This window comes from Poeciliopsis prolifica, unplaced genomic scaffold (assembly GCF_027474105.1).
Source record: "Poeciliopsis prolifica strain line A6 unplaced genomic scaffold, Auburn_PproV2 SCAFFOLD034, whole genome shotgun sequence".
Lineage (NCBI taxonomy): Eukaryota > Metazoa > Chordata > Actinopteri > Cyprinodontiformes > Poeciliidae > Poeciliopsis > Poeciliopsis prolifica.
The window spans coordinates 5451069-5523157 of NW_026562409.1; the positions used below are offsets into that span (position 1 = coordinate 5451069).

At 38.9% G+C, this 72089-nt stretch overlaps 2 protein-coding genes across 2 annotated transcripts in view; one reads left to right on the plus strand and one right to left on the minus strand.

Annotated features, from left to right (window-relative positions):
* The window catches only part of vat1 (vesicle amine transport 1), a 36700-nt gene extending 33057 nt beyond the window's left edge, over window positions 1–3643 (minus strand). The window contains exon 1 of the mRNA XM_055051931.1: window positions 2932–3643. Coding sequence (XP_054907906.1) covers window positions 2932–3342 — 411 coding nt within the window. The 5' untranslated portion in view covers window positions 3343–3643. The remainder of the gene's footprint in view (window positions 1–2931) is intronic.
* Window positions 3644–9253: 5610 nt separating this feature from the next.
* Window positions 9254–45435, plus strand: rnd2 (Rho family GTPase 2). The gene is made up of 5 exons (XM_055052098.1): window positions 9254–9758; window positions 10180–10267; window positions 38720–38829; window positions 42173–42307; window positions 44363–45435. The coding sequence occupies exons 1-5, from the start codon at window positions 9654–9656 to the stop codon at window positions 44630–44632; spliced, it is 708 nt and encodes a 235-aa protein (XP_054908073.1). The 5' UTR covers window positions 9254–9653; the 3' UTR covers window positions 44633–45435.
* The last annotated feature ends 26654 nt before the right edge of the window (window positions 45436–72089 follow it).

The following is a 72089-nucleotide window of genomic DNA, read 5'->3' on the forward strand; positions in this document are numbered from 1 at the left end:
ACAAGATTAAATTGAACCACACTGAGTTATTATTTTACAAGTTGATCTATCAATGACTACATCAAAACAGAGAGGGAACATGTTAGTGTTAGCTTAGCATTTCAGTAACGTGTGCCTCAAGAAAACACAATTGAAGTTTACTGAGGACCGAAGCCATATGTGAGGTGGTAACTTTGACGTTTCTCTTTTGCTCTTCAAATGACTGTATCACCTCATCTCATTTTGCAACTGGACAAACAAAGTAAAAGTCTTCACCTTAGAAAATCAATTACATTTTACTGTTTGCCTTGTATTGTCCTTTAAACGTGAGCAACAAGTTATCTTGCTTATCAGTAGAGGTATTCAGATGTGACCAGAGGGTAAAGGGGGTTTCTCAAGATGACTTGAGACCAGATAGATAGCGAAGGGGGGGATGAAGTGGGACGATGGAGGAAATACCAGACTGACAATGTGGACCGGAGGGAGGTAATTGAGAACATATGGATCAGATCCCTCCAAAACTCACCAGTGGAGAGAGTCTCCATGTTTTTCAAACAAGCCTGGAGGAAGAGGGGGAAAAAAGTGCTCCTATTTGGCATCAGGGGAGCTTTGGTGTGATTTGTGATGTTTCCTCTCTCTCTCCTCGCTTACTCTCCATTACTCTCCCAACAATCCCTCTTAGGTCATGTCGGGTGAGCTCACTGCACGCTCACTCAACATTACCGAGCATCTGAACGAGTGCTTATTTTGTAAACGTTATAGAGTTACAGCAAAATATGAAATCCGCAAGACAAAAGAAGTGGAATCAATCATCAAACGAATAAGTGAGCCAGGATAAAGTCTTCCAGGACACATCTAAGCCATCCAACAAAAATTACATTTTATACAAAAGTTTATTTTCAATAAAAAAATCTAAATGCTTGCAATATTAATATCATAAATTCATATTAAAACGTATTTTATGGTTATGAGAGGCAGACAAATCAGAGAGTGAGATAAACAGCAATAAAGATTAAAGAAAATCGCATTTGATTTGCTGCATATGTTACTTAATCTGTTTAAAAAGTATCATGTTTGGAGCTTTCTTAGAAGGAAACTCAGACACACCCATTATGTGTCTTTGCCTGTGTGTGTGTGTGTGGTGTGTGTGTGTGTGTGTGTGTGTGTGTGTGTGTGTGTGTGTGTGTGTGATGGATAGAGTAGCAGAGAATAAACCTCCCTAAATAAAAGCTGCAACATCGTGGTCAGCAAATTCCCTCTGAGTTAGAAGTAAAAAAAACCAAACAAAACACGGATCTCAGAGATCTCCAGTCATTAGAGGGATTGGCTCTTAATTCAATTAGCTAAAAAAAGAAAAAGAAAAAAGCTGCCAGTGGATGTGGGAGTGTGATGACAAGCTGCATATGTGTGCGCGAGTGTGTCGCTTGTGACCTTTAAATCCAATCAACATCACTGACAATGAGGAAAACAGCAATAAATTCATCTGGGCTGAACTTTCACCGCGCACCGCTGATTCCGCGTGCATCCTGCGCTCAGACGCACGCGCCACGCCCAGCCAGGTGAAGTCGGCCTGCTCGCGCTTGCGTCACACACGCGCTAATCAGAGTGTTATCCGGAATATGATGCTCAAACAATGTGAATCATCACGCTGTGTGTTAGGTCAAATTGCCCTTCGGAGACGTTGCCGTGGTGATGCCATGCAGCCAGGAAAGAGCCACGAGCGACCACTGGCCTGTGACTCATCACGAACTGCAAAAGACACTGAACCGTTTTATTACTTTTCTTATAGTAAGATATGAAATTTAATTGTAATATGAATGTTGTTGCACATATATTCGAGCCTGCAGGCTTGCAGCTGTGAGGACAAAGACGGCCCCACTGCTCGCACCTGACGGTGTCTGTTCCTGCCGCGCCTCGCCCTTTTCCACTTGTGCGCCACCGTCGCTCCCGGTAACAAAAGGCGTCGCTGACTCCGATCTCCTCCACCGGTGTCCAACCGCATCAACCACTGCGAGCTCCTTCCGATTTCTCTCCAAAATAAATTGCTGTCTCCGCCTAATTCAACGTCTTTGAATTCACAGTTGTCCCTTACGCAGATTCTTGCGCTTTACAGCGTTTTACTCTCCCCGACGTTTATGATTTTTTCTTTATTTTATTACGTTGCGCTGTTCATTCTAAGTATATGTGAGCAAAAAGCAGATCTGATTCGCAACGGAGAGAGGAGAGCTTTAACTTTGAAAGCAAGAAACTCCAATTTCCTGTACCGCCGCTTGCCAGCTTAATGCGGCGCTCCGCACCGTGGCGCACATCAAAGCGCACAGCAGCGTGGGTGCAGCGAGGATCGAAGGCATCTCGTGGATTTAAATGGTCTTATTTAGCTTTACGCTTACAACACACGCAGCGTGGACAGACAGAAACAACAAATTGCATCTTTGCATCTTATTTGCAGCTTATAATGGAAGTTGGCTTAAGTTGCAGTTTAACAAAATGGTGAGACAGAAGGGGCGACGCCTGCTTCTGGCGGCGTTACAACTTGTGTCATCAAAAGACTTTTTAACAGACATTCAATGACTCCAGATTCGACAAATGAACCAATAAACTCAACTTTGATGCTCCTCAATTATTCAAACATAAGAACTAACTGAATAAGTTGCATATTGTGAGCCAATATAGCGCAATCAAAATGCACAAACTGATTGTAATGATTGTTACATTTAAAAAAAAAAAAATAGATTTGAGCCTTGAAGCTTGAAGTTCATTACATTGTGCCACTGACACAATGAGGCTGCGCCGCCGTCTCCGAGCAGCGAGTGAAGCCTGACACGCCCATATATCCACAAAGCACCCCAAACCGAGCTGATATCAAGCAATATTCATCACTTTCATACTAAAATAAAAGCAGAAACAAATATTCATCTGAATGCAAAGAATGCTACAGGGATGTGCGCTTACTTTTCTGTCAGTCACTTCTTCCCCCACAGCCTCCACCACCCCGGAGCACTCCATTCCCGGGGTGACCGGCGGGGACGGCAGCCGGTCGTAGAGACCCTGTCTGGCCATCAGGTCGGCGAAGTTGAGCCCGCAGACCTTGACCCGGACCAGCACCTCGCCGGCTTTGAGCGCCGGCTTTCCCTTCTTCACCTGCAGCTTGACTTTGTCATAGCCTCCGAAGCCGGTGAGCACCAGAGCGCGGTAGGTGAACGTCTCCTCCTCGGGGGCCTTCTCGGTGGTCGCCGCCGGGGTGGCCGCTGCCTCCGCGGACTCCGTCTTGGGCGGCTCGGCTTTGGGCTCCTCGGCGGGCTTGGTCTCCTGCTTCTGGTCCACGGCGTTTTGCTGCTGAGCAGGTGCGTCCTCTCCAGACATTGTTGTGCAGAGACGGTGGGGGGTATTCTAGAAAAAAAATACTTTAAAAGGTTTTCTTTTGTTTGCTTGTTTTTACTTTTCTTTTTCTTTTCTTTTCTTCTTTTTTTTTTGTGAATTCTGCAGCCGTGGACGGTTTCTCCGGGCGGGCAGTGCACGATTTGCTTTGCAAGAATAAAAAGTCAGAGTTTCTCTTTTCAGCAGTCTTGCATGGAGACGCAAACCCCGACAAAGTGGGTTGATCAGTGGCTGTCAACGCCGCGCTCTGACTGAGAGTGTGAGTGGGGCGAGAAGGAGGCAGACTGGAAAACACGGAAAAATTCAGGGATTGGCTCATGTGGCTGTCTGGGTTTGGCTGTTCGGATGGAGCAATAAATTAAGTCCATATAGCACTAAGCAGAGAGATCAGCTGGAGAAATAGTCTTAAGGAAGCAAAGCCAAGCTTAATAAAACCTTTAAACTGCTGGCCAGACTATTCTATGAAAACTGCTCAACTGTAGATTACAAATGCTTCTATTTATTTGGCTGCTTTCTTATGATAAGGCTCATCCACCCTCCTAAAACTGAGTCTCATATCTACATACATTGCCTTGAAAATTAATCCTTGAACAATTTCATAGTTCTTCCCATTACAACAACAAACATTTAGTGTCAGAGTGAACTGGATAAAAAAAATTTTATCTTTAAATGTTTTCACAAATGCTAATCTGTGAAGGCATTTCTAACAGTTTTCCCCCCCCATAGTGCCCCTGATCCTGCTGAAGACACAAATTCCCACAGTATGATGCTGCCACTACCATGCTATGGGCAGTATTGGTTTTCCACTACACTCTCTGACCAGAGCATCTTCTCCCGCTTTTAATGGGAATCCTCATGACTTTCTTCCTGCCAATAGTTGCTATGCTACATTTTTCAGATTTTAATTGGTAAAATATTTTTAAACCTATTTATCATGTTCCTTTCACTTCAGTTGTGCACTACTTTTTGTTAGTCTCTCATAACATTGAAATAAAATACACTGAAGTCTGTGACTATAATGTGATAAAACATGGATTCAAGAGATTAAGAATTAGAGTTCTGCATTCCTGGTGATATTTTTTGAGACCATCTATTTGAGATTTTCCTTGCTTTCTCTTACATTTTTTTTAAGTAGAAAAAGCAAGTTTTTAAGTATTTCTTCAAAGCTCTTCACTTTTATTCTGCATTGATTCAGCAAAATGTTTGAGCCACACTTGAGATTTCAAGACAGTTTGGAAGCAATAAAATGTATGAAAGCATTGTGGTTACCAATGCCAGCTAATCAGCTTGATTCTTATACTTCCTGTTCATTTATTTATTTATTTTAAATCTTGCAGTCTGGCTACTCAGCTTTGGTTTCTATCAGTGCATATTTGTTAGTGTTAGAGTTTTTTTTTCTTTTCAGTAATAAAGATAGAAAAGACAAAATTCATTTCTTTTTCATCTATTGCTGACATTTTTTTCCCTTTTGGTCCGATTGCCAGATAAATCATGAGCAGAACTGACACAGTTAAGGGATTTTAATTTATTGACACTTGCATCTGCATTGTGTTTACTGTGGCGTGTTTGGCAGAGAGGTTTTTGAAACACCAGGAATGGGAGGAAACGTCTGTTTATGCTGCCTTTTCTACAGTAGGACTTGCAGGAACTTTGGCCCTGCGTATGGCTCATTGTTGCTACTTCCCTGCACAGGCAGCTCAGAAAAAAATATGAGTTGGTGTTGAGGTCAGGCCAGTTTCTTGGTAAAATAATATTATCTGCTCTATATTGCTTGGCCAGGAGTGAGGGGGAATCCAGAGCTGGCAGGTGGGATGACCAATGAGCGATCACAAGGGACATTCACTGAATCAAATTGAGTACATTTGGGTTTTCCTGCAGGTTTTGCAGTTAGAAAGAAGCATGTCTTTGACGAAACTAATTATTGCTGCAATTCATAATCGCCCCAAAAATAAAATAGAGTAGATTTCAATGAACCGCATAAAAGTCTGGCCCAGTGTCCATCAGGGAGACTGACCACAGGAGGAGTGCAGAGACACCTTGTGGCTCTAAAGTGCCACTCAGCACTAAGTCAGCAGTGTCCCAATCAATATGCCACAGGGGCTTAATGATGTATAATGCAGGCAATATAGATCTGCTGCTTTGACACAGGCAAAATGTTACAAGCCAAAATGTTTTCTCTGTCTAACTGCTCAGTAAATACTGTGCAAGACTTGAGTGAAGCCTTTTTTTAATCTTCCTATTTTTCTGCCAAGGAGCCAGAGTCTAATCTTTCAAGTTTTTCCTTGCCATTTTGCAAAGCATGTTCCAGCATATGATGAGGGAACAGAGATGTGCACACCTGATGTCATCTGGAAGCTTCTTGTTGAAGTCGGCTGCAGAAAGCGTGATGCTTCTCAGCAGGATAATCAGCCTGGATAAACTTCTGTGTTTTGTTCCAGGTAAATAGACAGAGTCTGCAGGGAGTCTGTGAGGATGTGCTGTTTGAACTGTAAACACACCCACATTGCAGTTCCATTATGTTGAGCAAACACAGAGATTTAAAAGAGATTTAAGTAGATAAATAAATAAGATTTAAATCCCCTACATGGCTGCCTGCATGACTTATTGCTACATATTTAAAGTCAATACCTTTGTGTGACTTAAGACACTTATCTGCTCATCAGTCAACTCATCATCATGTTTCAATGACAAGTTAAACCTATTCACCTTCGTTTACCATAAAACTGTAAAGCAAAACATGAATACACAGATTTAATTGTATATGTATATAAAAAAACAAGATAAAAGCCTTAAAGCCTCAATCAGTCCAATCCAGTAACTCCATTTCACATAGTACAATAAATGACAGCACTTTTTATTTTGCAATATTTATTTCATTTTTTAAAAATAAAATATTGTGTTATTTTTGTTCTACCATTTTATTTTATTATTATTATTTTTATGACCCTGTTTCTACTCCAAAAGTCAAAAGTAGACTTCCCTTTAACTTAATAATTTTTAGTTTGAAAGATAGAAAAAAATAATTTTCTTTTTTTTCTTCCACATTTGTAAAAATACACACATACAGAAACACTGATTTCCTTAAAATCAAGGCCTAAAGCTAAGAGTTACTTTTGATTCAGGACTGGAAAATTGATTACTATATTTGACGGATTTTTGATGATTATTGTTACTTTTGATGGGATTTGACAAAATGTTGGTTTGTTGTTAGTTTTATAATTGATTGCTGCATTATGTTTTATCACATAAAGCACTTTGATATCCTTGTTGCTGAAATGTTCTGTACAAATAAACTTAACTTCATTTTACTTAATCCTTTAACAGTAACTTTATCAATAACTAAATCAATAAAACAATGACTTCATTAGAAGAAGGTTAAAGTTTTTATACCGGTGGCCAGAGCCCAATCCAAAGAGGGTTCTACATCAAAATCTGACTTGGTTTGAGATTTTTTTTCACAGAAGAGGAGGTAAATATTCCCACGTCAAGATGTGTCATGTTGATATATTGTTATCCAAATAGATTGAGAACTGTGATAAAATCAAAAGGTGTTTCAACAGATTATAAATCATGGTGTAGTTGTGCAACCACCTGATTTATTAATTTTTTTTCACCATAAAAATTACAGCTTGTTTTTCAACTTTCTCTCATTGGTCAGAAAGTGGAGGTATTACTGTCTTTTTTCTTTTCCTTTTTATACTTCCCACACCTTGATTTTTGCAGCATGTGCACAATGCAACAGCATGGTGGGATTGTATTTATTTATCAAAGCTTGTGACTGTTCTATGATGACCTTTGACTCCAGCACTTAAGCACATTTTAACTGAAAGAAGATCCTATGCTGCCAAGTCAAGCTTTTACATCTTCATAGCTCAGCACCAGTCTGTGCTGTAATGAATAAATACTGCCACCTTCTGTTTTATTGCTGCCGACATTCAAGACAATTAAGGTAAAGTGTTTTTACTACCAATTACCAAAAACGTTTTATAAAGGCAGCAGACATTCACAGCCCTTATGGTTGGATAAGCGAAAAGCTGCTCCAGTAGGATTAAACATAGAATATCCAAGATATGAATTCTGTCATATAATTAAAGAAAAATTATGATATTGGAAGTTATGTTTTGCCTGGAGCAGTTTTACCAGATTCAAAGTGATACAACTATTTCTTTATTTATTTTTAGCGCTTCATTTCATCATTACATGTCAGTAATTAAACTCTATATCATTTTTCTCTTGTAGAGGAATGAGAGGAACAAAGAGATTATTCCTCTACAAGCTTTTCTGTCATTTGTAATGGTGGTACTTTTACACTTTTATTGTTTTCAAGCATGACAAATTTAGGTTGTCTCTCATTTCGTTTTGTTCCCAATCACTCTTCACCTTTCTAAGAATTAGGGCAGAGGTTAAGGAAATGGCTTTTGAAGTCCTGGAAAGGGGAAAGTTTCAAAGCTGCTCTTGCAAATTTCATGAACTCATTTAATAAAGTGGGATATTATTGATAAGACAGTTATAATGTTTTTCCACAAACTAAAAAAATATGATCACTATTCAATTTTTTCTAATTTTCAGCTTTCATTTGCTGTGTTTTTATTTTATAGTGATTTCTTTACATCACATGTTTTGCTGTGTATTTCCCTCCTTTTGAGATCAACTTGCATAAAATATGTTTTTATTCACCATGGATTGTTTTTTTTCTATTCTTAATTTTTTAAAATTTAATTTTGGTTATGTTTTTTGATAATATGATTTTATTATTAACTGTTTTAGGACGTGACATGCCTTGTTTAGGATGCTTTCGTTGGTTTTGTATTGGTCATTCTCTATACTTGGTGGCACTTCAGTGCCTCCTACTGGTCATTTTGAAGATATGGTCGTGAATCATGCTCAGGTTGTTTCGTCATCGACCTGATTACACCAACTTATTCTAGTCCTTCTTTCAGTAGTTGAGTTTTGGTTAAATGCGACATTAGTAAACACATTTTTGAAATGATTAATGAGATTGGTTATTCACTGTTAAGTCCTAATTGTGAGCTTTTAGTAGTGAATTCTACATGTGTAATTGTATCACATAGCTATATTTTTTCAGAAGATGAACAACCTGATTAAGGGTTAAACGTAATTTTATTTTTGTTTCTGGGTCTCCCCCCCGCACTCTCTTTTTTGCACTGCAAAACAGTTTTAACTTTTCAGGCTTTAAGTCACCGTGTAATTCAACAAAAGATTCAGATAATTTTCATAAATAAAACTCAAGGTTATTAGAAACCTATATGTTACTCACTAGTGAAACAGTTTCCTTTAACTTGCAGGAGAAAGATGACCAAAATTAATTTCATACTACAGATTTTGAAATTAATGATTCGTTTCAAACAGACTCCACAAGGGAGCGCTGTCGGTCTGTAGTGCAGAAAGAATGACTGAGCATCGGCGAAGAGGTGCTTCGTCATTCATTCAGAAAACGTATCAAGGGTTTCTTTTGAGTAGCCATTAACTTTAACTACCAATATCAAATTTTGTTTTGCTACAATAATATTGCAATTTAAATGTCGTGCTGCCTGTAAATGAATTGACTTTAAAAAATTTTCAAAACAGTTTTAGAGCGACCTAAAAACTGTTTATTTTCTTGCATAAAAGTCATTTATCAGTTTGGTTTTGATCTCAGCTGAAAAAGTAAAAATAGTTGTGGGAGATGATGATAATAATAATAATAATAATAATAATAATAATAATAATAATAATAATAATAATAATAATAATAATAATAATGGCACTCAGCCGCAAAAATATCCCTCGGGTTACGTGAATTCTTCTATTTCAAGTATATTTCATGGCCACAAAAGTAAAAAACTCTTATTTTTTAAATACGGAGAGAGATTTTAGCGCACATCACCAGAGGGGAGCAAACAGTGTAATTTTTTGCAACTCTATCAAAGATATTTTTAATAACCCAGATAATAAAAAAAAAGTCGAAGAATTTATCCTTCGACCCCAAAATGCAACCTCATGTGTGTCAGACGCCAATATAGGGAAGGCGTGGTCAGTCATTAAGTACCAGAGTTTCCAGTGGAGGCTGTGCGCGTCTTGTTCCCGGTTTCGGCACCGACCGGCTCAGACAGAGTCCGTCAGTGAAAACCAAAGGGCTGCGCGCAGAACACCACAGACTCTGGATTAAAAGGCTCACCGGTCCTGCGCATGAATTTGCTCATTTTTATTCTCGCTGTGCGACTCCTGTGCGCGTTTTATCGGAGGCTGGATGCAGGCGCTCGCAGTGTCAAGAATCCAGCTCTGACGGACTAACCATGGACAGCATAGGCAGCAGCCGTTGCAAGATCGTGGTGGTCGGGGATACCCAGTGCGGGAAAACGGCGCTCCTGCACGTCTTTGCCAAGGACTGCTACCCAGAGGTGGGTTTAGAGAAAACTCTCAACTTTAACTTTAGAATTTTTTTCTGCACTAATTGACATGGGGATGTAGAAAAAAGCAGAGAGAAACATCAGGTCTGATTTAGCAGGTCACATCCACCTGCCCAGCAGAGAGAGACAAAGAAGTGCAGATACATTGAGGAAGGGTTGTTAGAAAATCACAGAGCAAACTGCCTGTATCCTTACATAGGGCATCTGTGTTTTATCCTTAAAATAATCTATTCATGGAGAACTTTTCACCTGTTCTAGTGTTGGACTGAATTTGAATCTTGAATTATAAAAGCTGAATGGAATCTGTGATTGGATTGTATCTGTATGAATTGGGAAGTTGTGAAAAGTGTCAAAACATTTTAAAAGAGGCTTGTCATGCTCTCCATCACTGAAAGAGCTCTTCTGTTTTCAGAACTATGTGCCAACCGTGTTTGAAAACTACACCGCCAGTTTTGAGATCGACAAGCACCGGATTGAGCTGAATATGTGGGACACATCAGGTAAGACAGCTTCATATCTCTGTGTGCGCCTGCTGCTGATATCAAACCTTGCCATGCTGCCTGTCTGTCCCAGGCTAACATCGTGAGAGGTCTGCCTCCATCTCCCCCTCTCCAACTTTCACCCCCATCATCTCTCTGACTAATTGCTTTGACCTGCCAACTTTACGTTTCTCTTTTTTTTTTCCCTTCTCGTCTCTGCTTGGAGGCATTTGGTTTTTATGATTGTTTTCTTTTCGAGGAGACTCCAGTGCCAGCCGTGCTTCTGTGCGCCTTGTGTTTGCATTCCTTTCTGGGCAGGCCGCTGTCTGTGGCTGATTCTTCCCATGCTCCGGTTGAGGGTCAGGCGACTCTGGGGGAGGAGACAAGAAAAGAGGGTGAAGGCATGGATAATTCAGACAGGATGAGCCTGAAGGGACCAGTAATTGCTCTAACTGTTTAAATGTTTTCATCTGATTTGGATGAATGCAGTTTTGCCAGACGGTCGGGTCAACTATGTGGTTTGTCATCTGCAGTTTCACTGTGTCCTGCAAAAGTATCCATCCATACCCTTTGAGCCTCTGGGAAGAAAATCACACTTTGATTTCTATTTTTTCACAAATGAAAGTCAGAAAAGTGTAATGCAATGTATATTTACCTTTCAGGGTGTTTTCACTTCTGATAGTTTGGTAGACTTGGTTCAGTTGAGGACAAAAATCACATTTGTTACATTTTCAGCTGGTGTGGTGAACCAAACAAACTGAACCCTTTGAGCAGCCCGTTCACCTCCTTGCCTGTGGTGGCGCTGCACCAAGAACAGAGAGAAGGAAGGAAATGACACAAAAATATCTGAACAAGACTCTGAGTGCAACTTCCTTCTTCACAAAATGCTAACAAAAAATGGTGTGGCGTCAGATTTTAGCGTAGCATTTTCAAGTTTATTTGCGTCGCACATTTCAGTATCGAAGAGCTTTATATAAAAAAAACATCATACAGTCGCCAATTTTGAAAACAAACCATAAAAAGTACGGTGGTTCTACTCTGAATACAGATGCAGTTCAATGTTAAGATTCATCCGTAACAGTTTCAGCTGATGGTTTTAGTCACCTGATCTCGTTTTAAACCAGATGAGTCATTATAAAAATAACAACTTCCGGTGACATCAATGGGAAAGTACAGTGGAAACCCTTATCAGCTGAATAGTTAAGGTTGAATTAACCGGTTCTTGCTGAGGAAGTAGATTTCTCTGTCATGCAGCCCAGCAAGATGCACTGGTGAGACTCTATTTTGCTCTTGTCAGTGTGGATGGATTTACTGCTCTGAGCTACCCAGAGACTTTGCATGTCAAAGCAGTCTCAGGCCAAATCAGCTCCTGTCAACCAGGCTGGTGACATGGGTGAGCACTTCTATTGGATCCTCCCACGGGGAGTCCTTTTTTTTTTGTTCTTTTAACATAAACACTCCCAAACCTGAACTGAAACCATATTCAGGGGAAAAATGATGGGAGTATTTTTATGTCACATGATGAGTCATGAAGGAATGTTGTTTTTTCTTGAACCGAGCCTCGACCCAGAGAGTAAATCAGCTTGAGCTTGTCACTCAGGGGGTTGAAGTCCTCTGGGACCCGGGGGCCACAGTTTAGAGTTGCTTATCTCTCAGCTGTAAGAAGTTAATGATGCAGTGGGAATATTGTGTTTCTGTCCATCCTTGAAATCCCTGCAAACCACCTCTGGTGATTTCAGGCCTTAATCTTCAGTCAGGAGATGCTTAATTGACTACAAACATGACGTCACCAAGCCCACAGGGCAAATATGTGTGTGTGTTTGCCTTTGTGCTTCTGTGTGTGTGTGTGTGTCCTCAGAGGTCCTCGCGTTGTGCGGGATTATTCACTGATTCATGGCAAACACAGATGTTCATATTTTCTCTCAGGGAGAAGGAATAATTGGCTCACACTTAGATGAAAAAAGCTTTCAAGTAGAAAGTGGTCCATCTTCTATCATTCCCCATTTACACACCAATTAATTTTTTTTGATCAGTTCTAACCCTTATTACCTTTCACCTCCTTGTTGTGTGGCTCATTTTCTTCTCTTAAGACACAATCACCACCAGTTCACTTTCGGGTTAATTACAGCAACATTTAGACAAAAACATGTTTTATTTTTGTTGTTGATCAGTTGTAAAATACAGGACTCACCTGGAAAACAGGTAAACGTTGCAGTTAAATCTCATGGTCTTCTTTTTTGTATAAAACTTGACTATAGAGTTGGACCTCAAAAATACACTATTAGATTATGTTAACACTCTTCAGTGTGAAAATTACAACGCTTATCACGAGCTGCTATCTGAGGGGTTTAAATACAAAGTTAGAGGAAGAAAATACTCTGGTAAAAATGTCCTGAAATGGACAAAAGTGGGTGATGTACTGTAAACTACAACATTTTCAGGTCTCATTTAAAGAAGCCACACTTCAGGTTTTCAGGGGGTTTGTTGAGAAGCATCAAACCAAAACGCTGCTTCCTCTTGTTTAGTCTGTTCCTGGGAGTCAGATGACCTGAGAGGTCCATTATATCCATCATGGTTCTGTCATTGAGCAAGTCCAGTGATTTAAGGACTGTTGAGAGATGCTTCGTTTTCATGGTGTTAGACTAAACATTGCTGGGATTTCAGAAAAGCAACTTTCTGTTAATTTGTTTTTGAGACACCATTGAAATAATCTAACTTTTTTAAAAATAAAATGATCCATCATTTTGGGGTTTTAATAGAAAAATCTTCAATGTGGCAAACCTTTGATAGATTGTAGTGATGTGGTGAAAGAGATAAACAGCTGTGTATAGGCTGCAGGTGTCAAACTCGAGGTGTGGGGGCCAAAACTGACCCGCTGTAGCTTTTTATGTGGCCCTCTCGACTCAAAATTACATCAATAAGTCCCCCCAGTTTTTCAACAAATTAGCAAAACTCACTCAAAGTTCACACAAAATCTACATGTTTACTCACTTTTTTTTTCTGATTTTTAACAAATTTGTCTGCAATTTGTGTTAACGAGAACCTTTTACCACAAACAAGCTGTGGATTTAAGACAGCAAGTGGGAAAAAAGTTGAAGTTTTTTTCAGGTCTCATTTAAAGAGACCTGGGTCATATCAAAAATCAGATTTTTGATATGGCCCAAAATGAAGATGAGTTTGACTCTCCTGATCTAGGTGGTGGATAGAGAATGTAAAAACTGAATAAAAGTGTCCCATGATGTGGCCCACTTCTGATCTTTATTTGTGCAGATTGATATTCAGCAAATAACATTAATTCCTCCTCTGCCAGGAAGCTCTCGCAAATTCCTAGAAAACTCCACTCGCCTCTGCACTCTGTCAATTAGTAAGTCATCATTCAAACACTGGCATCCAGTGAAACCAGCACAGAAGTTACAAGTGCTTTGCTGCTTGACTACAGTCATTTATCAATGCATTTACCAATTCACTTCTGTGGAGGGATCAAAACCATGATCAGTAGCATTAAGAAGAGCTAAATAGCATTTCTTCACCGTTTTGCAATTTTGGGTGCTTCTTACCTCCGTATTACACATTGTCAAGTCTGTCTGTCTTTGAACATGTTGAATAAGAGCTTTTCAGAAATTTCTTAGTTCTTATAGAAGCTACTCTCTCTTGGAAAAATGGAGACTAGGACTAACCATTTCAAACTGTGCTAACTGGCACCATAAGATGCTATACACAGTTTAAAAGACTGTTTTAAATTAGTAAAACTGTGTTTTACAGTGACTGCTGTCTGAAACATGGTGAGAAGTTGCCTGTGCTGCTAGCATAAATAATTAATGAGTGCTTGTAAGAGGATGGTTAGAAAGCAATATTTTGGATGCTGTCAATTATAGAGAGATTGTAAATGGCTACAATTAATTTAGGGAGGTCAAAGCTTTACGAAAGCTTGAACTCTTCAATGATTTTCTGTCTCGGGCTGCAGTGACAGTCCACTTTGCATTTTTATGTTAACGAGTTTGCTTCAATTTTCCACCTGCTGCATCAAATCCACATTTAGATCTGATTTCTTATCTTCAGCCCTCATATGAAGAATTGTCTCCTCTTTAATTGCCTCCAAAGTAAGGCTTCTGCATTCTGGCTTTGTCCACAAAACATTATTGATCACTGCTTGAGGCCAGACTATTGCTCTGCACCCGGCTCACATTTCTCTGGTCTGGTTATGTAGTATTACCGGTATTCATTGCTCTTGCATGGAAGTTAGTCATTGATTAGTTTGATTTCATTAAATCCAACACTTCCTCGAGGTCAGAGCAGGAATGGTGAGCTTTGCTTTGGAGTGAGGTTAATGTTTCTGCATGTCAACGGTTTTTGGAAGAACTTAAAGTTTTTAAGGTACTTTTTTTTTTTGTCTGTCTTGCAGTTTTTGACCATCTGGAGAGTTAAAGAGATGAAGTCGGTATTACAGACTCATGCTGCAGAACATTGCTGAGCTGTCACATAGAGACGAACTGGAAAGTCTGTTTCACAAAGCACTTATCTTTGTGTTTTTGATTAACTCTTTAAGTAACTCAAGCTGTCAACCTGTCAAAATGTCAATGCAGCTTGTTGATAACCTGTCTGAGACCCATTAGTGTTTTCTGTCAAACGCTCCGGGGCCCCACCGGTAGCCAGCATGTCTGGGGTTTTACTGTGCCTGAGGTATTATTGCACTTATTTTGTTCCCAATATGCTAAGAGAGCCTGGGAAACGGTCTCTGTAGTCCTGTTGTGGGTTTGAAACCCCTCAAAGAGGTTGGCGTGTTGCTCTACAGCCTTGGCAGGCCAGGCTCTGCTTATGTTTCTACTCTATGCATTGTAACTTGTCCATCTTTCTGTTTCACTTCCAGCTGCCTCATTTATGCCTAACATGATTCTCACTTGAAACTCTTGCGCTCTGTTTAGTCATGCGGGGCTGTACTCTGAAGAAGCAATCCGCAAGAATCTTGCTTCTCTTTCTTCTTTTGAAAGCATCTTTAGTGCTACTTCTCATATTAAACTTTAAAGACACGACTTTTCATCCAGACTGCATGCCCATCACACTTTTCTTGTTGGTTTCTGTCCTCACAAAGTGCAAAATTACCCTAAATTTTCAGCCATGTACTTCTTGGAGTATAACATACCCACTGTTTTAATTTGCGATATTTCTATTAATACCGTAGTATTTCTGTATGAATTCTATGCAATGGATCCTCTGCGTTTGAAGTAGTTTTTAATTTTCCAATTCCGAAATTTCCTTGCAATTACATTTGACTTATGAGGCAATAACAAGATAGTTACAACGTGCTATGCCATCCCCAGTGCCCACACTCTCTTAAAATCAGCCTGGTCTGAAAGCATCTTCTTCGTCTCGTGTCCGACTTTCCAACATTCCTGGTGACTTTATGCTCCTAAAGCTCCACATTCTCAGTGCAGTGGACCATCAGTGCATCCAGCGGCCTATAAAAACACGCTGAGGTCAGTGGGCTTTGCGATCCTCAACACTTTCCACTTGATTAATCTTTAATGGACAATGAGTGAACTAAACCCACAGTGCAGAAATAAAATCAACACAGTCTCCTCTCCCCTCAAGCATGCGGCTCGCTGGAGCAGTGGGATGCTTGGGAAGTGCTCCAAGATCCGATATGATCCAAGTAACCACAATACTGAACACTGTACCCTACATTATCTTTCCTTAGTTTGTACAACCGCTCAAGCTGGCCTCTTTGAATCACTACTGTCATGATGGATTTGTGGTTGATGAGCAAGGACCAATATTTTCATGTTTTCTTCTCAAAACCAGCTTGGTTAGGGTGTTTTAACCAGCAAAATATAAACAGACAATAAACACACCTGTAGTTTTCTTTCTTCAGCATCCTGGAGGGATGGATGGTGAAACCCTTTCAACTCTGGTTCAAAAGCCCAAACATAAGCACCAAGCGTTGGCCTTAAAAGTTGTTGCTACTCTTTGCTGAACCTGCCTGGGGCAACAGCTGCCTAAACAAAACCTGTTTTGATGATGCATGCAAGGAAGAAAAGACAGCCACTCCCGTCTACTGAAGAAAAGTGTCTGCGAGACACATTCATCAGTAAAACTAAAGCACAAGATTGAGGAGAAACTAACGTCACCATGCTTTTTTTCTCCATTAACTTACAAATTTTATGACTTTGTAGGTTTTGCTACACAGGTGATTGGCTTTAAAACACTGCAAAAACATAATATCTACTGCAAATACGTTAGTACACTTGAAATAAGGCAAAACTAAATGAGAAGCAACTTTTTCAGCTTGTTTTAAGCCAATAATTACTTAATATTGATTTTAAAAAAACAGTGCTAGTTGCAATGACATTTAGAACAAGACATTTTCACATGTTTTTGGAAGTAAAACTAAAAACAAGCTCTTGTGGCTTGTTAAAAAGTACTTAGAATAAGCTAGATATTAGCAATGAGATATACAAAGCTTATAAAAAATTAATATTTCCCTTCATCCAAGGACCTTTGGCTGATATGACCTGCTGTAGTAATAATTTCTTTTCTCTAGCCCAGACAGAGCATTTGGTCTCAAGAAGCCTGAGGAAATGGGTGAATTATCTAAGGGCATGCTTTTTTTTTCCTTTTTTCTTTTTCTATCTTTTTTTTCAACCATACTGGTGTAGATTTTATAAATCTCAGAAGAGGAAGGATCTGTCCTTCTTTTTTTCTATTTAAAAACTGACACAAAAAAATTGTGAGCACTTGAAGTATCAGCACATTAGGGTTGACATTGAAGACTGAGCTTGGCAGCACAAAGGCTCCTTCACTGAGACACAAATATGGCTGCAGATTTTATAAATAATGAAAATGCACAGTGGGGGAAGAAACAGCTCTACAAATTAGATAAATGTTTCTGTTCCCATCAGAAATGTTAACATAAGAGCAGCTGGAGCCAGTTTAGAAAAACGTTGCTGGATTTGTATGTGCTCTGTTGGATGCTTACAAATGAATAAAATTTATTACATTTTGTAGCCACTTTTAAAGCTACATATTTGAAATCTTGCAAAGTTTTTTTTTTGACGGAGGGACTACTGTTCCATCCTCTTAAACTGTATAAGCTCAAAAATAAAATGATTTTTATAAAATATATTGTTTATTTTACTGGCCACTTTATTATCTATACCTGTCTAACTGTGAGCACAATTGAAATTCAGTCAATCATTTTGTTGCTGCGCAGATATTTGGTGATGATTTGTGGGAGTTTAAACTGAGCCCAAGAATTTGGTTGGTGCCAGATGGGTCGGTTTGGGGCTTTTATGTTTACAGAAGATGGAAATTATCCAGCTATGTCTTATTTCTGTCAGAGGAAAATGTGGAGACTGGTTTCAGATGATAAAAAGGCAATGCTGCAAATGTCTCTATGGTTAAAGCTACAGGTCGAAGCTTTCTTCCACCGCATCAGAACATCCAGATACAGTCGTCCTCATTGCTTAGCACCAGGCAAAAGTGTATAATCTGCTTAAAAAGCACAGCTGAAAAGCACTGCACATAGCTGATAGGCTGCTTTCAGCTTTGACTTAGTTAATGTTCCTTTATAGAAATCAGAGCGATAAGTGGGTCGGGAGTGAACAGTGATTGGACAGAATTAAAAGGAACTCTTTTGGTACATTGTAAAAGAAAAGGAACACTTCAAGTTCTGATGGCTCGCTGCTCTATCTTAAATTACGAGCACTTTCTTAAGCCTCATCATGGAGTGCTATTACCACAGAGCAGCTTTGGCTGGAACAAAGACTTACAAAGCGTAGAAGGACAAAATCAAGACTTTTAAAAATTTTATAGACAAAGGGAAACAAAAGTGCATAGTGGGAAATATGAGAATGAAACAAAAGTAGACTCATTTGTCCTTTTGCAGCAGTTCAGATCATCTACTGCACTAGCTTTAACAAAACATGTTCATATTAATTATTGATTGTTGGAAATGGCGTGGTTGCTATGTTTTACTGAAATGATTACATGCAAGCAATAACAGGGTGAGGAGTGAATATGCAGAACATTTAAGCTATTCTATAATTTTAATGGTTAAGAAACATTTTATTTTGTATTTTTGATACATTGGTTAGATTTAAAATACTCTGATGTGAAAGGAGATATTGTGGAAATTGATAGATTTTTTTGATTGATTGTTCTGTTTGTCACGTATTGCTTTTTTAGACCTAATCTTATATATTTCAAAAGCTGTTGTGCTGACTCAACTGTCATGAAATGACACTGCAGTGAAAACTAAAGTAAGGCAGTCTTTTCTATCAACTGTTTCTGGTGAAGCTGACTGGTCACAAAGATTTTCCTGAGATTGATGTGACTCCATTTTCATTTTCAGCTGATCCCTGTAGCATATTTGAAAAGACAATCTAAATTGTTATTCAATATAAATGGCTTTTAACCAAGATAATAGGCCAGTTTCCTTTCAGAAGAATAGGTACGACTCACGAAAGAGCAGTTAGGCTAGAGTTTTGCAGCTGCGAGTGTTTTGTATTTGCAATGTGAATATCATATATACATATTTACAACCACAACATTGGGATATGCAAATGGCCATCAAGGGAAAAAAACAAAACAATGAAATAAAAAGGAAAACAGAGGAGAAAAGAAGAAACACAACAAAGGGGAAAAAAACAAATTAATCAATCGTTCCCAAAGTTCATTTTACAACCCCTTAGTCCATCCACCCCGAATGGGGATTAATCAGGCTTGCAAACAAGGGGAGTATCCAGGGCGTGGTTCACATCCTGGGTAATTGAAAGTCCAATCAAAGAAGGAACAGAGTTCTCCGTAGGATTCTCCTACCAGCTGGGTAGGAGAAGCAAGCAGTCCTCTGTCACCAACAGGTGAAATCTTTCTTTGGCTCTAGGCCTGGTCTCATAGCTCACCATCCACCTGGCCAGTTCCGCAGTTTTGCGTCATACTACCGGATCTTTTTCATCTCACTTTCCGGCTCACAATAATGGGATCCTGCCAGCTCTGCTCCTTCCAACGCGTTCTACCCTTCACGCCCTTTCGCTTGAGCTAATATACCTAGCCGGTAAACTGGAAAGGTACATGTGACCCCAGTACTCAACCGCGATTGGCTAAACGATAATCTCGCGAGAATCAATCATAATACTATTAAAACATCGCGAGATTTGAGGCTAAAAGGCAAAAGAGTAGAAAATCAGAGGAATTGAAGGTTTAAAATTACACTCGGGTTACATCCTCCCCCCTTAATTCCATGCAACCCCGGTGCATGCTAAATTATCTGAACACTATGACGCACAGGAGCATCTGAAACAGGTTCAGCAACCATTTCACCATAAGCAGTAGCTAGACTGTGTAAAAGATTTTGCACTACAGAAATTAAAGGATTTCCTAAAGCAGCATACTGAAAGCGCTTAATTGGTTTTGGCTCTCGACTAGACCGACGAATTGACTGTTCAGCTTTTAAACCATCACTAGCCTGATGAACATCTTTTGGTGATTCTGTGGAATGTGATGCTGGCATAGTCGAATTTGGTAATGTCTCTACTGGGCCATGGCTCTCCAAATCTTCAGATGGGCTTAGCTCAGGAACATGTTCAAGTTCAGGTGAATTTCCTGGGTCCATCTGATCTTGTGAAGGAACTTTTTCCAGGGCTGGAAGTGGATCCATAGCATCAAGCAGTAGAGACGACTTATCCTCATCAGATGAAGGATTCTCTTTTTCCATCTCAGGAACTGAGACTCTATTTATGGGCTGGGTAGGGCATGTCCCCTCAACACTGACCTTCACAGTTGGTAAAACTGAAAATCGAGATGCCCTCCAGTCCTCATCCTCCTCATCTGGGCTTTCCTCCAATTCTTCCACTGGTTCTTGTAGACTGCGGGTCTGCGGCCTATGAGCCGGTGTGGAAACTGGTGGGTCAACTTCAGTCTGAGGAAGAAATCCACAAGGGAGAAGAAGGTCGCGGTGCAGAGTCCGGGTCCCTCCAGAGGGATCTGCTTCTGGTCTTACAATATACACAGGAAGCTCACCCACACGACCAATCACCACATAGATGTTTGTCTCCCACTTATCCTCCAGTTTATGCTTGCCTCTGAACCTCACATTTCGGACTAATACTCTATCACCTTCTTCAAGACTTGCTGATTTTACTCTCTGATCAAAACGAATCTTGTTTCTTCTTGCCATCTTTTCTGCATTTTTAGAAGCTAGCTGAAAACTTTCCTTCAGCCGAGAACGCAGGTTCTGCACATATTGAGAATGTGATTGAGATGATAACTCTTTGACAGGCAAGTTGAAAGCCATGTCAACAGGAAGTCTTGGACAGCGACCAAACATCAACTCATATGGAGTAAAACCTGTAACCTCATTTCGGGTGCAATTATAAGCATGAACAAGTGGCTTGACATACTCTTTCCATCTAGTTTTCTGCTCTGGCTCCAAAGTACCCAACATACTGAGCAAAGTTCTATTGAACCTTTCAACAGGATTTCCACGGGGATGGTATGGCGTGGTGTGTGACTTTTTAATGCCAGCAATGTTGCAGAGCTCTTTAATGAGGTGAGACTCGAAATCAGGCCCTTGATCCGTGTGCAGGCGTTCAGGAAACCCATAATGCACAACAAAATTCTCCCACAGACATTTTGCAACGGTCTTCGCTTTTTGATTGGCTGTTGGAAAAGCCATAGCATACTTAGTAAAATGATCTGTGAGGACAAGAATGTTTTTAGTGTTGCTTTTATCAGGTTCAATTGATAGATAATCCATGCACAGGAGCTCAAGTGGCCGGCTTGTCTGGATATTCACCAATGGCGCAGCTCGTTCTGGCAAAGCTTTCCGACGAATGCAGCGATTGCAAGTTTTAATCTTGTTTTCTACATCTACAGACATGCGTGGCCAGAAAAACCTAGCTCTTACAAGGTCAAGTGTTCTTTCAATGCCCATGTGCCCCATATCATCATGAAGGCTTGAAAGAACAACAGAACGGCATTCCTCTGGCAACACAAGCTGAAATGATAGGACTTCACCATCCTGCCTCCTCCTATATAAAATGTCATCTTTTAGTTCAAGACGTTTCCATTCTCTCATCACTAGAGGAAGGTCAGGAAGCTCAGCCCTGACAGTTGGAGGGATTTTCTCTCCTGTTTCAAGCTGATGAATAACTTCTTTCAAAACAGGATCAGCTCTCTGTTTCTCCCTGATGTCATGAAGGGACAGTGATGGAAGCACTGGCAATCCTTGGGTCTCATCCATGTATAAGTCAGGGAGAACTGTAGGGGTCATACTCACAGTTTCCACTAGAGTAATGTTTCTCTCCAAAGGACCATCTGGACTTTGGCCTCTCAGTAGACAGCTGTGACAAATGGCTCTGATCACATCTGAGGTGAGTTCTGTAGCATCCTCCATTTCATTCATATGGGTTGTGATGAATTGCTGCACCATGGCCCATTCTCTTTGTGGGTCAGGTGTTTGGGGATGTGGTCTCCTGGAGAGGGCATCAGCATCTCTGTTTTGGCTGCCAGCACGGTACTGCAATTTAAAATCATATGTAGACAGTGCAGCAAGCCATCGATGACTAGCAGCATCAAGTTTAGCAGAGGTCAAGACATATGTTAATGGATTGTTATCAGTAACAACAGTGAAACTGGAGCCATAAAGATAATCATGGAATTTTTCAGTTACACTCCATTTTAAAGCTAAAAATTCCAATTTATGGGCTGGATATCTAGCTTCACTGGCAGACAACCCTCGGCTAGCATATGCTATAACTCGTAGCTTTCCCTCTTGTTCTTGATAAAGAGCAGCCCCCAACCCAGTGGTGCTGGCGTCTGTATGCAGAATGTAAGGATGGCTTGGGTTAGCAAAACCAAGTACTGGAGCTGTAGTCAGTTTGTCAATCAATGTTTCAAAAGCAGATTGACACTGTGCAGTCCACCTTTCATTAAAAGGTTGTTTTGCATCATGGTTTTTCATTGTGATGGTTGTTTTACTGACACATTTGCGAGCAGGAGAATACCCCCTTGTCAAGTCATTTAGAGGCTTAGCAATAGCAGCGTAGCCATTTATGAACCTGCGGTAATACCCCGCAAATCCGAGAAATGATCGCAGTTCTTTTAAAGTTTGAGGAACTGGCCAGGATTTTAAAGCACTTATCTTTTCTGGATCCGTTTCAACCCCATGCTCAGAAACTACATGGCCTAAATAACGCACAGAAGTTTGGAAAAACTTACATTTTTGTGGTGATAATTTAAGGCCATAATCTCTAAGTCGATGCAGCACTCTTATCAACCTACTCTCATGCTCTTCTAGAGTGTCAGAGAATATAATCAAATCATCCAAGAAGACTAAAACTTCTTTTAAATGCAAATCCCCCATGCACTTCTCCATAAGACGCTGAAAAGTGCTTGGTGCATTAGTCACACCTTGGGGCATTCTATTAAATTCCCAAAACCCAAGTGGGGTCACAAATGCAGTTTTAGGCTTATCACCTTCCTCCATTTCAATCTGATAATAGCCTGACTTCAGATCAAGAACACTGAACCAGCGTGAACCAGTGAGAGCCGAAAATGACTCTTCCAAATTTGGCAATGCATAGGCATCCTTCACTGTTTGTAGATTCAACTTTCTATAATCTATACAAAGCCGAACATCTCCACTCTTCTTCCGAACGACTACTATCGGTGAAGAGAATGGTGACTCTGATTCTCTTATTACCCCCGTCTCCAAAAGATCTCGCAAATGATTGCGAACAGCTTCAATGTCATTTGGATGTATAGGGCGAGCACGATGTTTAAATGGGGTCTCATCATGAAGATGAATGTGATGCTTCACCCGATCAGTACATCCAAAGTCAAGATCATGATGAGAAAACACTTCTGGTATTTCTTTGAGTTTAGCAATAATGTGTTCTTTCCCATCAGGAGAAACCGGAGAATCTCCAAATTCAAACTGGAGATCAACTTTGTCAGTGTTCCTGAGCTGCACATTACAACAGGAAACCTCAGAAAGAAGCTGAGGTGACACTGTAATTTCTGCAATAATAGCAGACGGTGACAATGTTATGCTCTGTTTTGACTCATTTGTGATAACCACTGGGATCTTATGAGGTGTATGCTTGGGCAATGACACCAGACAACTTTTCACACACAATCCTCCAAAGGAGTAGATGGCTGCTCAACTAATGCCCAACTGCTAATCGGCAGCAAGCTGGTATGGGCATTCCCTTCTAGAACTCTGGTATGGCCTGCTGAAATAACTACAGGCGACTCACTATCTAATGCTACGTCACATACACTGGGTTCTTGGGTCTGCTGATGACGCAACTGAAGCAGCTTGAGAACAGCTTTATAGCAATACTTTGATGGGCTAAAGCTAACACGTTCATCTTTCAGATGTTTGTCATACAATGAATCAAGAGTGTTCATTCCTATCAGAACATGGGACTGAGTTCCACTTTTAACATCTGGAACCACAAGTGCCAGAGTACAAACATCCAGATCAGTGCCAATAAACTCTTTGGGAAAAATGACCGTCATTTCTATATACCCTAAGTATGGGACAGCTTGGCCTGCAGCTCCCTCTACTTGTAATAGCTCACTTAATGGTTTCACAGGTTGATGAGAAAAATACTGATTGTAAAATGAAACTGGTCTTGTAGTAACTTGGGATCCTGTATCTAACAGGCATTGAACTTGCTCCCCAGCTATTATTACTTGACCAGTACATTTTGAGCCAATCAACCCTTGTGGCAATTCTGCAGCCTCAGGAGTTACATGATACAAATTAGTGCATCTTATAGGTGTCTGCTTGGTGGGACTTTGCTGGTCCTCTGCAGTTCCCGTTCGCCCCTCAACGAGAACCTGATTCAGTTTAACGACAGGGCACTATGCGGGTTCATTTTCTGCCACTTCTTCTGCTTTTCCATTAACTGTTTCTTTTTGGCAGCAACCAGTAAAGGATCAGGAGGGTTGTCACACTTAGGTTTTATATGTCCATCTTCCCCACAGTTGTAGCAGTAACCTGGCTTGGGTGATGAAGATGCTTTTTTGAGAGAGGGTTGAGACACACTTTTACTAGTTTGTGGAGACTGACTGAACTTGGCAACATGCATAGATTTTGGCAAAATGGGCGGGTTCTGACCAGACTGAACACTTGTAAGAGCAGCCAATTGTTTTTGTATATCAGCCAACTGCTTGGCAAGTTGCTTGGTGATAACAGTCAAATTATCATAAGCACTTTGTTCTTCAACTGGTGCACAAGCATGATGTAAATGTACACTAGCCCTGGGTTTACTGGAACCAAGATGCTGTTTCATACGCTGAGCTTTGGCAGCTTCTCTGTCTTCTTCTGTTCTTAGCAACAACAACAATTCTGCAAAAGACGGTTTTTGACTTGCGCTGTTTAAGTTGGAGCTCAGAAATTAAGGTGTTATCCCAACATCCACGACAGAATTGATTCAGCAGATGCTTTTCAAAATCAGCAGCCAATACTCCACCCCTCCGTAAGGCATGGTTTAGAGTCACTTGCAAGCGTTGTAAATAAACGGATGGCTTTTCACCTGCGTCCTGAAACTGCTCCATGAATTTTGCATACAGTTCATCGCCATCTTGGACCGTTCCATAGGCAGAATCCAAGATTCTGAGGTAAATTAAAGGAGGAGCATCCGGTTGAAGATGTTTAACCATGTCTGCAGCTGGTGGTAACAAACTGTCAAATATCCTTCTAGAACGCTGTAGTTCTGATACAACAGGGTCTTTTAACAGTAGGTCAACACTGGATCGCCAAGTTTCATAGTCTGTTTCATGTTGTGGTCTTGGAGTTCGACCAGAAAATGATCTAAGCTTCAATGAGGACATGTGTATTGCATTGTCATCACTTTTCATGATATGCTCAACCACATACCTCTGGACTCCAGGTGGGTTGATATCTGACAAAGACATGGCTGGCAAAGGTCCAGAAGGACGTGACGTATAATGTGCGGTAGGATCAGGTTGAACATGTGGCGACTCCCCATCCTCTGCAGCGACATCTTCTGGCTTAAGATGAAAACCACCCTTGGTTGCCATCTTTGATGTAAGGGAAGCAGCCATGGCCAAATCCTCTTCTTCTGGGGAAGTCTTCAAAGAAGATGGGACTGGACAAAGTTCAGTGATGGATTGGCCCAGTAGAGACATTACACGCCTGAAGACATCTGTGTAATCCTGACCTGTAAGCTTAGCCACATTTTTCATTTCACTCAGGTATGTTTCAGTTATTATTTTAGTTTCTAACTCGGAGCAAACTACTGACAGCTCTTCAATTTCATAAGTAATTTTTTTAGTTTGGCAAACATACGTGTAAGGCAAGATTTTACGCAGCCTCTCCAACGCACTCCCTGATGAAAACTCAAAAATTATGCAGTTATAGAAATCTGAGTCAGAATCAGTTATAAATTCAAACTTTTCCATTGACCCGTATCCAGTCAGAAAATCAGCCACTTCATTATCAGTCTCTGAGTTCGTTGCATGTCTAATCAACACTGCGTTAGGTATTTTAACACCACATTTCACCAAAACATCCATATTAGCAACAACTAGCAACTGCAACACTCCAGCTTCTATACAACTGTTCCTGGCTAGCTCACCACTAATGTATGTAGCATATTTGAAAAGACAATCTAAATTGTTATTCAATATAAATGGCTTTTAACCAAGATAATAGGCCAGTTTCCTTTCAGAAGAATAGGTACGACTCACGAAAGAGCAGTTAGGCTAGAGTTTTGCAGCTGCGAGTGTTTTGTATTTGCAATGTGAATATCATATATACATATTTACAACCACAACATTGGGATATGCAAATGGCCATCAAGGGAAAAAAACAAAACAATGAAATAAAAAGGAAAACAGAGGAGAAAAGAAGAAACACAACAAAGGGGAAAAAAACAAATTAATCAATCGTTCCCAAAGTTCATTTTACAACCCCTTAGTCCATCCACCCCGAATGGGGATTAATCAGGCTTGCAAACAAGGGGAGTATCCAGGGCGTGGTTCACATCCTGGGTAATTGAAAGTCCAATCAAAGAAGGAACAGAGTTCTCCGTAGGATTCTCCTACCAGCTGGGTAGGAGAAGCAAGCAGTCCTCTGTCACCAACAGGTGAAATCTTTCTTTGGCTCTAGGCCTGGTCTCATAGCTCACCATCCACCTGGCCAGTTCCGCAGTTTTGTGTCATACTACCGGATCTTTTTCATCTCACTTTCCGGCTCACAATAATGGGATCCTGCCAGCTCTGCTGCTTCCAACGCGTTCTACCCTTCACGCCCTTTCGCTTGAGCTAATATACCTAGCCGGTAAACTGGAAAGGTACATGTGACCCCAGTACTCAACCGCGATTGGCTAAACGATAATCTCGCGAGAATCAATCATAATACTATTAAAACATCGCGAGATTTGAGGCTAAAAGGCAAAAGAGTAGAAAATCAGAGGAATTGAAGGTTTAAAATTACACTCGGGTTACATCCCTCTTACATCAAAGTCATGTACTGGAATACAGAATTAATTATTAACTAATGACATCCCTCCATTATAGCTTTTAAGAGATAAGCGCTTGTTTTTTTTAGACATATTGATGCTTTCAGTGTTTGTTTTCAGGGTGTAATTCAGTTCTACAATCAAGAAATTGATCAGAACTAATGTAGTTTTGACTTAAGATTTTTTTAAATTTTATGTATTTAAGTAGAAACTGTTTGAATGATGATAAATGTGATTCTAAATTTTATTGGATTTCAAATTTAGCAAGATTTTACATTTTAATTGCCATGGAAAATCAACTTATTTTGAAAGAAACAGTGAATACTGGGAAATGTATGAGAGATAAAGTACACACTCCACAGTTTCCTTTTGTTGATTGATTAATTTATTAACATTATTATCCAATGTAATTAGAACTTTAATACACATTTGAGAACTAATTTTCTACACATGTGTGTGTAAAATATTTTTTCCACATCTTTAAAGTTTTGGCTTTAACCCTTTCCCATCCCCTTAAAGTTTTTAAATTAAAAAAACAACTTTTTCCACTTTTGTAAATGTTTTGTTTAATTGCATTTCTCATACCAAGAAGTAAATTTAGGCCCAACTAATGTTAGCTGACTAACATCAGTTTTGATTATTATCAAAATTATCTGCTGTTCCAATTAAAATGGTAGTTATGACGAAATTGTGTTTTCTTTGTTAGTGACAAGAAAAAAATTGCTTAAACTGTTTAGTGGGAAGTCAGTTTAGTTGTTTTTCACATACCTTTGGATAACAAATGCCTTTTTGGACTATGAAATACAAACAATTGATGACGGATGTCTGTGACCACATGTACTTAATCATATGCATGATTGAGTGAGTTAGTGTGTGGAAATTCCTATAGCTTTGAGCTTTTGACCCTTTCTATTGTTGCAGAGCTGACCCAAGGCGTAACAGGGGTTGTTTAAGGGCTTTGGGGGGGCACAATAAGGTCTAAAGTACATCTGCTGCCCTGAGCAGTAGACAAGAAAAGGTGGGGGAGTTGTGACTTCAATATAAGTACAAAGGGTGTGTGTGGGTTGCCCTCAGAGCAGGATGTGCATGCAGCCAGTGCACACTAAATAGAAAACTAGAAGGGATAACGGGGTGGAGAATAAGAGTACATCTGTGGTTTTCCCACTTCCATCCAACAGCCGACTGTCAGAGGCTTTGTGTTGTGAGTAAAGTTTGTTGGTTTCCCCCTGGAGACCTGATCTGCTCTGGTTCATAGAGAAACAGATGCCCGACAGCAAGCCGTGTCACATTTTAAACATGTGTAGCCTGTTGTTAGATGGTGAACTTTCAGCAGCATGTAGCAAAATAAAACTGTCATACTCGGAGTTTAATGCACTTGTTTTGTGAAGGGCATGTGTGTCTGCTTTTACAAGATGCCAAGTGGAAAAGGACACCAGCAATGGACTTAGTAAATCATTTGCTACAGATTATCAGTCTGGAAAGGGTGGAAAACATTTAATTGACTTTTTTTTTCCATGTGTGAAAAATCACTCCAAGGTAAAAATCCAATCTGAGAACCTGCAGGCCTCAGTTTGCATGTTACATCTTAAGGAGCAATTTAGAATGGCAAAGAAGTCTGAACAAGAGGCAGTTGTTTGGAAAGATCATTAGGAGAAAGCCCCATTTTGAAAACAATATCCTTTGGACGGATGTTTTTACAGCACTAGACCAAACAGCAAAAGAGGACAAACCAAATGTGCACGGTGGTGGAGGAGTGATGATTTGTATCTCACCAGGAACTTCTCTGGATGTTTTCTTGGTGGCTGACAAGATGATGTTTCCAAACACGGCAGCATCAGAATGACTTTAAAGATAAAGGGTGACTGGGCTGAAACAATTAATCTAATAGAATATTGAAATAATCATCAACTAATTAGTGATTGATTAATGAAGTGTAAACTGAAGTGTACAGATTTAAAAATGCCATTTGTTGAAAAAACAACAACATTCAGAGCAGCAATTAAGGCAAAACTGCACAAGCTAAATATACATTTCACATATAAGATAAAAACACAATTGTCTATCAATAATCCTCAAGTGGCATTTTATATTCACCCAAGTCCACTTCACTAATGCTATGTTTTAGGCAATAAAAGGTTCGATTTCTTAATTAAAAAAAAAAAAATTACCATCTTGTAGTGAAAATTTTGCAGAATATGCCATTTATTTTGTCTGATTACTCATCAGAATAATCAATAGGTTAATCAATTACAAAAATAATCATTAGTTGCAGCCATAGGTGTTACAGTGACTCGGTTAAAGTCCAGACTTCAACTTAGCTGAAACATCAAGAAATGTTGAGATGACAACTAAACCAAATAAGCTGAAGCAACATATTGTGATGAAGAGGATGTCATAATGCCTCAGTGATTCATGCAGTCATGGAAACCTAAGACCAAAACCGCAGCTCTGTGTGTTTTTCTTGCGATCCGTTCCCTCCTCTCAGCACCACAGTAACTGTTTCAGCTCCAGCTTTGATCAGCTGAATGGTTTAGCCCCGAGTCCCTCTGGCCTCACAGCTTCCACATGAGCAATACCCCTTTAGCGTCTGCCTGCTACCCATCCATGCGCGAGGAGATATAGGATACCTCCATCCTTCAGCCACCGACCTTCACCTGGCTCATATACTTCAAAGATCCTATCATTTATGAATGACTTTATTTATAAACAAGGTCCAAAGCGCTCACTTTCTCCCTGCTGCTCCTGGTTTTTGGCTCTTAAAGTGCTTCCTGGGTCCCTGGTGGCCCGCTTTGGAGATTGCAAAGTGAGCTGGGGTATAGATAGCACCATGATAGGGATGTGTTTGGATGGTTATACTCCAGAGGAAGTTGAGTTGATGGAAATTTTTTATTTTTTTTCCACAATTTTCTCATGTCTGAGCAGGAGTTGACTGGATATTCGTTTTCCTTGTGATATATCAGACAGACAGCTGTGGACAGAGGAGAAGCTGTCACAGTGTTATTACAAGTTTAATGAAAACCTTCAAGTTGAGATACAAGTTTTGAAAGATGAATATGAGATTGATAGAGGAGTAGGAGTGGATGAAAAGGCTGTGATTGCCTTTTTCAGGAATGTACAGAGTAAGTTAAAATTCTGCGGGTGTGTAGTACTCTTTCTGCAAAGCCAGGCGCACTTTGAAGTGATGACAGTTGACTTGGTGAGCTCCCAAATAAAGTAGAACTCATGCTTCAAAATAAAACTTCTTGCAGCTTGTCTTAGTGTTTAGTAGTCGGTGTCACGGATGTCAAGTAGATGATTTGCAGAAAAAAGGGAAACGATTTCAAGTAAGCCATGTACTCCCTTATCTGGCATTTTGCACCACACATTTGAAGTATTTTCTAAAGTGTAAAGACATTTTTAAAAGAGACTTCAAAACTTTTTGCTGTTTTATGAGTCTTTCACTTATGGATAAACTTTAAAAAAGGATACCTTTGCAAAAATAATGTCCAGGTGCCAAGCTGCAAAAGAGAAGAGCAGAATTGATTGCTGGATATACATCAGCTGCCAGTGAAGCATCCCTGCTTTTGATTTTGATGAGAAAAGAAAGATGGATGTGAACAAAATTGGATTTTCATTTACAATATCCTTGGGACAGAACAGGAGGTTCTTAAAGTTTGAAGTTTTTAAACTTCAATCTGTTCAGGAAAGTAATCTAAAGCATAAAACAAAATGGGTAACTAAGTTTCTTTTAAAAATGACTAGATGGGACATGTAACTGCTCACTGCAACGTTTTTTTGTTTTTATTTTTACAAATCATTTAACAGCAAAAGAGGAATGGCTTGGCAAAATTAAGTGTAGAAACCTTACATCCTTGCATGCGGTCAGGAAGAAATTTTTGGATTACATGGCATCCTCCAATCGTTGAAAAGTTGAAAAAGAAGTATGCTGTATCAATTTGAGTTATCAATTGATTTAATTGGATCACCAGGGGATGATGAGTCCATGAAGCTGCAGACTGCTAGTATCATTTCAGATGGTGTACATGTGGTTTAGCTGATGTCAGTTCATTTACTTTCCAACAAGCTCAGGTTGAAGTGACAACTAATGTCAATTAGGCCTGTCAAGATGACAGATTTTGCTGGGCAATTAATTGTCTCCAAAAATTATTGCGATAAACGATAATATAATTTGAAGACCTTTTTACACTGATTTAATGGAAATTATGTAATAATACATGCGATTTCCTCCCAATGTCAGTGTCAACAGTAAGAGAAAAAGGCAGGAAGAAACGGTATAGCCGATAATTGAAATTAGGTCGATAGTTTTAATTCAACTAATCCTTTACGGTAAGGCTCAGGATGGGTGAAAATGCCTTTTTATGAGGGATCCAAGGTTAAATACACTGATGACCAAAAAGAACATACATACGTTTCACATTTGCCAAAAAAACGTATTGCTGACTGCTAAGACTCTGAGTGATGAGGCAGAAATGGACTCTTTAGACAATTTGCATACCATTACCTCAAGATAAAACAAACGGTATTTAAAAACAACAGAATGTCAAACCACCACTCTGACTTGGGCTGATTTTGTGTCTCGTAAAAAATGTCTGTGTCGATTTGTCCAATGCGTTTGAAAGAAAAACAATCCCACAGCATCACTGATCCTGCATCAAACTAAACTATAGGCAAGAAAGATTTTTACACACCTTGCTCATGCATCTCGTTCCAGGTGAAATGCCGGTAGCATTCTTTATATACTTTATGGTTTTTAACTCTGCTTTCCCAGGGGATTTGACTTTACTTTATGTGAATGCCAATGAATTATCCGCCACACTCTAAAAGAGGAAAGTGATTAAATAAGCCACCTCTCTTATTACTGCTTATTGCAAGCAAACCTTATCCAATCATCTTCACATGGCTGCTGGTAAATGTCAAACTGAAGGCAGTAGGAGGAAGAACAGGAATCAAATCAACTTATGGGTTTAGTCCTTAATTAATATCTAGTTTTTAATTCCACCCTGATTGATTATAGCAACTATTACATTTACACTGAATTGCGGGTCAGTTAAAATATCCAGACTTAATTTTTATAAAGTTATATGTAAAATTCTTAAGTGACAATTAGATTATCGTCTGTTTTCAAAAGATTGCACAGGGTACAAAAGTCAAATGATTCCTCGGTCAGTTATGTGACTGTCTGACCGTGATTATCTTTGATTCAATTTTACTTCACTTTTATGTGTGATCCTTTGAAGCTCTGTCTCCTCTGATCTGATCGGATCTGATTTGCACTGGATTGTATAACATCGCTCCTTTCTTCACAGAAACGGCTGCAGTTTCTCCGAGGCCTCTTCTTCTTTTACATGCTTGAGCCAAACGGACAAACCCGAAACAGTGTGTCTGAACCATGTCCGTTCCAAAAACAAGATTTAATTCAATCGACTGTTGTCTGAAATCGTCAAACTTACAGAACAACAAGAATACAGAGCGGATAAAACTCTTTTCTTCATACACATCCTGCACAACACAAACAATTATTTACAGTCACCTGCTTTTTGCAGTCAATTGCCTGTGAATGTTTGCAGTGCAATAACAAAGACGACACATATCTCTGAGGAATAAAGGTTGTCACTGTTCAGGCTGCCACCCATCTTTTCAGTTTCAAGCAGTTCGCAGGGGAATAAGTCAAGCAAAGCTAGAGAATGAGTGTGCATTTAGATCATCAGAAGATGTGTGTGTGACAAAGAAGCTCAGTGATCTTTGAAAGCAAAGCTCAGCATGAACCAGAGCCTGAGACAGACGCAGAGATCAGACAGCGACGAATGAAGTGCGTAGCTGCTACTCTGGTGGGATGAGTGTGTGTGTGATAATGAAGGAGATGCTGGAGTTGAGGGAAACTGAGAGCCGACACTCTTCCATCTCTGATCCACTCAGGCGTCTGGGATGCAGACGGCCATGATGCTCTGTCTCCTACCTTACTGCTGTGAGTTCGACTCCATAAACCTGCAACAGGACAACAGTCACGAGCATTAAATCGGTTCAGAACCATAAAAGGTGCTTGATGCCCTTCAAAGGCTGCATAGTCTACAAAGGAAAACTGCTGCTTTGATCAATATCTCTCATGCAAAGGCTGCAGACATGGAAGGTTAATGGACATTTAACCTCATGTCACTTCCCCTGCATAGTCTGCCTGCTAATGCTTTTGAAATGTTGAGACAGCCATAATCAACAGCTCAGCCTTTTTGTGCTTGTGTGTGAGCAGAAACGTAGTGTTTGTGTGTGAGACTGGAAGAGCAATAAAGCTTAGAAACTTCGGTTCTCGGCCGAGGCCAGCTGAGGTAGCTTCATTACACATTTAATAAGGACTTACTTTTCTGAGCTAAGTTTATTTTCTGACAGCCTCAAACTCCTAGTGTAAAACTGCAACAGCATGTGTTGGTCAGAACTGTATGCCTCTTGCTCTTTAACAAATTGAATAAACTTTTGACATGTTCATCTTGTGAACTCTGCAGCTTTGAAACACCAGTGTTTAACTCTTCCTTTAATGAAATCATACTCCACAGCCTTATGCAACTGAAGCCATTTTCAGCTCAAGCAATTACAGTTAAAGCCAGTTCCAAGCTATTAAAACACAATCCCATCACAATGCAGCTGCAGCTCAGTCCAGCTAAACTGCAGACATGATCCAGACAATTTGGAGGTGCAAATCAGATGACTTATCAAAATATTCAAATTCAGTGCAAATAAAATTCAATCAAGTAAATATGCATTTTTATCACGTGTAATGCAAATAAAATCAGCTCTTTCTTAATGATGTTCCAAATGAGTCTAATTCTATTGCAATTGGCTGATTGGAAGCTCATTACAGTACAGATTATAATGCAAATGCAACTCAGGCCATCTATAATACAATTTGGGTAAATATCACAAATGCAATTAGAAAACATTAGCCTATAAACATTTACAATATTTCCTTATTGTAAATTCAAATGTAATTTTTAATGGAGGTTAAAGAAATTCTTTTAATTTAAATCTGAAAAACATTAGACTGTTTGACAAATGACTCTCGGGGTTCAGATTGGGACCGAAAATTCTTAAATTACACTAAAAAGCCGACTTTAAAATTTGATTTCTAATTTTAAAGTGCAGCTACAGTTAGCTTTCCAGTTATTTCCTTTTATATAGAGGAAGTATTTTTGGTTTAAGCTCCGATTGCTACTTTGTGACGAACAGTTCGCATGAATTTAAGGACAGATTTGCTTCCAAACTGCACACAAGAAAAAGTTTATGCACATCTATCCAGGCGGGTTCCCCTTCATTCTGAAGTGTCAACTAACCATTTTTGTGCTGGTAATAAGATCAGGGGCTTTTAAACTAAACAATATTGGCTTCTGGAGGTGGTGACATTGTAAGATAAAATTTTGTGCAGCCCATCTTTCACATAATGAAACACATGCCAGTTTGTATTGGAGAGGGCTTGCACCAGGTCAAAGTAAATCCACCTCATCTCCAAAGGGTGCCTCAGCAAGTTTTGCCTCAAACTGTTTACCTCAGTTTGAGGGAAAACTTTTATGGAGAAAAAGCCACAGTGGTTCAGAACCTGTGAAAGAGAGGAGCAACGACTGAAGTCACTTCCTCTTTCAGAGCGTCCTCTAGTCACCAAGGCAGTGGAGTGCCACCAGAGCCCCGTCGCTTCTCCGCTCTCCTCCTCCTGACTTCCTTTTATTGCCTCACAATGAAACCATTTTCCTCCCTGCAGGTTGCTACGACACTCTACCGGCACAACTTGAAATGCCTCCCCTCGACTTTGAAGGTGGATTTTGAGAGGGATACAGCGGCTGTAGAAGAACAAAGATCAAGCGGCTTACTGTTGTCGTTAGCGTGAGCATTTTTCAGACATTTGGCAAGGGTTTTTAGAGGTTCTTGTTGGCTTAATGAGAATTTCAGTAGCATGAGCTCAACGCAGGTTTAATGGTTGCCTTCTTGGTTACGAAGTGTTGGAAGGATATAAATTATGCTTTGAGGTTACAGAATAATGCAGTGAGTTGTGTGAGGCTTCATAAAGTAGCGACACACACTCTGCCTCCCCAATCAAATACCTCACTTCAGTTTTACTGTTTTGTTTGTTTTATTTTCTGTTCCTGTATAGCCAGAATATCCCTAAAGAGCTGTTCAACAAGCGGTTGGAGAGATGTCAAGTTTCAGACAGACTGTCTTTATGAAGGGAGTCCATTTCTCAGGGGACAAAAGGCGTAAATGAACTCTTACCGCAAACCCTCAGGCCTCATTAATGTACTATACTAAGTTCCAGTCCACCTGAGCATCCTACGCTTTATTCTCACCGTTTGGATGAAGCCCAACTGATGGGTGATGTTTTCCTCCCTTTTATGTCACCTCCTCTCTGCAAATACATCTGCAGCTTGACTCTTTCTGAAAGGGAGAGAAGATTGCATGCGTTAAATTAAGCAAAGGCAGACTTTTTTTTTTTGAGGGATGTTTTATGCTTTCACTTGGCACGCTATGGCAGGGTGCTCCCTCCTTGCCAGGCATGATGGTTTTTAATAGTCCCTGCCAGGGTGTTTGCTCCTTCTTCCTTGCCCTTCTCCTGCCACATCCATCTCAAACTGCCCCTGTCTTAAATTCAATTGACCTTTTGTTCCACCTCGCATTGAGTGGGCTCAAACCAGCTTCACCAAGACTTTTTTTTATGTAATCTGTCCTACGGAGACCAAAGCTTTCATTTTCTGTCCATGTAGCCGCTCATCCTTTGGTCAGGGTCTCTTTTTACTGCTTTCCTCTGTTGTTCATTCCCTCGATTATTACGATGATTGCTGTACTTTATTTGTACCTCTTCAACTTGCTTAAAACACTGAAATTTGCTCATCCTGTCCCTCAGTGCACTTCTGTGATTTAAAAAATTTTTTTAAAGTGCTGAGGTAGCTTTGCCGTCACTCAGGACAGACTGAGCTCTGCATTGGTTTGGCTTGACAAGACTTGTCGGTTGAATTACCTACCAATCATTTTCAGCAAATTTGCCCCAATGGGCTCAATTCAGGTTCTTATTACATGCTCATTTCAAGCGAGTACAATTGTCTCATCTTTGCTTCATTTGACTTTTCCTCAAATTTCTCTGGATTCTGTTTTATCTCTATAGCTGCTTCCCTCGCTGTTGTCAGTCTCTTTTTTTTTTTTTTTTTACCTCATTCCACCCAGGTACTCACTTTCTTTTCTTCCCCAACTCTAACTTTAATAGAGGTCTGCAAGTGCATGATACATGTTAAAGACAAACTTGCACAGCTACAGCACTTCAAGTGTGACCGGCACCAATCAGGGTCTGCTGTCATACAATGTGAGGTTTGCTGACTGCTGGACTTTCATGCGATTGGTTTCTTTTGGCTGTTAGTCTGCAGTCTCAGCAGTACAGAAAAGAGGCAATCTTGAGGTAATGAGATTGAGAGTGGATTTTCTGATTCTGTCCTGTAATATTTAGTCCAACTTGCTGTAAAAACAGTATCTCTGTAGTTTTTAAAGGCATCTCAGTGAACATGAACGGTTTTTTAAAATGTTTTATTTAGGGTTCAAAATGAGTTGTGAAAAAATTTTAAAAAGGAAAACCAAGCATTCAACAATAAGGATGTAAGTTACTGATTGATGAGTTAATCTAAAGTTAACTGATTGACTTACGATTAATTGATAGGTGTCAATTCTTAAAATCTGAGTTTACTCGTATCAAGGGTGCCAATTAACTTGTAGATAAAAATATTTCATCGTTGGTTACGCTGAATAAAAATAGACATCATTAAATTTTAACATTATTTTTGTGTCAGTTGTACTAAATGCTGACTGAACAACCAGAAAAATGTGGTTTTATACTGGACATATGGCACAACAAGTACAAACCTATCAGATTGCTGAATAGAAAAATAAAAGATAAAAAGAATCAAAGGTGAATAACACTTAATCCCCCATTAATTAGCAGACACATCTATGAGGAAGTATCTTTTGTAGTGAAGTACATGAACTCACAACAGGCCTCAAAATCAACTGTGCTTTTTGGCGTTATGTAGTTTTTTTCATCACATCATAACTTTTTGGGTAACGATGTCATCAGATCCTCACCTTTGTAGCACATTAGTAATTTTTGAATGATACGTTGATGCAATTCAGCTGAATGTGCGTTATTATGGTAAAACTTGAGAATCTCGTGAGAGAAACAGTGGATTCTGTTTGGACCGTATCTCCTGCGGTGATATGGTTCCGCCATCTTGTATCAACGCCTGTGCTTAAGGATTACCATCGGCGCCCTCTGCTGGATGGCAGCCAAAGTACAACACTAAAAGAAGGTCTAAGCAGGCTTTACCAATCAATTTGGACAAATTTTTACCTAATTAATCATTAATAGATAATTTTTTCATCCCTAACTCACAATTAAAATAGTTCTGGCTGTGATCAAGAATTCAATTATTTTGTGATTTAATTAAGCTTTTCACTAGGTTGGCATTTTATCACTTTTTCTGCAGTAAATAAAATCCTCGTTTGGAAACAGTTTTTTCACTCAGGATTTTTGTTGTTGAATTTTAAATTGTTTGATAATCTGAACCATTTAAGTGTGACACTGAAAAAACACAAAAACAAAACCTGCTTTTTCACAGCACAACCTTTTGAACACAAGATTGCACATTTTAATACACAAAATAAAAAAAAAAACATTCTAAATTATTATTTCCAGCTGAAGTGTGCAGTAAACTAATGCTTTTTGGTATTCAGTACATTTAGCCCAAGATGACAAAGTGCATTAAGGCGAGAAGGGAATTCAGAATTAAATTGCAACTCTTATTTATTCGTCAAGTGATTTTGCAACAGATCCACTGATGTACTGTCCAGCTGTCACTACAGGACAGCTGGATAAATGATGAGGGGATGCAGGTCATGTGCAGCTTTTGTCATTGTGTCATTCCATCGCTGACAAAAAGGACCCAGCAATGCTAAAAACAACTCTTTGTTTCTTTTGTGCAGACTCGATTTGCCTCACGAGACAAAGAAGTAGCTGTTAAACAAGTGATTTCCTGCGTTGTGCTAATCTTTCAGCCTAAATAACATTAGGGAAATAAATTTCCCTAATTTCCCTAATGTCAGTAAGCTTTTCACCTTACTGACATGTGCAAATATTTGACTTGATTTACCAATTTCCCTGCATTCCAAGGGGTGTAAAATGGAAACATTTGTAACAAACAACTGCTTCTTTGTGCCCTGAAGTGCAGTCGTGGACATCAAGCCCTTGTCAAATCCTAATGGGGGGGAAGAGCATGGAGGGTTCCCTTCACAGCCGCAGCCACATTCCTACGATTGCCCAGATATTTTTTACAAGTCTTCTAATGAGAGCTGGGTCGCATAACCGAGAAGTCTGTGGCTGTACATGTGCCTTTAAACTTGATCAAGGCGCAATAATAAAACTCAGTAGGAGAATGCAGAAGTGGATTACACAAATTTATTAGAAAATGTGCAATTTGAAAGCATGAAAAACTGTTTTTTAGCAAAAACCAGTGAGTGATGAGTGTTTACTTCAACCTCTCAAAAGCCATTTTGAGATGAGTATGGGTTAAGTCTCCAATCAGCCCTCTAAAATTCAGTTTTGTGTGTATAATTCTCTGAGCTGCCCCTCTCGTGCCATAAGAAGAGGTCACAGCTGTTTGGAAAAACCCAAGAGGAAACTACACAAAATATGCACACATAACTGTGAGGATCAGGACTCATTTGCATCTGCAGAGTGTGTTGGAGCTGCAGCAATACCATGGTATTATGAATGTGTTTTGCGTGTATTAATGATCTTTCAGTCACTTCTCAGGAAATATCTTATTGATAGGATGAACCATGTCACTGAGATAAAAAGAAAAACAACAACAAAAAACCTCGTGGGGTTAAATCTGGTTCAGAATAAATCCTTACAAGATTTTTTTCCAAATTCTCCATGACCTTATACTGTGTTGATGTGTGTCCACAGGTTCCTCTTATTACGACAACGTAAGACCGCTGGCATACCCTGATTCTGACGCTGTTCTCATCTGCTTCGACATCAGCCGACCAGAAACATTGGACAGTGTTATTAAAAAGGTCAGTGTTTTTATTTTTATTCTCAAACACTTTACATCAGCACTCAATATGTGCTTATGGAGAAAAAGCAACCAGAAAATCCACCCGATCAGCATCTCATAATGACGGATTTCTGTGCCAGCAGCTTTTCATGCTCCAACGGTTGATCAAATGAGAGGCTACAGCCTCCTGTTCTTTTCTTTCATCAAAATGTCCACGGATACTTGACCTGCATCGCCTTAAGAAATAAAAGGTCAGCATGAAGAATGAGAAGGGAGGCTTTGCAGCCGGGTGGCTTTGCGAAATGTATCTAAAATGCAAAATAGTCAGCCATATCCAGTGGGTTGCTTCACAGAGTGCTACTACAAACTGAGGTTTTAGAATTTCAAATTTAAATTTAGTTAAACAGCTGTCAGGACGTGAGAGCTAAATGTTAAAATTAATTGCAGAGCCAGTGATGGAGGGGTGGAGTTCCCCCTTGTGGTTTGTGAACTTTTTACAACCAGTGGGCCACAAATGGTGAAATATCTGAGGTGTTTAAATTGCCAGCTTGATGAGTTTTCTGTGCTTGCATGTCTATCATGTGAACCAGGCTTTTTCTTTTTACGAACTTCGCATCTTGAATCCATGTGAGTGTGTTTGCCTTTAAATTACACACTTTGCAGACTAAAGACTTTCCCACAGCTCCCCTGTTGACGTGTTTAGAGGTCTGCGGGGAGCTGGTAAAATTCCCTTGAAGTTTTTGCAGGTCTAACCCTTGATGGCGTATCTTGGTGGCCTCTTTCAACAACAGGGAGCATTGCCTGCTTCTTGTTTTAACTTCTTTCCCAGGAATTACTTCGTAGGAGGGGCTGCCATGACCCCTAGTCCCTGGTTGTCACCCCAGTAATCCCTGAAACTCATGGAAAACTTGTTGCACAATCTGCATCCCAAATTAGACTCTTGACCTGCAGAAGCGAGGAGGCCTTAGAGGTCACTAGATGACAGCTGGGGGAGGAGAGAGGGTTAAACAATCAAAGCTTTTGACTGGGCCACATCAACAGGTTAAAGGTGGTTAAAGGTGGTGCTAAGCGTGAAGGATGAGCGGACACCGTGACATTTTGCACGCGGCAGGCGGTATAACTCTGAGCTTTCTTGTATTTGGGTCGCAGGGAAGAGAGACAGTGCTGTTTGAGCCGTGTCTCAGAGTGACATTTAATCTTGAAGTGAGTTTAGAAAGGAGACACCCAGACCTTTTTCTGAGGAGAACCTGAAATAGATCTGTTGACGGAGAATGCAGGAGGAATGTGTACTGTTTTCTAGGTAGAGTAGAAATCTGAGCTACATAAGATAACACATGGTTCAGCTCATGCAGCGAAACACTGAACATTGCTTCAGACAGAGGCAGAAGGAAAATGATTTCAACAAATCATTTTTACTTGTGGATATGATAAACATCAGTACAGCCTCTTGGTAAATATGGTGGCTGATAAAAAGAAAACAGCAAAACATTTTTCTCATCATAATCAGAGAAGTTGTTGTTTCTGAGTAAATTTTCAGTGTTTCCATTTCTGCAAAGTGGAAACGCTTAGCAAACAACATGTGAATGCCAAGTGGACCGGAGACCTCTCCAAAAGCAAGAAGTGAATCAGGGAAGAGTCTCCATTTAGATTTGCAATAAAATAAACAATGAGAGGCTAACTTATTTTTAGTATAATTTACTAAGAATACTTTAAAAGTAAAGTAATGTCCATGACTTTGTTATATATACCATATTTATTCATAATGTTCAGCTCCAGCATTTTGAATTCAGATGGTTCAGTTCTCCAAGTAGCATTATACCGAGCTACTTGGAGAACCATCAAAAAGAAATAAAATATTCAAATTCTAAAAAACAATTGCTCGATGTTTTCTTTTTGTAGATGCATTTCTGGCTGATATTTTAAACATATATTTGTTCTGAGGGCTCTGCCTCTGAGAAGAAACAGCCAACAAATCCTACCCTTCATCAACTATATGGCAGCTTTCCTTCAACACAAGAGGGACTGACAGTGACCCTGAGCCAGGAGCCCTGAGTATGACCTGCTCTAAACATAGCCTGATAAAGTCTTTAAACTATTGGTCAAAAGTGAATGCAAATGTGTGTGATCCTGGATATTTAAATATATGACTGAGCTTTTAAGTATGTTAAGCATTTTCAATTTTATAACAATTTTCAGTCTCTGGATTTTATAAAGATCTGGCCAACAAAAATCTAGTACCATGCTGATTTCCTATTAAGGATACATTTTCTGATCGTTTTATTGTCAGTTGTCAGTAGATTTATTTCAGGAACGGAGATAAAGTCACATCATGTTGTCTTTGTGATGCATGGGTTTAAAATAAATTCTTGTACTACCAGTTGGTGCACAGTGAGAATCAGAAACAGACATTATGTTTACATGTTTTCCCTAGAGGATGTTGATGCTTTCCCTCGGAGATTTCCAAAAATCTGCAGATGTTCATCACTACATCATCAATTCTTCACATTAATGGCCCAGATTTGTTGAAGTGGAGTTTTGTGGGTTATTTCCAGAATTCACAATCTTATCTGTTGCAAACAGCATTCAAGTCTACTCTATTTGTGCAACGCTTTGTTTCATTCTGGGTTTGAGATGTTTGCCAGTCACAGCGGAGCTGCTTCCAAAGCAGATTTCTGATATTTTAGAGTAGCAGCATTTAAAAAAAAACAAAACTTTTTAGTTTATGCAAACAGTAAAAGATCTTAAAACTGTAAGTTTAGCAGATCCCCCTAACAATGGTAAGATTTTGACAACTGATAACAACCCGCAGAACCCCACATTAAAAGATCCAAAATGTTCTCTCAGTTTAATCAAGACCTCTTGCACTTCTGAATTTCTCATTTTGCATCGACTATTATTCCCTAAATAATAAACTACTACTAATGAATAATTTATTAGACGACCATTGAAGCCCTTTCAAACACATTTTCATATTCATCTGTGCATGTTTGGGGATTGTAGGAACAAATTAAAAGGAAACGTTGTTGAAAATACTTTTTATATATGAAATTGAAATCGGCAAGAACAAAAATACCTTGAAAGTGTGCAAACTTTTTGAAGGAAATTCCAAAAAGTATGCAACATTACAATGAAAAAGTAGTTTTGTTTAAATCCATTCACTTGGTTGTTTGTAGAAACACAACTTTCAGGGTTATATTCAAAGTTTTACACAGCTAAACAATTTTCATTTCTCTCCAGCTCCTCTGCATGACAAAAAAACTGCACAAACTCCATCTAGGAGCCAGAAGTTTCAAAAGTACCTCACCTTAGCTTTTTTGTGTTTGATTGTGATTATAAACATTTTTCCCCTTTTGTCCTTGCAGTGGCAAGGAGAGACCCAAGAGTTTTGTCCCAACGCCAAAGTGGTGCTGGTGGGCTGTAAGCTTGACATGAGGACAGACGTCAACACCCTGAGGGAACTCTCCAAGCAGCGACTAATCCCTGTCACTCATGAGCAGGTAAGGATAAGCTGGAGATGGATATCTGAGATGAAAAGGGGGTTGGGATAAATACACAGATAGCGTTTCCTCTAAGATGGCTTCCAGAGAGAATCCTTGGAAGAAACACTTTTTGAAACATCAACTAAAGCAGAAGGGAAACCACCAGGGATATTCATTTGGTTTTGCATTCTTAACAATCAAATACTACAGGAGTACAAAAAGTGCTGTGTAAAATCCTCTGAGAATGCTTTCTGTGGTTGGCACACTGACCAGAATGTGCTGATATGTAATTCAAGGCTACTTTTCTTTTCTTTTTTTTTTTTTAAAAGGCTGCCGAAGAACAAGCAGTGAGTGGAGTTTACGTCTACAATAACCATGCAGATGTAGGGTTTAAAAAAAAAATGCAGAATGAATAGAAAATGGACATTGATAAACGGGCGAGTCCTTTTATCGCATTCAGCCTTGGCCTCTAAGCCAAGGACGTGGGGGAGAAGAGGGCAGGAAGCTGATGATAAACTGTAAATCTGGGAATTTTTTAATCAGCTCATTGTGCTTTTGTTACTGTCCTTCTGTGTTCGATGTACAAGTCAAGTTTTTTCTCAAAAGCTCAGCCACATAAAAAGATTAAACAAACAAAATCCAGATAAAGAGAGGAGCAGATCGTATGCAGACCACATGAAGCACTTGTTTTTGTTTCAGTTTTGTTTCAGGGCAGCTGTGTTTGAAGATACCCTCCCAAAAAAACTGAGTCTACCAGCAGAGACCTGAGCTACGTACACAAACATTTTGGTGCTCTAATCCAATAGCTTGTGTTGTTATCCTGCTGCTGATCTCAAATTGATTTAGAGCAGAGCTGAAGAGTCGCCAGCGAGAGTGACCACTGGGTGAACTCCAGGTATTTCCATTCTAATCTGCTGGAGATTCGATCAGCTGGGCCTCTTCCAACCTGCCACAGCTGAGTCTAAAACCGTTTTTCCACCTGATGAAGGCTTCGCCGCTCATTACATGAACCTCGGAGCGCGCTACGATAGAAATCAAACCACGTCAGCTGAGGTTGTAAACTCTGTTTGGAGAGCATGCGGTTTAAGCTGCATCCTGTGTCCTACAACCTCTGCATGCGAATTAAAAGCCGCTTGTGAAACAAGAGAGATCAGCCGAGCCTGAAGTGCACCGCTGAGTGGGGCTGAGGGATTTTAAAATTAAATTTGCTTCACTTGATCTTAAGCAAACAATTTGCAGTCTTAATTATCTGTGTATATTGTTACATTACTCAGGGGTAATCTTCAGAGCGAGATGAGTTCTGTTTGAGTTTAGTCTCTCTGAACGGCTTCACTGACATCAGGTGTTTCCTCTTCCTGAGAAACCAGCATCTGTGTTCATCTTGTGACAAAAGGCCTTTATTTATTCACTAGTTGTTGCATTTTGCAACTTGAACTGTTTTTGTAAAAGTTACATTTATCAGTCTGAACTGTCCATACATTTAAAACTAAATGTAATTTCTTTGCTACTTAGCCACCAGACTGTTTTCTATAATCTTGGAGTAAACTTGACTCACTGTTGCTTGGGTTCAAACCTGTTTACTTCAGTCTTAGCATCAACCAGCAAGGCAGAATCAGATAGAAATTCAGATGGATGAATGGATTTTTTCCATCCATTCATGTTTAAAGTCTAATATTTGTGGAAATATGCTATAGAGTTATTAAAAGCTTTGGGATTTTACAGATTAATTTTGGGCTAAGTAACAAAATGTAACTTATCTGTTGGTTGTGCCTTCTGTAATTTACACAAATGACAAATTTCTATTATGTTTATGTACGTGACGTCAATGGAAAGTCAGTTCTGCCTGTTTCCTGTCAAGGTCAGGTGTATTTTACATGCTTGGTGTGAAGCTGCTCTGCATTTCATCCTACCAAAGAATTTAGATGTTTTTCTACAATATGAGTGTCAAGGCAAGCTCTATAACGAGAGTGTAGCCAACAACACTTCCATCAAAATGTTTTTATGTTGTTTCTGTGGCTGGTAAGTTAAACTGCGCAGCTTTCTTAACTTCATCTCCTCTCGTTCTTGTCCCAGGGAAGCGCGATAGGCCGACAGATGGGGGCGGTGGCCTACGTGGAGTGCAGCTCCAAGGTTTCAGAGAACAGCGTCCGCGACGTGTTCCACATCACCACCTTAGCGTCGGTGCGGCAGCCGCATAAGCCTCAGTTAAAGCGCAGCAGTTCCCGCAGAGGCCTAAAGAGGGTTTCGCATCTGCCCCTGCCGCCTCTGTCGGGTCGGACTGAGCAAACGGACCCCGCCCCGGCCATCCAAAAGGACCGGGCCAAGAGCTGTTCACTAATGTAGAGAGCCCCAGCCTCAGTGATATGCAGTACATATGTAAATACACAAAACAGAAATATATGAAAGAGAAAGTCTATTTATTATTTCGGAGTTTTTTTTTTGTGCATTTTTATTTTTTGCACTCTAGATGAGGGAGAAGAGAAAAACACCGCTCAAACAAATGCTTTGGATTTTATTTTCCTTTTTTGCTGTGTGTGTGTAGGTGTGTGTGTGCATACTTTAGAAGCTGTTTAGTTCTTTGTGTTGTTTTGAAACCATGGCAAATTGGACTAACCCTCTGGAAATGCAGAAGCCGCGATAGTGGAAGTGCGGTCTCGTCTGAGGGAATTAAAGTGAAATTAATTTTCTGAGAAGGATGGCGCGGCGGCGAGCGGGAAGTGGCCATGTGAGGGGAGACGAGTTGATTCAGGATATCAGCGAATGAAACTTGTTGTTTTTCACAGAAGGTGTTGCTCGGCTGCCTGAAGTTGCGTCTCCTGTTGCTAAATTTGGGAGGAAAACAAGCAAATCCATCATTTATGCTGAAAGTGGACTCTGGTGTTTATCTGAATGATGATGGTCTATTAAGAGAAGGAGGTTGAAAGAGACTGAAATGTTGTTAATGGTGTGTGTGCGTGTGTGTGTCAGAGAGAGCACTATTACCAAAAGTGCATCTTAGGAACAAAATATTGTATTTTCTTTTCTTTTTTCCCACTTTAACACTATTTTTCTCATCTGCTCCATTTGACCCAATTTGATTCACTGGAATTAATGCTGTTAACAGAATTTTAAAAATTTGTGGGAAAATAAAATGCTTACAAACTGGGGCTATTTTGTTGTGCTTGGACTCTGGGAAAGTGTAATTCCTGGTTAAACTGTATTTTGTTGTTTTAATTATTTTAATGGCATTGGACTTGCTGTGGATTGATTATTTTTTTTCTCTTTCTGCTTTTCTTGTGACAAATTTAAAGGTTTAATTTAAAAGTTTAATAAAGTGCATCTTGAATATCTGAGCAAATTGAAAAAACAGGTCTGAAATCATGATTTCAATAATTACAGAAATCTGTCCAGAACATTGTTGCCTCCTAAACCCATTTTGTTGAGCCATCCTTGGTGGCAGCTGCTAACAAACATTATGACAACCCTGGATGAGTTTTGGCACCATCTTCTTTTCAAAATTGTTTTATTTCAGCCTTATTTGAGTTTGTTTTCAACATAAACTATCTATTTTAAGAGTATTCCACTGAATTTCATCTAGACTTTAACTAGACCCTCATAGGAATTTGTTATTCTATTGAATACTACACATGATCAAATTCCTGAAACAGTCCCAGACAATAATACTGCCACTACCTTGTTTGTTTGTGGATGTTCTTTTTCTAGAATACTTTAAAAAAAAAAAATCCACCTTTGTCTTTTTGATCTAAAGAATATTTTCTAAATATTTTGGGGATCAACAGAATTTTCATCATATCAACATCACATTTGACTACCATTATTAATCTATCTTATTTCAGTTTGACAGGTTCAACTAAAGTGTCTGTTGAGTTGTGGGCCAGTGAAATTGCCCCAAAAATCTGGCTAAACCACAATGAAACGATGATTTAACAAAAAGGTCAGTTAAATGACATAGAGCCATTTCCTTTGGACAGTTTCCTTCCCTCTTAATAAATGAAATCATCATGTGAATTCCACATCCTATATTTGATTGACTTATTATTATCTAGTAGGAAGATAAATGTGATAACCTGAAGCAGTCAAGTGTGACAAAAAAGCAAATAATTTTGCAGTGGAGCAAACACTAAATCTATAACCAAATGTCTCATTATGACCAATCTAATCTGGAAAATTCCCTTTATTGAGATTTGAAAATCCCTCTTTTCTTGTTTTTTCTTGTTTCAGCACAGAATAAGTTAAACTGAACAGCTCTGTTGCTGCAGCTCCACCAGATAGTAGCTCTGATTGAAACAGCAGAATCCATTCTTTGTCAAGAGATTTGTTATCTTTACCTGACAACAGTTTTACCTTTAGGCTGAATCCAAAGCTGAAACTTGGCTTCTCTCTAAAAAGTTGAATTAATCAATATTACATTTATAAGGGGTCAAATAAGAAAAAAAATCTTGTTATATATTTGGAGTGTGAGTGCAAAAACATTGGCGAAAGATGTCAGTTTCGATAAACCTCCTCCCCCTCTATCATATCTTTCTCCTCTGCCGTTACATCACTCCCACTCCGTGTTTCAACATCTGAGCTGATATAATCTCCTGGCCATTTAACTGGAGTGGTGTGGCCACAACATGATCATTATGTGTGCTTACATAATTAAACTGGCATTGCAGAACCATCAAGCAGCAGCATCCATGGGTTGCAGTGGAGTGCCACCCCCTCCTTCCTGCTTGGTGAATATCTGCTTTGGCTTTTTGAGAAAAACACGTTTCCACTAACGCGAGAAAGAGGAAACAGCAGGTTGCAGCAGATGTTCGTTTCCCATAGACACCTGCTTCAACATTTTCATCTGATTAGGCCTCTTTGATTACTTGCTCAGTCAGGTCTGTAGCATTACTACTGTTTATTGGAGAAAAGACCATTTTCAGTTGTAAAAATAGAGGTTTACCACTTTAAAAAAATACTTCTGCGACAAATAAAAATGCTAATTTTATCAAGGTAAATATCCAGAGAATTTGATGACATAATCTGCTTTAAATAACAGCATCCTCATAATATCATGCAGATATTATCACTGATGTTTGTCGCAAATGAAAGATTCTTTTCGCTTTGGTCTAAAGAGAACCAGAAAACCACCTGGTGAGCAATAAATAAATAAAAATCACAATTTAAAATGACGTTTCTGAGTCGTCCACTCAGCTAAAATAAAGGCATCCAGCTGGTTCTTTATCAGCGTGAATACATGATACACATCCATAATCTCACCATTAGTGCAAATTAAAATAAACAAGTACAACATATGTCACCACATAGATGTTTGTTTATCGTAGCAAAACAAATTCCTCCTTCGTTGGATCTGTCAAGCTCCAGAAAAAAACATAAACATTTTACATTTAAGAACTGAATAAAATAATTTAAACTCCTATGAAAACCACTTCAACATCTGTAATCCTCGGCTCTCAGTTTCTTCTGACGAGACAAGCTCAGGCGGCAGGGATGGTGTGTTTTAACATAATGCTGCAACATTTTGAAATATCACATTTTAGAATGTTTTTATTTTTTTTCCAGCAGGGTTATAAATATCCACAGCATCTTTGAACTGTCTACCCACAGAACGGAAAAGCATTTCATCTGAGGGAATATTTTACAAATCTTTAAAGTATAGGTTCTTCACTACTTATATCTGACATTGTCCTTAGACTTAGTGTAGTTTTGTTTCTTTTATATGTTCCATTATTTTACACTTGTGACCCACCAAAGACCGCAAATTAAGACTTTTTTGTCCTTTTCAAATAATAAAATACTGTTGTTAGAAACCTTTTTCCAGTTTTTTGAAGATCCAAAACAACTTGCTGCTGCTGCTATGCTTTACACACTTTAGGCCTCCGAGGTAAAAGACTTTATCACGTTAGAAAAGCGGAGGTTCATCAATTCTACATGGATAAAGAGATCAGTGAGCTGTAAGATGGGGCTGGCCTATAAAAAAAGCTGTGGAAAGGTTCGAATCCTGCTGTGTCCCCACAGTTTAAATTGACACTTGAGAAGATTAGTCCAACGCTGCCTGTTGGACTAATCTTCCTCTGTGAAGACACAGAGGAAACATCGTCTCCACTGCTTTGTCTATGAAAGCAGTCACCCAGAAGTTGATTTAGATGCGACCTGTCAGGATAAATACAAATCAGAAGCTGCTTTGTTCGACGAATCAGATGGGCATCAGACATTATCTTGACAATGTACTCCCACTAACACCCAGGATTATTACTACAGGACGTCTCGCTTCCATTTCAGCAATCTAATCAGCCGCTTGCCCTTTTAACGCTGGTACCACACGGGAATCAGAAGTACCTTTGTGGATTCTCTCCTCTGGTTCTGCATTCTTTGGTTTCCCTGCTCTGCTCTGATGTCCCAAGCAAAAAGACTTCAGTCAGCTTGTGCCTGACTGAGCAGAGTTGACGTCTTTCGCACATTAAACCCATCATTCTTGATGTTCCTGGCTAATTATGACAATTTGCAGACAAGGTCACGTCCCTGTGGTGTTGAAAAAAAAAAAAAAAAAGGAGAGCAATGAAGAGGAGGAGAGAGTCGGCACTTCCTGCCTGCTGACAATATGGGTGCAGAGCACGGCCACAAATTGCATACAGTCAGGAGAGGATTTGTAATGAGCTGCAGAATTTGACCCAGCAGAACGCAAATGCATTTTACCAGGAAGTCAGCAGAGGGTTTTGGCAGTCCTCATTCATGATGCTGGAATAAATCATCACTACTGCATGAACAAGAACTTTGTAGCGTATATTAGTCTAACTGCATCTCCTGTGACGCCTTTTATAATGTCCCAACTTTATATTTCCATATTTGCCTGCAGTTAAATCCCAAAATGTGGAGATGGGCCTGGACTCGTCTCTGAGGTGTTTAGGCAATGAAAACCCGGACCAGGGGGATTAATTAACCTAATCTTTAATGCCTTTTGCCCTAAAGTCATGTTCATTAAAATATACAAGCCTGTGTTTATTTATATTTTCCCACGTCTATATCAGCTCAACGTCTCAGCATGTCGTTGCAGCACAATTTCAAATTGTTTACTATGAACTGTGAAAGAGGAAGAGTCTGATTAACATGAGCTAACTTTATTCTGGATCATTTGGTTTAAAACGTCTGAATGTTTATGTGTGTGTGACCGACCTGTGCAAAAGTAGATCAGAACTCAAAAATGTACTGAGATCAGTTTCCACCCATTTAGATGTAGAAAAAAGAGGGAAGATTTCTGCCATGACTCAGAGCAAAAACTTTTAAAGCTGTTGCCGGCAAATCAAACAAACTCCTTCTTGAAATGAACAAACATCTTTTGACTTGATAAATTATAATTGATTTCCACTTTGGTGTGAAAATGTGAAGCCCTATGTCAGCAAGAGGGAGCGGATTGTTCCAGTGCTCTGTTTATCTGAAAAAATAAACAAATTCTCCCTCAACATCCATGAGGTGTGGCAGATCAGTATCACTAAACGAAACACCTTTCTTGTGAAATATTCCAACATATGCTGAACTCGTAGGAGCACTTCTCACTACAGAGAACGGTGGAGTTAACTGTTTGTTAAGCAAAGTAAAATACTACACGATGTACTTTAAAGAAATGACTTGCAGACAATATGCTTAAGAAGGAACAAGTATTATAGATATATTTATTGCCAAACTATTTACCAAGCAAAAAGACTTTTGCTTGGTAAATAGCATTCTTCTGTCTGTTCATAACATTGAAACCCAAGTCAGACCATTTTTTATAGCACTACAGAATGGACTGTAGTGCTGTAGAGAAATTTAAAACTAAAAATACAATAATAAATTAAAAGACATAATTCAGATCTTCTAACACTTTCCCTGGTCAGAGATATGTAAGAGCAAACACCAAAGGCATGCAGACTACCTCTAGACAGATTTGTGAAAGAATAGGTGGCTCTCAAGAGCTCAGTAAATTCCAGTTTGGGGAATTATTTAAAAAACTAATCCTTCTTTAAACTTCTTTCTCCACAGCTTTATCCCTGACTTGTCTGCCATGTTCCTTCGTCCTCACGACGTCGTTTCTTAACTAATGTTCTCTAACAAACCGCTGAGGCCGTCACACACCAGCTGGATTTATTTTGTTAGAGCTGTTGAGTTTAAATTATGCACAAGTGGAATTTATTGAGAAAATGTATGCTTTCAGATTTAAATGTATTCACAGATGAAACAGTAAAAATCGACTAAATACATGAGCGGTACGCATTTCACATTTTTATTTGTACCACTCTTCCCTCCCTGTTAAAAACGATGCACTGCTTTGTGTTGTTCCATCATGTCCAATCTCAATAAAACACATTACAGTCTGTTGTTTGGGTTGAAGTTTGAGATTGGGGTTGGTGAGAAGACGTGTGTGACTTGGAAAACATTTCAATTCTCAAGTCCAAATGGAAAGGTTTTGTTTTTGTTGGTTTTCTCTCTTCATAGTTTTGACTTGCTCTGGAGTTTTATTGTTGCTGCAGGAAGTTGACAGCAAAGGGACCTGATGGATAGACAGGTACATATGACTCGATTTAAATCACATTGTCTCCATATAAAGCAGGAAACTCTGAGTTGAAATAAAATATTTATTTTGAGCAAGAAAAATCTCAGAGAAAAAAAATTATTCACAAAAAATCTCATAATAGTGAAACAGAAGAAAACTAAACGTTAGTATCCTATTGAAAAGAAGATAAAGCTTAATAAATCCTACCAGCAATTGTTTAATCTAAATATGTCCCACATTATATACATTTACTCCATGTCACAATTTCTACTCTTTTCAAATTGTACCTGTAAAATTATTATATTAAAATGTGATGCTATGCCTCAATAAATGAAATAAAACCAGCTTAAAAGCAAATAAACTGTGAGAATGCTTATTATTTGAATGTATGTAGTTGATGAAAATGCAACTAAAAAGAAACCCACTTCAATGTGATGGTGTTTTAACACCACAACTGTTCACCAGCAGCATTTTACTGGCAAAAACTTCTCATACCAACAGAGTTTCTGCATGAAGCTGATTTCTTAAGACCAGAAGAAATATTTTAAGTCTTCCTAATCAAGGTGCTACACTCGCCACCTGTCAGCAGATAATTACACAGAGAGCACAGCGAGATGTTGCTGTTGAGATCTGTTCTCACCCAGGAAACAGATGCTCTGTATTTTTGGATCATCAGCAGATTGCTTGGATTTAACGTTTCAATGTTTCAAAGCTACAGGTCACCTTTTTACTTTCTATTGTCGCCATAGATACTGAATCAGCTAATGCAACTTCTGTAACTGTGTGTGGCAATTAACGAGCGTAAAACAGGAGCAAAGCTGCACTTTTGCTGTACCTTGTGTGTCAGAATACTTTTCAATATAAAATGATTGCCCAAAAATCTGTTTCCTTGATTTTTATAATACTTACATGCCGTTGTTTATCTACACGTTCACACATTTGGGGGATGACCTTTTAGCCGTTTGCTATTTGTCCATCGAGCAGCTTGAGGTGAGCGTCTGGGGGTTTAGTGCACTGATGAGGACACATCACTGTCATCCCCCAAGAGACAGAGGAGCATTGTTTATTCATCCATCCCAAAAGGGTAAGATCCCTTGAAAAGCTGTGACCTTACCCTTTGCTTTGAGCTCCTAAGAAAGCAAAAACATCAGTTTTGTAATTCAGAAGTTTGTGATTTTGAGTCAGTGGATCTTTGGTATAAAGTTAGGCCGTCAAAGTTAATCTGCGGCTGCAAACGTGTGTGCTGGCGCCTTTGGAGGTGTGGTGTTGAAATGCGTCAAAACAAGAAATTCTGCTGGGCAGCATTCAAAAAGAAAGCACAATAGTTTTATGATTAAAATCATTTATGAAAAACTGGCAAATTTACAAGTGCAGATGAAGAAAACTAGAATGACGTAGAGTCTGTCAAAAAATAGACATAATGGGAGGATCTGTAAAGAAACTGACAAAACAAAGGAGTAAAAAACACAAAGAACGACTCAACAAATTAGTTGAGTCGGAACAAAAACCGAGGCAACTACAGCAGGGTGATAAACAAAATGAATATACAATGGTCCAGGAAACTAACCACTAACTAAACTCATATATTTTTTGTCTGCACCCAACAGGGTAACCACTTAAACCATAAACAAAAAACTCTACCAAATTTTATTAAGCAATTTTGTCAGTGTGACCAGGCACAACATCCTGGTTCAAAGGTCAGTTGTCTCTTCTTCTCTGTCACTATTCACCAGTGCGTTCTTTTGTGCACTAAGGAGAAAATGTTAATTGAATTTACTGAGCTCTAACTTTGCAGAAAGTATTACTTTTATGGAGCATTATTCGACACGTTACTTTTATGGAGCATTATTCGACACATATTCACATTCACAACTTAAAAAAACAAAAAACAAAAGAAGAAATTCAGTTTGAGAAAATCAAGAACACAGTCTGTGAAATTAAACATTTTTAATGTCAACCTGAAGGCATTTTTCAACTGTTCTAATTAGAATAGTGGAGTGTAGACATAAGTACGTTCATGGTCAGGTATTTTGCTTCTAGACACTATTTTTATGGGATTGAAAAATTAAGTGTACATTGAACTTTTTGTAATGACAATACTTCAGTGGATTAATTCAGTAAATGCACACAAGGAAGGAAAAAGAAAGGAATTTACGGACCTTGTGCACTTAAAACAAAAACACAGAGGGAAAAAATATTGCACCAATAATTTTGACAAATAACAGCTTTTTTTTTTGAGAGACTGAGGAAAAGCGGTCAGCTTGTTCTCAAGCAATGTCACTGTAGACTTATTTCCATAAAGTTCATCGCTAAAGGTGCATCATGTGTTTCATTTCTAGTGTTTACCCTAAAACGAATGCTAGCAGGTAAAGCCATCCAACCCCTATGCTTTGTCTTTTTGCTGCATTAATTTAGTCTCCTCACGTCTTTTTATGTTTGTTTCTGACACTGAGTGTGCAGAATAATGCTGCTCCTGTCTTCTGCTGTGACTGGCTGCGATATGAGGAATCAATCAGGCATTCATGTACATACAGCACTGAGCAAACACCTTAGTCGCATTTATCAATTAAAAGACTGCATCAGTGCTTAATATATGACCTGCAGTAACACCAGGGAGATAATTCAAGTTATCTTAAAGTTAAGTAGATGGCGTTGGCTCCGTTTCAATTTTTGGTACTTTATCATCAAGGTTAATTTGGTGTCTTTATTAAAATAAATGAACACATTCAACCTTGAACCTGAAGAAACATAAAAAAACAGAATAAAGAACAATAATTTCCTAAAAATATACGTTAGGAAATTAGAAAAGTCTTTAGAAAAGTCTGTAGAAAAGTCTTTGTCGCAATGCAAATGTTTTATTATTATTATTATTATTTTTTTTTGTCAAACCATAAAACAAATTCTAATGCATCTTTTCAAACAATAAATTAAGATATCTAAATTTTTTACTGGCCACACCCAAGGCCTATTTCTGTATGAGCTGTAAAATTGTGAAATATCTTAAGTAGAAACTCTGACAACAAAAAGTTGGCTAAAATATCTTAAAAGCAACACGTGATGTCCCAATCTAGAGAAATTCAAGAACTGCTGAGGAACAAAACCTCTGATATCTGGTTATTTCTTTGGCTTTGGAACTCCAGGAATTACAGTGAGAGAGATTATTCACAAATGTAGAAAACATGGAAAGGTGAATAACTTTCCCTGGAGTGACCAGCCTTCTCAAACAACTCATCCAGAAGGGAAAAAAACCTAGGACAAAATGTAAAGCACTGCAGGCATCACCTGCCTCGGCTGAGGTCAGTCTTACTCACTAATAAGGAAAAAACAAAACAAAATTTGCATCCATGGGAGAGTTTCATGGAAAAACTTCTGCAGAAACAGCAAACATTTGCCAAAAACATTGATGAACTCCAAGCCAAAAATAAAAGTGTAACTTTACCATAACATTCTTGGTATAAAGCTAACAAAACATTTCAGAAAAAAACTGCATAATGACACCATTATGAGGTGTTTTTGGTGGTTTTGGTGTTTGTGATGGTTTGATGCTACTTTCCTTCTTCAAAACCTAGATGACTTTTGATAATTGATGAACGATAAGTCAGATCTTACCAGAAAGTTTTGAAGGACGAAGTCTGGGGAAGAAGCAACCTCCTCTCTTTTCATCCTGATGAACCTCAATAATTTGATTTTATGCTATTATTTAAGCATAAAAGACTCATTAGGGAGCAAGGAATGAAGAAAGCCATTTGTGGTGACCTAGTCAAAGTCTGGACCTAAATCTTATTGCAATGTTATGAGGCGATCTTTACTCTTGAAACACGCTGAGTGTTAATGAAAAGCTTTCAGAAAAGAAGTTTTCCAACAATAATTCAGAGTGAAGTGAACAATATACCAGTTTTTGTAAATGCTGATTATTATCACTGATTAGGTTTAGTGGTATTTAGTTTCACGCTTAAGTGTGGGTTGGACTGAATAGATATTTTTCTGTAAATTAAATCATTGCGTTACATTACTTGTGTTAGGATCATCGATATTTTTTGTTTTTACGAATAGTATTTCAATATTTGAGGAAACATTCCTTTTTTGGACTTGGAGCAAATAGGATTATTTTCTATAAGTAACTACCAAATAATTAAGCCTTTTAGAACAATAAAGTAATCAAAAAGCTTCGTAAAGTGAGTCTCTCTGCGTGACATTGAAAATGTAGAGGTTCATTCAATGTGTAGTCGGACAGGCACTTTAGAAAATTATAATGTCAGTGCACCTTGCATCACCGATTCTTAATGTCAACGGGGAGACAGGGCCATCATTTAGGATAGAAAGTGTGGCTGTCGCTTAGTAAGGATGATTAGAGAGTATCAAAACCCATTTCTGATGCTACAAAGCTCATGTTTTGCTCAAAAGAGACTGCAGATTTTTGCAATGCACTGGAGTTCCAGTTGAGGTAAATTAAACGCACACTAGCGAGCTGTTTTGTCACTCCTTACTCCTCTTGGGTTTTTCAACTCATATGCATTTTCTGCAGGTGTTCCAGACTCTCAGGCTAGTTTTCATCAGTGCACAGAACAACAACACCGATTATGAATTATGGAAGCAGGAGAAAGCAAGCAACAATTATCGAAAGAGTGTTTTCTGACAACCTGACAGTATGAATAGTAATACCACTGTGGCGAGAAGTGAATCTGACCCATAATGGCTGTATGAGTTTCCACAGAGACACTGACGTCACTGCACCTTTGATGAGGATGAACGTGCCTCGGAATGGTAATGAACTCTCTCAGGTCCGAGATGTGTTGTCAGTTAACTGACATTGGTGAGTCACTCCACGTACGCAAACACAGCAGCAAAACAAACTGAAAGTGCAGCACATTGTTAGAGCTGGACGGACAAAAACAACACAAAGAGGAAATATGAGCATAGGCAGTTTATTGGTAAGGGGAAAAAAAAGCAACTGAGTTACTTCTAATCAGGGCTGTGAAGCCTTCAGCACACGATCCAACATGACGCACAGCCCGGAGAGTGTTTAGCCCTCTGTCCACCTCCTCTCTTTGCATCCTGCGTGGTCTGCCTCTGCATTATTAAAGGTCACAGATGTTTTCCAACCTGTGACTCAGGACTTAGACTGCAAGAAAAAGTGCACAAACTTTGAGAATTTGATTTATTTCAGGAAGACCGGCATCAAAACTCTAAGACCTCCCATATGTGTAGCTGCACATGATTCTGCAGTTGAAACCAGATATTTTATTATGCTACATATATATATATATATATATATATATATATATATATATATATATATATATATATATATATATATATATATATATATTTTTTTTTTTTTTAGCCTGTGTTTAGCTGCTGCTGTTCACCTGTAGGTGTGGCCAGGCAGGCTGCAGTATTCACACCTGACAGCAACCTCATCACTGGGCTGCAGGGAATAAAGGAAGCTGTTTGACATTCTCAGCAGTTCTAGACTCAAGTCTGTTGTAAGACTTTCCTCCTGAGGTGGCTGATCTCTTAAGTCATTACTGCCTCTCCTACACAGTCCCTACTTTCTTCTACACCCAAACAATTGGAGAAGCAAAACATCCTGCCACTTACATTCAGTTGGCAAAAGTTGTTTGTGCAAACTGCAACTCCTAAAATGTGCAGCTCTTCTCTCTTCTCTTTCTTTCTCTTCTCTTCTCTTCTCTTCTCTCTCTCTCTTCTCTTCTCTCTTCTCTTCTCTTCTCTTCTCTTCTCTTCTCTTCTCTTCTCTTCTCTTCTCTTCTCTTCTCTTCTCTTCTCTTCTCTTCTCTTCTCTTCTCTTCTCTTCTCTTCTCTTCTCTCATCATGAACAGTACAGTAGAAACTCCCATGATGTTTATGTTTGCATTTAATTGTTAAAATGGATAACAATTCAGGCATCTGAAAATTGTGCCCAAGAATATATTTTCAATAAGATTTCTTTTCCATTATGCTCTGTGTGTTGCTTGTTGGTATTTTGCATTTAAATACCAAAAACTTATAAAGTCATTCAATCATTATCTGGACTTACAAATTATTTAAAGAAATAGCAATTTTCAAATTGCTATTCAAAGATTGATTTTGAAGCATGTAATAAAACCATCTCCCAAAACAACCTCTCTTATGTTTTTGCAACTTCAAATTATTTCAGTATTGAAATAATGTCAGGCAGTGAAAATATTATTGTCTTTTTAAGCAGTGCAAACATCTAGCATTCATCATAGCAAACTGTCCACGGTGCTTGTGAACATGAACGTGTGTTGCTCAGTGAGCTTGAAAGGTTTTTTTTGGATGCTGTCCTGACCCGACTAAGCAATCGTGGCATATAACCAAGCCGGCAGTAGCCGCTTTCAGACTCAAAGGCCAGAACAGACTGGCACCTTGTTATGTGGACTGCTGTTAGAGTGTGGTGTTATGCTCTGTAGTTAAAATGGCAGCAGCATAAAAGCACAAAAGCTGGCTCTGACTTGCCGTCGGTAATTCAGTTAATGCTGTGCAGGAGAAATTTAGCATGTTATAAAACAAAAACAAAAAAGAACAATTGTATTCTCTGTGAGCACTGCCCCACTTTTTAGAGACACTTTTTTCTATTAGTGTGTTCTTAGTGATAATATTACAAATATATGCCTCATTATAAGCAATTAGTTTTTTCTTTGCATCAAACTGAAGGGAACAACTGCATTGTGAATTAAATAGGCTTATGCACTTTATTTGTTATATTGAATGTGTGTGAGCTTATTTTTTGGATGCACTTGCTTGACTGTGTGGTTCCATGTTTATGTATGAAATGCATCCATTTCTAAATGAGCAATGAGGATAGCAAATGAGGTCGAGTTGTTTAAACTGCTGCGGTACGTCTGCATGTCTTTCCTTTTGGAGATCTATAAACAACGTGCTGCTGAATAAAATAATAGTAGGAAGGCGGGCAAGTTTGAAATAGGACAAAGATGACGTCAGTTAGGGTTAATAACTTAAATGTAAGTCTCACTGTATTTTTCTTTTTTGGTGGATTTGAGGGCTGAATTTAGTCAACAATTTAATCAGGGAGATGTGTAGTTTACCTCAGTTACTGAATGAAATTTACTACCTGAGTTCAAGATGGGATTATAGAAGGATAAACACATGATTGATCTTAATTTTTTTTCCCTTAGCAGTAATATTTTTTACCATGGCAGTAACTTTAAAGGTTTAGTAAAGTTATGTCAAACTGAGATATTGTACAACTAAAACTGATTTCAACCATACTGTGATAATCCTGTGTCCTGAATGTGCTGGGAGGGAGTGGAGGAGGAAATTAGTTCTTCTAATCAGATTTATTGGGTTCAACAGCTGCAACTTGTGATTATATCAATGCAATCACATCTGAAACTGAAATGATTTAATCTCAGCGCAGAGATTCTTTAAAAAAATGCAGTTGGAGCCATCATTTAACAATTCAAACTTGTTAAATAATGCAGAAGTCTTGAGAGTTGTAATTGTTTTCATTTGTATATTGGAATATAAACTGTTGAATTTTGCAACACTCTGGGTTGATCTAGAAATGCATTAATTCTTTGCCCTCTGCAGAACCTCTCTCCAATTTCTGTGACCATTATTTCAACTAAGTTTTTCTGAATTTATTGTTGTATTTAAATGTAATTGCTGTGAAAGACTAAAGTTTACTATGAATGACTGGCTTTCAATGTTCTATGTCAACCAAAGTACCAATTATTTCTCGAGGATTTAAAGTTTAATGAAAATATAAACCTTAGAGGACGTCAAACTGAGAACAATTTTTAACAACCAACCATTAGTTCAGGGTCTATCCAAATTGTTTGATTTGATTCTGGACAAAGCGTAAAGCAATGGCCATAAAAAATAATAATAAAATTAAATAAAACACCCATGTTCCTGGAAAAGGTTTCCTGCAGTAAAAACACACCTAAAGTTATTTCACTTTGACCGGGTTGTAAACTACAGGAGAACAAAAATGTGATAAACATTGGTAAAAGAAAAAAAAAAAGATTTTGCTGCCTGACAAATGAGCATCCAGCAGAATTTTGCCACAGCAAAATTCAGAGGAAAATGGTAACACAGTAAACATGAAGAAAAAAGGAGAAGGATCATAGAGAGAAAATAAACTTCACTGCCTGCTGAAACATTTAGAGCTTGTAATATAAAGGCAGCTCGTAAAACAACAACAAATGGAAAAAGTAATCATCCAGCGATTACTAAAGCTTTAAAAAGACAAATGATTGTCCCATTGTTTTTAATTTTTCTGTTCATATAAAGATGTTCTGCAGTCCACTAAAAGAAGCCATGAGTCTGTGTGAAAGTGATGAAGTTTTTAATTAACAGTACTTTACATATTTAGCTTATCTAATCATATTCTAAAAAGATTTTTTTTAGGTTCTGGTGGTTTTTATTAGTACACAAGAAAGAGAGAGAAAGGGAAAAAAAAAATGCAGCACACGACTCAAGATAGGGAAACAAACCCAGGGACTGCAGCTTCCACATGCCGCTCTTAACAAACATGCCACTCAGCATCACAAGCTAATCAAATTTTAATGGATTCTTGATCAATAAGACAAGTTTTTGCCCAAGCCTATTTGAAAAAGAAATCTACTGAATCATTGTTTCTCATCATGACTAGATATTGTGTCCTGTGTCCAAAGGAAGAAAGAAAAATGGAGGTCAAAAGTGGAAAACAATAACTAATGAATGACTAATTTCCTATAACATGCTTTAGTAATGACATTTTCAGACTGTTTGTAGATCATTTGATGTTACATCCCAACAATTACAAACTTTTGGAAAGTTATTTGGGTCCATGTCCCAGGTTTGTTCTGACTACCTCAGCAGGCAGAGGATCGCGTTGTGTGCCCACCAGTCTTCCTCATCATAAGGTAAAATGTGTCACATGAGGGTTTTTCTTGCAGTAACACCAAATCTCTGACAATCTTTAAAAATGTGGATATTTAGCTGATTTAATCGAACCCCCCCTCCCAAAAAAACCCCTCATGATTTTTTTAACTATGGCTTATTTCCCCAGCTGCTTGGCTGCTTCCCATTTTGCACAAGAAATATTACTGCATATCACTTTCTTTGCATGTTTACACATATTTACTGTTGCAGCTTTATGTGCGCAAGTAGTGAAAATAATTAGTGCCCTTATCACTTCCAATAAGATTGAACTAATTTCTTTTCATTAAATATAGATTCCAGCCACATCTGGCAGAGAAAATCATTTGCAATATCTTTTTGTTCTCGAGTCGAAATGTATGGCCCGAGTGAGCATGGAAATCTTATAAACTGATTGGATATTTGTGTTATACCTTAATTCAACCAGATAGCAGGGAGTTTAATGTTCAGAGAGCAGATTCACTTGTTTTTTTGTTTTTTTTACCTATTATCATTATTTTTTTATATTAGTGCCACACATTGTCAAGGAATTGGGAAATATAAACAGTGGGTTGGCCATTTAAACAGAATTAGGAAGATTTTGGATGCAAACATCCTGCACTTGTATTAAAACACTCCATTTTGTTTTCCCGTCAAGTCTATTATCCTTCTTCTTTTGTCATCTCCTGTTCTGCTCTAATTCAGTTGTTATCTTTTGCACACTGATTACTTCTTCAGCTGCAGCAATGACAAAGACTCATCTCCAAACAGCCAGTTATCACAGGAGATGTGGCCAGAGTGGCTCAGCCGGGGGAAATTAGACTGTTTGTGATTCCATTTCAGATTTGTTGGCCTAATTGTGTTTGCATGAAACATTTTGAGCCTTGCGTGTGCAATGCTGCCTGTACCAGCACTTGTGTAAAAAAAGATCTGTATGAAAAGGAAAATTCATGATAGCATATGTGTGTGGCAACAACAATAGCGGCACCAGCATCGTTATTTTGAGTTAACGCATGGAAGAAAAACGACCTCAGCGAGACTTTGAATGGAAGCGAAAGATGGCAGAAAAATGAAAAGCAGAGATTCATTGCAAGAGGGAATGTGCTTTAGAACAGACAGGTCAGGTCGCACTCTTATACAAACACTTAAATCCATGAATCTTTCATAGTTGGTACTTTAAAGTAAGTGGAGAAAACATTTTATTTCGAAAGTGCGACATGCAGGTAAAGTAAAAACAATAATTTGTTCAAAGGGTTTGTGTATTTTGTCTATTGGTATCCTTTCAGTTCTGTGGTTTAATTTGAAAAGAAATTAAGCTCAATTTTGTGACAATAAATCATTTTGATGATTTATTGGCTCAATATAGACATTCTGCATTTCTGCAAACACCTTTATTTCCATTTCAGTCAGGTTAATTCCGCTTAGTTCAGCCTAATTCAATTTAGTTTGATTCAGTTCAGTTCATACTTGTCTGAACTTTCTTATTAAATTAAGTAAGGATGGTTAGTGCTTATATCCAGTTGTCATATAGACAGATTAAACCATTTTCAGTCAATCATAGGTCAATAATGTACCAAGAGACAATGCATGTGACCCGACAACATTCTTACTACAAGGCAACAGCACTACAAACTTAGCCTCAGTTCAGTTAATCTCAAATAATCTCAATTAAACTCAGTTCCATCATGTTCATTTCAGTTTATGACTTTGGCAGCAGTTCACAACCAGTAACACACCAGGCACTGTAATTTAGAATGGCTGTAATTATACATCGATTTAACATAAACTACTGTTAAAGAATAAAATTGTAGACTTAGTTCTAAAAATTTAAACTAAAATTAGTTTTGAGTGACAAATTTAAATGAAAATATATTTCCTCTACCCCATTTACAGCACCCATAAGTGCTTAAGAAGATTTGATGCATTTAAAAGTAGTGACTTCTCTGTCAGAAAATGCAGATTTATGGCCAAAAACACATCATGAACACTGCACTCTTTCACAAATCAATGAGAGCAAGAAACATGACCAAGCAGCAACAATACAAGTGAGCCTTGAGCTCAACATCAATATCTCTTATTGATTTCCCTTTTTGTCCTGACAGAGAAAAATTAACAATCTTGCAACAATAGACTGTACTATTTAGTCTTCTGCTCCCTTCTCTGCACTTATCTCTCTTCATTTTCCACTACAGACTTTCATTACTCAGGCTGAATGTAATGACTTACTGGTAATAGCAGCAGTTTTTCTTTGCGAGGTGAAGATGAGAATCAGAGGCAGGCGGAGGTGGGAGGTTGCAGTTTCCCCTTGGTAATTGTATCTCCCTGGATCCGGATCCAACAGGGTCAGGGATCATTAAGGTTCAGGAAGAAAGGTCATGGAGAACTGTACAGGAGGAGACATGCCCTTTTGATGGTATTAGCTTTTAGTGGCAAATTGCATCAGCACAACTTAACTCTGCATTAGCAAAATAAGTCTACAAAGTCTTCAATAAACACACATGTTAAAGAGGATTTAAAAGACCCATTTTCACAACCATGCTCAACAATTTTATAACTGGAATAAAAGTTATAGATTGTCTCACAAACTGTGGCCAACATATAATTGTACCACAGCTTTTATGCAGCCCCTTAGTGAAATATCACACTGGCTGCAGGTCCATGCTTCCATAGCTTTCATTTTGCCTATTTATACCTTTAGTGAAATACATATATTTTAAACCCAAAGGGAAATTATAGTCATTGATTTTATTTTTTCAGGTCAAAGTTTCTTTAAAGTCTTTTTTTTTTTTCTCTTTTTTTTTTAACGGCTAAAGCTACAAGAAAAAAAAAAATCTCTTAAAGAAGTCTGTGTTGCAGCAAACCCAAAGCAGCTTCTGACTGAAGACTCCTGATGGTTGTATTACATGAAAGGGGGTTCTTAGGATTTTCTATTATATTTTCTATTTTCAGGAATATATGTCTTTGTAATATATATGGAGGATCCAGAGGAGTCTTCAGGACCGGCCATGCTTCCTGTTCAGTTTGTTCATGTTTTAGAAGAAAGTTTTCTGTTGCTATTATTCCAAAAGATGATGGACTCTCCACCAAACATTTGGAAGATCTTCAGCAAACACAAAAGAACCTAAGTCTGCTCTTTCTCCATGGAGAAAAATTCCTCAGCATTTTATCAAAGCATCCAAAGTTTCCTCTAAAAATTTATTGTTTTTGTTTTGTTTTGCACCACCAAATGATAATAAAGATCAGCTGGGTTCTACTCACATTTCTCACTTCAAAAACATCAAGTTTAAAGTAAAATTATATAAAGTAATTACAGATTAATTCTAGAGTATAATTGGTTAGTTGTTGTTATCAAGTTGATACTTTAGTCTTGTAAGAAACAGATGTTAACTGGAAAAGAAAAATGACAAATTCATCGTCAGAAGATAAAATGTATTACTACAAGGCTTTGTTCTACTCTTTTGTAGACAAAGTGATGCATATTCCTTGTGCAATTGGAAACCATTCCCTGAAAATTCAGCCGGTTTCTTAACATAATCTTTCAACTGGTTGTAATATCAGACATTATACACTATCAAACTATTTTAGTGCTTGAAAAACCAAAGAAATGACATGTGAAATAGCTTATTTCGATCCATGTTCATTACTTAATGTGGGTGTTTTATTTGTATCATAATGAAGGGGAAAAGCACTAAATGACAAGAGAAGGGTTTAGAATTGAACTGAAATTGGCTCAAAAACAAAGAAGCTTCCGTCTAATGGCCGCCTCCTGCGCGGTGGGGGACAGACTGTTAAAACCCCTCCCTCTGCCTCTCCTGAGATGGCGAGCTGGAGTTAAACAAGCCAGCCAGAATGGAGGACTTCAAAGCAGCCCCACACAAACACCTCACACAGGGACCGTCTGAGGGACCTCCGGTCATGTGACTCCAGGCCAGGTGCACTCAGACCGGACCCTTGGCAGGACAGCGTAGTCCCTACCCTTGTCAGTTTTGATCATCAGCCAATCAGAGTGCCTCCCCCCCTTTGAGGTTCCCATTTTGGGGGGCATGGGCCACCTCCCAGATTGGCTGAGCACCTGCTGCTCTCCAATATGCCCACCCGCTCCCCACAGTGTCACAACAGGCCTCTCATTCACACTCCTTCAAGGCCCCTCACCCCAACAACTCCCCCGCTATCTCACTGCCTCTGCCAGGTGGGGCCAAACACATGCCCGCTGTCTCATGAACACAAAGACTTGCCAGCATTGCCCAGTTAGCAGCAAGGATTCCTGAGAGACAGACTTGTGTTGAGGGAGGAGCCCAAACAACAAAAAGAAGAAAAAAAAAATCCCACAAAAACATCCAACCTCAGCAACACAAAAAGCAGATGACAGACAAGACACAAACACACACATTTAAAATTAATTAGACAATGCTGAGAACAAAAGAAACAAAGGCTCAAAATGCTTATGGGAGCTGCTGCCTACAAAATGATAAAATACCTCAAGAATGAAGAAACTCACGACAAAGAAAGGAAGAATGGCTCAGATAGGAAACTGCCCTGTCTGGGGTTTCTTAATTTTCTTCAAAGAGGTCATTTTGACAAATATGTCTGACCATCTAACAACACTGTTTTCCTATTAACAGCAGTGGCATTATGAGCTCCAAAAGTCAGTCAATAACTTGTCTGATTCTCTGGTCTTTTTTTTTTTTCTTTTTTACCTTTTCAACAACTGCCTGCTGTTCTTTCTTTATTCATCTGCATGTATGGCACCCTCTTCTTCTCCTATTAACCTGTCCCTCTCAGCAGACGATTTGCAGCAATCTCAGTCAGGCAAAACCAATTCGACAGACAGTGTAAAGCTCTTCACTTTGCCTAAGCTCTGATTGGAGCTCTTGAACTGAAAATTATGTTTTCACAGCTTTCTAACACTGAATTAATGCCAATTATAATAGGCATTTGAGACGAGGAGGCAGAGAAAACAGCTGCTATATTTTAAGTCAAGGGAACATATTGTCAGAGCTAAATGTTAATATGACATCCAGCTTCTGGCTGTTGTAATTTGCATTTAGAGCATCAACGACACTTTAAGATTTCATTTTTCAATTCCTTCCTCACTCTCCTCGTTTCTTTCTCTCTCCACGTCTGCTCATCCCAGTGATGTATGTCAAAACAGAGCAACAAAGACAGCTTGTGGAAGTGGCGATTATGAGAACAGGGATGTAATTCTCATCTTGTACACATCTGAACACCATTAGTCCAATAAAGAGTAGGTAATAACAAAAAATGCAGAAAAAAATTGGAAATGAAAGGAGTGGTTTGAAATAAAATATATAAAAAAAACATCAATAAAGGGGGATTTGTGTGGTGAAAAGAAAAAGAGATAGTTGCAGTTGCAGAGAAATATTAATGGCAAAGCAAATACTCTGTTCTTTAAATGTCACTACTGCAACCTTTAAGTTGTAATGTATTTGTTACCCTGCTCCGATCTCTCAGCTTTACCACTTAACGTTTGCACAATTTACACCAAAGGCTATATAGTGATACATACCAGTCAGGAGTTTCCATGCAGTTGTAATGAGTCAAACGCTGATTTAAGAGTTTTGACATATTTTAACAGTTTTGCAGCTATAAAGCACTTGCATTAGTTTTTGGTGCTCATTTACAAGTTGCAACAAAAGTTGCAACTCATTGCAATAAGATTCTGGTTGTATGTTTGAGCTCTCTTCTTGGCAGTGTTGGTTGAATTCATTCACATTGTTTTTTTTTGATTGGACTACACAGACTTTCACTAATTGCGAGTCTGGAGCTTTTAGGAAGGCCACACAGAAAGGCTTTGGTTTTCTAAAAGCAGTTTTTTATTACTGTTTTGTGTCTTTGTCTTATTGCAACAAGAAACGGTGCCCAGAATTTAACCCCTCAGATGCCAGATAAACTGAAACTGATTTGGATGTTCAAGAACAACTGAGAACCCAGAAGGCTTGAGTCCAATGTATTCATTGTGATGTATTTGTTCCCCTGCCACTTCACAGAAGTTAGGTCATAACTTACTTCTTTAGGTTAAAAATAGTTTAAAAAACATTATTCTGTATTTATGTGGCTCAATTTGTTTGCTATTCTTGAACCCCCTTTTGTTTTTTACGCTATAGCTACAGGATAAACATCTTCATCTGCCTCTCTCTTTGATTTCAAGTTGCGAGCCACTTTCTGGTGCGGAGATGTGTGTGCTTGAAATTAAAGTTGAAATATTACACGCTCTGTGCAGCCAGAGTTTCACAAGCGTTGTGTAATTCCCAGCAATGATCACACCTGTTCTGGCTCCATCTGGATCTCCTATGTCCTCTTGTATTCGATGCTCCTGTTGATGCTTCTCTCCATAGTCCTCACCTCGCCTGGCGGTTTGCGCTCTTTGATAAATCATTTATCAGCCTAGTCAGACAGGTCATGCATCAAAGCCTTTTCTGATGGGGAGATTCTGCACATTTCCTCTGGAAAATATCCGTCCTGTCTGCGCTGATTGGGTGGCAGTGGAGCAGAAATGGAGATGATGCGAGTCGAAGGTTGCTATTATTGAAACATGAATTGTTTAAAAAAAAGTGTATGCTGATTGACTCTCAGCTCTTTTTTGTTTTGCCTGTAAAGAAAACAGATTTACAAAATAAATATGTCTACATTTAGGCAAATGAGATGAGCGTTAGGAAATGCTGGAGAGAATTGGGCCTCATTCTGCAATGGCTCATCTCCGGAGGCTGCTCTGTGCTTGTAAAACCTCATTAAAATGAGCAGAGATAATGGAAACAAGCTTGATTATCTAGCTAATGACATGTTGCCTCATAAAGGAACAGAGGAGCTACAGAGCAGGCATTAACTACTGTACATTACTGCATAAAGGGCAAAACAGATCATAATTATGACACTTTAGGCTAATGGCCGTGTTAATATGCAGTAAATGTAAACAGAAGTCAGGGTCAGAGTTGCATTAAGTCACCTTTATTCAATAATGAGACACACTTTGCAATGATAGCACATCTACAGCCACGTAGGCCTTAGATTCGGAGTAGTTTCTGCTCTGACAACACATTTCTAAAATGAATGCTACTCTTATGAACCTAATAAGTAGCACTTGGATGGAATTTTTGAACCAGCCTGCACACTGCCAGGTTTCTGCGGCAGGTTCCTGTTGCAGGAAGCACGACAAAAGTCTACTGAGCAAGAGAGGGAATGCAGTGGGTCTGTGGCTATCTGCCCAGGGAGCAGAGGGATTTTTTTTGTGTGACTGAGTGTGTTTTTTTGGACTCCCATTCGTTTTTTTCCACTCACACAGGACCTCTATTGTGATTTCTCTGGCTCTTTGCAGTAACATTTGACAGAGGGCTTCTGCCATTTCTCTGCTTGGCTCTCCACAGGACTATAAGAAGAAAGACAAGTGAGAGACTACATCCTGAATTATCTTTCAGAGTGGTGATGTGGATTTTTGAAATGTCAACAGATATGAAAGGATCCTCCTTTCAGATTTGTTTCTGCCATTTACAGATTTTACAAGTGTTCTGCATTTAAGTCACATTAATGACTGGTCATTTGATGTAATTATAGACAAAGTCTTATCTAAAAGCCAAAAAATGTCCTTTAAATGTCAGATTATGTGGTTCGCTTTAGAAAGGTAAAAGTATAAGGTCTCATCTTCATCGCTATTACATATTCATTGTGATATGCTGTTGACATTTGGGGTTTCTCAGCTGTCAGGCGGATGTTTGGAGATCACCAACCTGCGGGATCAAATGTCAGCCCAGGTGACTACGTCCCTCCTCCTCCCAGTTGCTCATGCCTGTCCCTCCCCACGCCGGAGCCCTCCTCCCCTGTCAGTCATCCGCCTTCCAGCAGCGGGAGAGGCTGAGCGAGTCCAGTCACATCTGTTATTTTACAGGCAGCTTGCGTTCAGCCCCAGGGATCTCATTATTTCCCGAGCTGTCAAGGGAATCGTTCATGAACCACTCAGCCACACGACGATACACACACGCACAAACACACAAGCACGCTCTAAAATTGGATGCTTTCAGACAAAAATGTAGGTATTTCTTCCTTATGGTGGAAACTTGCTCAACTATATATACACAAAGACAAACAGCCACGTGGAAGATGGTTCAGAGAAAATTTGCAAGAAAAAAAAAACAACTCAATATTCGGGGCTTGTAATCTGGCCTGTGGCTGTTTATATGGGATTAAACTGCCTACAAACAGATGCACAAGGGGAGAAAATGCAGTCTTCAAAGTCAAAAAGGCTGCAGTCAGGAGGCAGGGAGGTGCAGACTCAGACGTCCAACTAATGATGTTACAACTAATTTGCAACCCATTTCCGACTATCCTTGACATGGGAATACAGATAAATACTTATTCCTGTGTGCTTATAAAAGGATTAGGTGAGGAAGAAGGGGATGCCCGTGAGAAGTATGTTTTATGTATCAACCAACTGTGTTGTTTTTCTGAGGATAGCCTGCATATTTACATGTCATGCTGTCATCCCATGCTGAAACAAACCCAGACACCCTCATGCAAAGAAGTCTTTGTCTTTGCTTGCATAGATTTTGGTTCTATTTAATTTTTCTGTCTGATACCAACCACCTTACATTATACAATCAAGAGAAATCTTGAGTAAAAAGAAAAAGCTCATTTTTGGCAAAAACAAAACTTCTGCAGTGTCTTGGCTGAGGGAGCCCCTTTGCTTCGACTGAGGGGAGAGTGATGAGTGAGTCGATGAGAACTGACAATTAATAAGAATACATATAAGAAGTTGGTCTAACAAGTGACAGGAGATGTTACATCAGCAACTCCAGAGAGAGTGCAAGACAAAGTGAAAATGGGAAGGAGTGAGGAAAATAAAAAAACTACAGAACCGGCAGCTGGGCCTACTCCTGCACAGAGGTTTTAATACCACCTTAGGCATCAGAGTTTATTAGGAACTTTAAGCTCCAGAGTGAAAAAGGTAGCAAACGTCCTTTATTTGATATTTACTGATCTATCACAACATCTGCTGCTTGTTAGAAAACTATACAAAACATCTTTCCACCCATTTTTCTTTGATCACCCAAGCTCGTCTTGCATAATTTATCCAAGAGGGCAACTGAGACATCCCTCTATTAGACTGTCCAACTCCGTCACTGATAAAAGCAAACATAGATGGATCTCTTCCAAATGAAATCCATCCATTTGTCATCGCGATTTGCTTGACATTCCATTTGCATTGAGTAGCTGCAAGTATTTGCAGCTACTCAATACTTCTGATCCTGATGTATTTGAACCATTGCAGAGATCTGCAAATCCTCCAGGTCTTTAGTTCACTGTTGGGGTCTCCTCTTGGTGTAAAATGTTTAGACAAAAGGGAGGTCACTGTGAAACCTCCTGTTCAAATGCCAGAATAATTTCGGAAGGCTCCCTTGAACGAAGTGAGCTTTTCAACAAGATTTAAGGATGCACCCAGACATCCTTGTAAAAAATTACAAGAATGCCATAACTCAAATCTCTTGACCATTGATTGGGGCTCTCTTTCATGTACCAATACAACATCCAGTACATGAATGCTATGTTGTAACATAGCATTACAACATAAGACAGCTTTCCATTTCTTGCTCCACCACTCACCACTTTCAACAGGAAGTAAAATATTGACATTCTTGAGACAGAGACCTACTCCCAAATCAGAGAGCATTTTTTCTGTTAGCTTGAAAGCACCAACAGATCATCAGCAAAATGGTACAGTTGTAGTCGAGAAGTTGCTTTCTTCTCTAAAGCTGTGTCTTGAAATCTTGCCAATGGACGTAGCTGTCGAAAACCTCATCCCGAGACATTGAGACTTATACCAACCACTTGAAAGTTGGCAATAATTCTTAAGTGCACTGAAGAACAAAGCTTAAAGGCGGCAAAAGATCACCAGATTTGTTGAGGTTGGTTTTTCTCCATCATGAGATGTTGTCAGAATACACCACAAACAGAAGACAGAGGCAGTAGGCAGTGAAACTGGAGACCAGCTCACACTGGGAATAATCTTCATTTTGTGCCAACAACACTAAAACAATCTTTTCTTAGCTCAAACTGGGACCAAAAAAACACCACAAAAGCCCTAAATCCAAGACTTAGGACTGTATTGCTGCCATTTCACTGGTGTCTTTAAGTAAAAGCCTGTAGTCTACAAGAACTAACAAAATCCACTTGGAACATAATGCCGTGTACCACATACAGCACTTATTCAACATGCTGACCCTAAACCAGATTTTGTAAAACATATGGTAATGATTGCATACCTCCGCCATGAGAACTTCCTGATACATCTAGAAAGATTAAGTATCTATCATACGTAGCCAACAAACCTGCAGCACATGTGATGTAAATTTTCTTTGAAATTCGACCCCTTAATTTTTCACTGTTCACTTTCAATGTCCATTCAATAATTCAGCACACTCTTTGCTTTTAGAAAACATTTCCGTGCTATCATGCCTTTTGTGTTGGTGGGATACCATCAAGCTGCCAGGAAACCATGTCAGCATTTTTCTACCACTATCTAGTCTGGCCTAGTGGTTTAAGATCAGAAGTGGACATTAAAATTCATAAAGGAGGGCTTTAAATCTAAAGGGATGTTAGAGAGCAAGGCGAGGAGATGTGAAGATAAACACAAGCCCTGGGTCAGCTTGGCCAGACATCAAGCCTCAGGCCAAAGCAAGGACTCTGTCTTCTTGATTTACTTGCCTTGGGAAGCTGACAGCCTTTATTTTTTCACAGACAAACTGAACTGTGTTGCAGGAAACTTCACAGAAGTACAGTACTTCTCATGGCATTTTCAGGAATGACAGACTAGCTTTCCAGGAAATATACAATCTGATGTCTCCTCTGCTTCAGCTACAGCAGATTAACATGCTTGTCCAACTGGAGAGGAACAGAAACTTTGAACAGACTCAAATCCTACTTTAAAAGAATTTTAATCCCCCAACTATCTTAATGGTGTACTAGCTGAAAAAAACCCTTGATCTGATGCATTGCTGCGAGACAAGTTCCACCACAGTTTCGTATTTATAATATAATCTCTTGCCGAAAGCTACACACCAGCTTAGACAATCCTTTTTAACCAGCGTCTTATCCTGCGCCTTGTCCACCCTGTGACAATCATTTAAATACTCTCTCCACATTCCTCTCAACAGAATATTTAAGATTATTTTCCATTTCCTTATTCCCTTGGCTGATAAGTTTTCATCACGGACAATACTGAGCCCTTTTTAAGGTAAATAGACAGATGTGACAGTAAAATGCAATGTTTTGGACTAATGGACAAATAAATGCAGTAGGAAGCAGCTAGACTTATGTCCGTCAACAACGGGCTGAGATGCATTTATATATAGAACATTTAAATGAAAAATATTCTATTTACTTCAGTGTAGTTATTTTTTTTCTTTTTTCATTAGAAAGCACACCATCTATCTTTGCCTTTTCCCATATTTCCTTCTTTTTTGCTCTTTGCTTTGAGACACTTTTGCAACACTCCAGTGAAGATAATGGATTTTTGATTCTTTCACCAAACACATTACGCTCTCTAATCAAAAAGGCTAAAGAAAAGAAGAGAAAAGAATACAATCTGAACTATTAGGCCTAAATATGTGTACATCATGACGGTGGCTCTGCTGGTGCAGAAGTTAACTTGTGCTGCTCTCGTCTGACACCTAGTGGTACTCCACGATTCAGTTGGAGGTTGTGCAACTTTAAAAAAATATATATATATATTTTTTTTTTATAGTCAAAGCAGGAATAAAAAGGATCAATGCTCAATTTGGTACCAGATATAGCAATAGAGACTGTTAAAAAAAATCTCATTATTACAGAACTATATAATTTCTTTTGTGTGAGATTATGTGGCTGCAAAATCAATTTAACCTTTTACCAATAAACATGAGGGGAGCGACATCTGTGTTTATTCAAAGAGAAGAAACTAACAGAGCTATCAACCAAGTAGAAGTAAAATATATTCAACTCAGATTCGTCATTCCAGATATCTTTGTTAATCACCTTATTTGCCTCTATAAAGGTTTATTCTGTTGGGCTTACTATGTATTGCTTAATGTGTAACTTATGTAATCTAAACTTTTTCAGAAAGTTCAGATTACATTGTGTTTCATGTGAATGAAACAAAAGGAACCAACCTATAGTTTTTATAGTGAAGCATATATCCAAAATTGCATAGTCAGACTGAACCATGTGAGCCATGCTGGCTCTTTTTTTAGCATGGTTCTTCTGTAGTTTCAGATTCACAGCCGTGGGAGTGAATATTTTATGCTGATCTGTGAAGAGGACTCCTTGATCAATTTGATTCATTTTCACCTCCATATTTTAAAACTTTTTTTTTCCCTGGAAGAATCTTCATTTCCTTTTCATGCAAGG

Excerpts from the sequence above, each read along its gene's own strand:
- rnd2 (XM_055052098.1), top strand. The coding sequence starts at position 9,654 with ATGGACAGCATAGGCAGCAGCCGTTGCAAGATCGTGGTGGTCGGGGAT. Across the intron at positions 9,759-10,179 it reads CCAAGGACTGCTACCCAGAG|AACTATGTGCCAACCGTGTT; the intron begins GTGGGTTTAGAG and ends TTCTGTTTTCAG. Across the intron at positions 38,830-42,172 it reads TGGACAGTGTTATTAAAAAG|TGGCAAGGAGAGACCCAAGA; the intron begins GTCAGTGTTTTT and ends TTGTCCTTGCAG.